This window comes from Suncus etruscus, chromosome 1, assembly GCF_024139225.1.
Source record: "Suncus etruscus isolate mSunEtr1 chromosome 1, mSunEtr1.pri.cur, whole genome shotgun sequence".
Lineage (NCBI taxonomy): Eukaryota > Metazoa > Chordata > Mammalia > Eulipotyphla > Soricidae > Suncus > Suncus etruscus.
Genome location: NC_064848.1, coordinates 70,967,508 through 71,039,596, shown reverse-complemented (window position 1 = coordinate 71,039,596; position 72,089 = coordinate 70,967,508). Strand labels below are relative to the sequence as shown.

Here is a 72,089-nt window from a genome sequence, read left to right as displayed (position 1 = left end):
GATGATTCAGGGTTCATTCAATGAATCAGATCAAGAGAGAACCATCAAACCATCAAAAAGATGAGTGAACAGTTTACCTAATTTTACTATCTCTCTACCTTTACATTTCCTACTGTTTGTTTGTTTGTTATTTTGGTTTTTGGGCCACACCCATTTGATGCTCAGGGGTTACTCCTGGCTAAGCGCTCAGAAATTGCACCTGACTTGGAGGGACCATATGGGATGCCGGGGGATCAAATCGCGGTCCTTCCTTGGCTAGTGCTTGCAAGGCAGACACCTTACCTCTAGAGCCAACTTACTGGCCCCAAAATTTCCTACTGTTTTAAAAAGGTCTTTAGACCAGGAGAAAAACTGAAACTACACATTTCTTATCAAAGCTATTTAAACTTTCCACACACAACCTGTTTTTTTCCCACAAGTAGTTTTTACTTGACCCAGATATATAACCATATAAAAGTTAGGTCTACAAACCAAACAATTGGTGACAAATCATAAAGAAATTTATTCTAAAACAAAAGTTTAAGAAATAATATGGGTAGCCAGCGCATTTGAAGAAATGAAATTTTATATATACCTTTCAGGAGAAAAATACTTGCCTTAATTTCAGGAATTGTTGGTTATAAATTTTGCTTTAAATAATCTATAGATTAAAAAAAGACACCAGATAAAGAAAAACAAGTTTCTTATGCCTCATTTAATTTCATGTTCTCTCTGCCTTGATTTGAGATAAGAAACCCTTCATTGGTTAAAATCATCACTATCCTAAATCTCCCTAAATCAGAACTACTCCTAAATCAGTAGCTGACTTCAATAAACATAATCCTGCATTCTAAGGACAAATAAATTGTTTTTAAATCTATGTACTTCTTTTATAATGATTCATTTAAATATAACCCTTGATTCTGTTAAGGTAGTTGGGCAATAGGAATCCTATTTACTGTCAGGATTTGTTCCTTGCATCTAATTTTCTGGGGAACTTCTTTTGAGGAGAGGGACAAAATTTTCTGGATTTAATGATGAGTTTTTAAATTCTTGACACCAAGTGGCATATATGGAACCAATACATTTCTAAAGCCGTTGAAATAATTTCAGTGCTAAAAAAAAAGTAGTGCAAAGACTATTAAACTTTTCGCGGAAATTACAAGAAAATTACATTAGCAATTAGAATATGACTACCATTTAGCCTGAATGGGATATGGGAAACCAGTTTTGAATGTTCTGTCTCAACACTGTCTGGAATGAGCTCTGATATTCCCCATTCTCTCCATAAAAATGTCAAGGACTGGTGGTGGAAAAGGCAGAAACGCAATTTATTGTATCTCCTTTTTAGACTGGGAAGTCTTTTTTTTTTTTTTCTTTTATTCTTTCATGCTTTCCCCTGTTACTCCAGATCTTTTTTACTTCCTTTTGCATCCTAGTCAAAATGGCTTAGTCTAAAGGACTAAAAGGCAAAAAAGACTAAAAGGACTAAAAAACAAAAGGACTAAAAGGCGAAAACACTAAGGATTATATTTAAGGAAAATTTTAAGAAAAAAGGAACCAGGAAGATTCCTTAATCATCAGCTCCTTGCCACAAGTAAGTACCAGAGAGTTCAGATACTGCGTGCTGGCAGGTAAGCGGCTTGTGCAGCTCTTACAAGGCGGTTTAGCCAGTCTCACTCATCACCAATACCAGACACAGTGTCTCCTCCAGATCTTCCAACTAAAAGATCTGAGAGGTAAATCGTTTGGTCCTGTCCTTTCCGATCTGGGGTTGATCTCCTCCAATGGATATGGTCCCAGAGCACCACCAGCAGTGACCCTTGAGTGCAGACCCAGAAGTAAGCCTGGGCCCAGGGGGGTGTGTGTGTGTGTGACCTAATGTCTCCCCACCCCACCCCTCAAAATAAAAATAAAGAAAAGTCAACTGGTTTCTGGTCATTGCTCCAGTTCAGAGTCCCCCAAGCCTTGTCAACCACCACTTCTCCAGACCTCTCGCAATTAACCATTGTAGCCAAGCTCCCTTAGGCTCAACTGGATCCTTTCGCGCCATCAGCAGGAAAGCGCCCAGCCAGTGGTTCCGGTGCATCCAGGACCACGAGTGATCGGCGGTTGCCCGCGAGCTTGAGCTGCGGCAGCCGCGCGGAGCTTCCCGCAGGGTGAGTGCGGTGAGTCGGAGCTTGCCAAGCTGGGCTAGGCTTCGCAAAACCCAAAGTGCTCTGGATTTCTTAGGATTCAAGGGAGAGAAGCCTTAGCAAAGAGCACGCTCAGGAAATCATGCAGAGGAAAAGTTCACTCCGAGGAATTTCTTTGATTTGCGGGGGGCGGCACTCAGAGCTTATGCCCGGCTGGCTCTGTGCTCAGAAATCGCTACTGGCACGCTTGAGGGATCATATGGAATGCTGGGGATCGAACCCGGGTCGGTCCAGGGTTGGCAGCGTGCAAGGCAAACCCTACCGCTGTGCCATCGTTCCGGCCCCTCCTCGCTGGTGTCTTGGGCGAACCAGAATCTCGTAGGCCAGCGTATGGGTCCCAGTGAGGCGAGGTCCCGCTTGGCCAAGGCGTTTTCCAGGGAACGGAGGCGTGGGTTCCCGGGCTCTAGCATCCTATGGCAGAACTGAGTTTCTGCTGCCAGTGCCAGGCGTCGAAATGAAGGAAGTCTGTGGCTGGAGCCACAGTAGAGCGGCAAACTATAGAATATATGGTACATAGTACAGCGGGAGACCATAGTACACAGCACAGACAGGAATAAAAAAGCTGGATTAACTCCTGAGCATCTCTAGGTGTGGCCGAAAAACAAAATTAGGGGAGCCTAGTTGAGGTCCCTCAATCTCATCTCCGTGAGCACTCAGAAGCAAGTATCAGGCATTTTAGATACTCCTTGTCCACTGGCCTGTCTTCAGAATGAGGGGACTGGAGACATGAAGATAGTTTGGAAGTGCCAGGTATTTTTGTGCCCCATCCAGGAAAAGGTTATGAATGTCCCCAAGTTAGTTCCAGGCTCCTACAAATTTCCAAATTTCCCTAAATTCTTATTTTGGGGGGGTTTGATTTTTGGGTCACACCCGGCAGCGCTCAGGGGTTATTCCTGGCTCTACATTCAGAAATCGATCCTGGCAGGCTCGGGGGACCATATGGGATGCCCGGATTCGAACCACCGTCCTTCTGCATGCAAGGCAAATGCCATAGCTCCATGGTAACTCTACAGCCCCCTTCCCTAAATTCTTCAGTATTCATTCCTTACTTATTTCCTAGCTCTTGGTTTCTCTAAATTCTCCTAATTTTTCTTTTCTGTGTAATGGGAATGCTATAGCAATTTCTTAACTGGGTGCTGACCTAGTGAAGGTTCTACTTTTCCTCCTTCTTTCCTTTTATTTTTCTCTATCTCTATATCTTTTCTTTTTTCACTCTCCTGCCCTCATTTTCTTCTTTCTTTTTCTTTCTTTTTTTCTTTCTTTCTTTCCTCTTTCATTTTCTTTCTGCTTCTTTCTTTCTCTCTTCTTTCCTTTTTTCTCTTTCTTTCTTTCTTTCTCTCTCTCTTTCTTTCTTTCTTTCTTTCTTTTCTTTTCTTTCTTTCTTTTCTTTTCTTTCTTTCTTTCTTTCTCTTTTCTTTCTTTTTCTGTTTTTTTTTGCAACACCCTGTAGTAATTAATCCTTTAGGTTGGTCCAGGTAGTGCTCAGAGACCTTCAGGTGCATGGGGTTGAAATCCGGAGGTTCTCATGAAAAGTGCTCACTTTTATAACCAATAAAACCAAAGTCGGTGACAAACTTAAGGTTGCCATCTTAGTTTTACTAGGTAGCAGGGCCTGAGGGCGAGTCAGGAGTTTGACCTCCTCTCAGGAACTTTGCCCCAACCCTTGAGCTCTTCTTCTCCACCCCTCACCTTTCCACCAGGGTCTGGATGCTTCTAGTCAGTGAATCATTGATGAAACCCAACATTCGATCCTTTCCTGCAGCAAAGTATCCAGGTGTTTGCCAAACGCCTTTGAGGCAAGTCCAACTGCAGGGAGGACGAAAACCCGCAAACAGAGGCTCAGGATGCTCCTGTGCAGAACCCCCCTGAATCTGCCTGGAATCTAGAACTGCTACCTAAGGCTCTGCAAAGGCTCGGCTTTACGGATGCATTGGAAGGGCTGAGACTCGCGGAGTTTGGTTCAGTGATCGGTGCAGACCCCTTGCACTGGTGTAACCAAAGTCCCTACCGCTCTGCGTGCTCACTGCGCGTTGGGCCACGTTTAGCCGACGCGCCACGAGAACCCGGAGAGCAATGCTTCTTCCACTAAGAGATGATGTTAAAAACGACCAATATCATTATGTGAAAATTTGGAGCTTGCGTGTTCTGATATTCGTTCACATTCATGGCAAAATGGGGCTGGTGAGTGCTGGTATGACCTTGGGCCAAGGTAAAGATAAAACACACACACACACACACACACACATTGCCAGCCTCGTGTGGAGCGCACCAAGAGTGTCTAGGAAGGGAATGGCAAGAACTCTTCTGTTCTGGCGGTCGCCCTACCCGGTGTGTCTCATGCACACATTTAGAATTTTCCTGCCAACTGGAGTGTAAGCAGGTGAATTGGTGAGAAACAGATCCCCGATATTCTTTGCTTGTTGCAAACGTTTAGGTTGTCCCCAACCCCGCAGTACTTACTCGAGGTTGACCGGGTTCCATCCCTGGCGCCCCATAACATCCCGCCAGAAGTGATCCCGGAGCTTCAACTGAAGGTGATCCTGGAGAGCAGAGCCTGAGCACTGCTGGGCGTGACCACAAAACAAAGCCCTGTATGGGAATTGTGGTTGCTAGCCACTCACGCAAAGACAGCACGTACAAGGGAATTACAGAGTTTTTGGAAGATTGCATCCATGCAACTAGCAAGCACTGGTCTTGGGGCCATAAGTGGTGCAAGCTTGAAGAGTGTAAGGAATCGAAAGCAGAATGTGCAGAAACCTCCAAGGGATGCAGATGAGAAGCTAAAATTAAAATAGGTCAATTATATGACTGTTAAAAGGAGTCTATTTTTTCTCTTCCTTCTCTCCCCCCACCCCAAACCCTTTAGAGATTTTCAAAGAATGAGTGGGAGTGGCGAGGGCAAAAGACCTTCCTCCTCAAACTCCACGGTCAATTTCTTCCCAAAGCAGCACGGAAGACAATTCTTATAGCAATTTTGTAGCAGGAGTCCCACACCGCACCTGCACAATGCTAAGCTCCTGCTATATTTCATCTGCATTTTTGAGGTTCCCTTCAGTCAGTCCTGAAGTCAAGTAATAACAAAAGTTTTCTGGTTTGATCCCCGACATCCCATATGGTCCCAGGAGCGATTTGTGAGCCCAGAGCCAGGATTAACCCCTGAGAGTCGGCGGGTGTGGCCAAAATAAATAAATAAAATAAGTTCTCCGATGCTAGGTGTCTGCTGGACTGAGATTTTGTTATTATTAAATATTTAAAATATTCAGGATTTGAGCGTTTCATCCAAAAAGTCCCTTTGCTATGGAACTAAGCTTTGAAAATTCTAGTGCTTTTTCTTTAAACCGACTCCTCCCTCCTTAAATGTAAGTCAACACATTACAAGTTGATCTAAGATCGCTCTTATTCGGAAGAAAAATCAGTTTTTTAGAAACAAGAAAAAGACAATATATATTATCTCCATTTTTCTTCTGTAGTTTTTATACACATCAACTTTCATATTTTGTCCTTTTACCTAATACTTTAAATGTCAACTTCAGACACGGGTGATGTAAAAAGCTGTTTCGAAATGTAAAAAGCTGTGAATGAATCTGAATTGTGAAATTAAATTGTTCCAGTGATAAGAACTCAAATTTAAAAGCAGTTCCTCTGAGAAAATAGACAACGAAAAACATAAAACACAGTATTATACAACTCTTTCACGTTTTATTTGGCTATCCACAAAAGATGACGTGTCGGACACAAAACATCAGAAATAAATGCTCTGAGATTTAAATGCTACTTATATCAAACATAAATTTCAGGGAGACACATAGATCGTGTGGTCTTTAGCATCTGACTTGAGAATACTCTTTGCAGTTCCTAGAGAATGAGAAATCATGTGTATAGATATTGTAATTTCATTTTTTTTCTATTAATACTAGAACAATGTGCCCCACTCACATTCCTCCAGAAAAGTGCAAATCGGCCCAGAAAAGACTTGAGACGTTGGAAGTTTAGAAAACAGGACCCAACTTTTTTTTTTTTTTTTTTGGCAAATATTTTGCGGTGACTGGGAACTCCTGGTTGCTCTGGGATTCAGAAGCTCCAGCTATCCCAGGAGATGTGTGCGAGGGCGGGCAGCGAGAGTGAGAGTTTGGATTGTTCGCCCTGCACCAACTCCACTTCTGGTGCACTTCACAAAGTCTGCAGCCAGAAAGGATGTGCGTGCTGCTCTGAAGGACAGCAAGGTCTCTTCACTGCACAAAAGAACGACCAGTGTCCCGGGGCGATAGCACAGCGAGTAAGGTGTTTACCATCCCCGGTATCCTATAGGATTTCCCCGAAGACTACCAGGAGTAATTTCTGAGCGCAGAGCTAGAAGTAACCCCTGAGCGCCGCCGGATGTGGCCCCCAAACAAACAAACAAACGACAACAAAACAATAACAAACCAGCAAAAGAAAACCAATGATGTAAACACAAAGCCCACGACACCCAGGTAGGTGACAACTTGCAGCGCTGCAGCGGCAGACCGGGGAGTTCTAACTGGGCGTGCAGCCGCCGGGACAGTCCCGCGGCCGCTGCTGCTGCCAAAGGGTCCGAGCGGCTGCTGCCGACACATGGAGCCAGGGACCAGCGGCCTGATGCTGCAGCAGGCACGGAGAGCGCGGGAGCAGGTGGCAGTAGCCCCAGGGCGTCGGTGGAGGCAGACTCTGCTGCTCCGGCCCGCTGCCTTCTCCCCCAGCTCCTTGCATGATGTCAGCGATGCTGAAGGAGGAGGCCGACGTTTGACCCCGGCCTTCCTCGCCGGGCTGAGACTTCAGAGAGGGTTGCAGCCCCGGGAGGGCGCCGGGTCTCGCCAGCTGGGCGCTGGGCGCTTTTCTGGGCGCTTCGGCCTGGGCTGGGGCGGAGAGGAGCAGGTAGCGGAGCGGGTGCGGATGCAGCAGCGCACACGGGTGGCTCCCCGGCGCCGGGGAGGCGTAAGAGGCTGGGCCCGGCGGCGGCGATGGCGTGGCGGGGGCCCCGAGCAGCAGACCCGGGTAGGGGCCGTGCAGGGCGGCGGGCGCGGCGGGCAGGGCCCAGGGATGCGGCAGGTGGACCCCCGGCAGCGCGGGGTGGCGCTTGAAACGCTTCCTGCGCCGGAGAAAGCTGCCGTGGTCGAACATGTCCTGGGAGGCGGGGTCCAGGCTCCAGTAGTTGCCCTTGCCCGGGTGGCCCGGTTCGCGGGGGATCTTGACGAAGCAGTCGTTGAGCGACAGGTTGTGGCGGATGCTGTTCTGCCAGGCGGGGAACTTGCGGCGGTAGTAGGGGAAGCGGCCGCTGATGAAGGCGCAGATGCCGCTGAGCGTGAGGCGCTGGTGCGGGCTCTGTAGGATGGCCATGGTGATGAGTGCGATGTAGGAGTAGGGGGGCTTCGTGGGCTGCGGGGTGTCTTCGGGGGCCGCCGAATAGCAGGTCGCTGCTGCCTTGAACTTGGCGCCCGATTCCAAGCAGCCGCGCCCCTCGCCAGGGCTCTCCGTGCGCTCCGGAGGCGCAGCGCTCCCGCCACGACGCGCTCCCTCCGGGCGCTGCGGCTCCAGGAAAAGTGGTTTCTTCTCGGTCCCCCGGTCTTCCTCGCCTCCAGCGGCGACGTCCTCCTCCTCCTGCTCCTCCTCTCCCAGGATATCGATCTCAGCATCTACCCCGGAGGACCCCCGGAGGCTGCGGGGCGCGGCGGAGCGCAGATGCTCAGCTCCAGGCATGTTCAGTAAGTGGCAGAGACTCGGGAGAAGGTGGCAGCCGGCCCGGGGCTGCGCTAGAAGCCGCCCAGGGCCCCAAGAGGATCACTGGGGGGGGGGGGTCACCCCAGTCTGTGTTTGGCTTCTCAGCAGCGCCTGGCAAAGATGCTCTTGGAGCACCCCCGCCTGCTGGACTTTTAAGCTCCTTTGTGCTCCTTCTTTCCTACCTCCTCTCGGTGCGTATTGGCCCCAACGTATTGGTCCAGTGTTGAGGGGGGCTCAGCGCTAGCACCCTGAGCTGGAAGATAGCTTCAGCTCCCTCCTTTTCCCCCTCCTTCCCCGCCACCTCCAGCCCACCTAGGTCGCTGCACCTGCACTCATGCTTAACGAACCAATGGCCTGAGAGTTTCACGGACTATTAACTTTTCATTTCAACAGGGGAGAGACAGAGATGGAGAAACACAAACACAGAGAATGAGAGAGAGAGAGAGACGAGAGAGAGAGAGAGAGAGAGAGAGAGAGAGAGAGAGAGAGAGAGAGAGAGAGAGAGAGAGAGAGAGAGAGAGAGAGAGAGAGAGAGAGAGAGCTTTCACTCGTGGATCTGCCCTAATTTAGGATGGTGAGCTGAAATATCTTATTTTTAATTTTTTGAGAACCATTGTGAATTACAAGTCTTTCATAGTTGTATTTCAGGCACAGAGTGACAGTGAATTAGGGACATTCCCACCACCAGTATTGACCTCCTTCCACCATAGTTCCCAGAATGCATCCCATACCCCCACCCTTAGTCCCTGGCCTACCAGTGTAGCAGGTCCATTTTATGTTTAGCTTGTTGTAGTTTGGGTCTCTTGATTCTACTGTCGTTGACTTTGGTTTGGGTATTTAGTGTAGCGCTCTCTCTCTCTCTCTCTCTCTCTCTCTCTCTCTCTCTCTCTCTCTCTCTCATTCTCTGTGTTTGTGTTTCTCCATCTCTGTCTCTCTGTCTCTCTCTCTCACTATATATATAGATAGATAGATAGATAGATAGATAGATAGATAGATAGATAGATCGTTTTTTTTTTCTTTTCTCAACTTGTAGAAAAAAGCAAAAGTATGAGGTAAAACAAAGTGATTCATGTCCCAAAGTTCTATGAAAAAGACAGGAGCCCCTATCTAGAAGATACAAATAAAAGTTTAAAAAGGGGGGTTGGCAGACATTTTTTTAGTGTCCTAACCATATCCTCAAGTTCAAGGTGAGTTTGAGATGGTTGCCAGGTCCTACTGTCCCCCCCATCCTGAAAATGTTCCCCCATCCAAATTTTTAGAAAAGACTAAATAACTCTTCAATGGGTGGGTGTAAAAGGTGGGAGGTAAAACCTGAAGACTGAGAAATCTCACCACAATAGTGCTGTGAGCCAGGAGCAGTGAACTAACATAGAAATATATACTTATACCAATAGCGGGCACTCACTATGTAACTGCAATGGATTTCATGAAACCTATTTCATTTGCACATTCTACTTACACTAAAGCAACAGTTGATGGTTCTTTTCTTCTTTTTGAAAAGTTGTGACATGGTAAAATAATTTTGTCTCACAGTAACCTACACAAACCAAGTTTGAAAATTTTTGTTTTCACAAAATAACCCCACAAATGGACTCTCCCTTCAGACCCAGTAAAACAGTACTCAACATTTTTATTATAATAAACGTCAATTTAACTGCTGCAATGAAGGTGCGGTTCCTGAGTCATTAATGAAGTTAGTAGGCACAATATGATCATAAGCCATTTATAACACCCTTTGGGAGCAACCAGGCTTCCCTCTGGGCTTCTCAGAGACTGAAGTAGTAGTATGAGGAGGCTATAATAGAATGAGTTAGAATGGGAATCTTTTGATTAAATACTGAGCAGCAGACGAGAGGGATAATTTTTCAACAAAATAGGCATTTTATTTTTTAATTGAATCATCCTGAGATACAAAGTTGTTGATGGTTCCATTTCAGTAATACAATGTTCCAACACCTATCCCTTCAGCAAAGTAAATTTACAGTACATGTCCCTAGTTTCTCTCTTTCCACCCCTTCCTCCATGGTAGACACTTTTCTTCTCTCTCTCTCTCTTTTTTTTTTTTTTCTTTTAGGGACTGTGGATTGTAACATGGTTACATGCATATTACTTTACCTTCTTTCAGTATCAATTTCTTGTCCTTGTCATAGTGGTCATTATTTAACTAAAATCATGCAGTTAGCCACAACTTGGATGGAACTAGAAGGGATCATTTTAAGTGAAGAGGCAAAAAAAAGGGGGGGGGAACACTATATGATCTCCTTTACCTATGATATACAGAATAACATGGCAAGGAAATGCAAGACATCAAGGGGGGTGTACCCTGGCCCCTAGATTATAAAAATGAGGTGGAGAGAGAAGTAAATAAGTTATAGAAGGACAAGGCAGAAGGGAGATGTAGGGGCCAGGGGCCTCAGCACATGCAGGGTATAGAAGTGTGGTATATGCATATATCTAAATCACAGCACCAACAACACTGAAAACATGAGGCCCAAACCACAACTGGTTAAAAATGTGCCTGTCAAAGAGGCAGGCTGGGAGCTGAGAGAGAACCTGGGGCACTGGAACACCATTAAGTCAAAAACTGAACTATGAATATAACTGCAAATCATGATGTCTTAATACATTTTTTTAAATGAAAGAGAAAAGCACACCTACATGAAGACACCTGAACAATCAGACAAAAAAAAAGATCATCAATGACAGAGATAAGTTACTAAGAAGGCGGGGACAATGAATGGGTTCTCCAGAGTAAGGACAATTTAAGCAATAATATAAAATCATAGACCCAATACTCATGGATATGGGTATTTATACTGATAAAACGTAAATGAGTGGACCAAAGATTTAGTACAGTGGGTAAGGCACCTTCCTTGCAAGTGGCTGACATGGATTCAATTCCCAACATCCCATATGATCCCCAAACACTGCCAGGAGTCATTTCTGAGTGCAGAGCCAAGAGTAACCAGTGAGCACCATCGTGTATGGCAGCCTCTCCCCCAAAGAAAAGGTAAATGAGTAAATTAATAGGAGAAAGGAACAGAAGATCCCTTGCAGAACTCCAAGTATTTAATACTCTGCCCTTGATCCTAATGTCGTACTCATTTATTATGGGAAGGACATGGTAACTTCCTCCCAAAAATAGTGTGGAGAAGGAGCAGGGAGTAATGTTATGGGAGAACATTCTGACTTAGACTCCTGTCTAGTAATTGGATGTCAGCCATTCTTGAGTCACACTTATGCTGAGTTATACACCCTTGATATGTATCATGAGAATGGCCCTCTGACATTCCTCCCCAAATCTAAGTCTAATTATGACAAAAATACCAAGTCCCGATTAAAAAAATCTCTCTTCTGATTGGTAGTACTTTTCCAAAGCACTGAAAAGTCTGAGTCACGAGGAAGAAGAGACGAAGGAGGGTGAATTACAGTTCAATATCTTGAACTGTAATGTGTATCCTGTATATGACACAGCAAGAGAAGAACTTCAGGATAAAAATACAGGATATCTTGGGGCTGGAGCAATTAGCATAGGAGTAGGGCATTTGCCTTGTACGTGGCAGATCCAGGAAGGACCTTGGTTTGATCCCCAGTGTCCCTTATGGGCCCCCAAGCCAGGAGCGATTTCTGAATGCATAGCCAGGAGTAACCCCTAAGGATCAGTGGGTGTGGCCCAACAACAAAAACCAAACACACACACACACACACACACACACACACACACACACATCTCACAAGATATCTGAATTTTATTAATATCAGTACTGGTCCATTAATTATAACAAATATACTATTATTCATAGTGCATAGGTATAGGAATTCTATCTGCTCAGTTTGCCTTTTTTGGGGAGGGGCACACCCGTTTGATGCTCAGGGGTTACTCCTGGCTGAGCGCTCAGAAATTGCTCCTGGCTTGGGGGGACCATATGGGGCACTGGGGGATCAAACCACGGTCCTTCCTTGGCTAGTGCTTACAAGGCAGACACCTTACCTCTAGCGCCACCTCTCGGGCCCCCAGTTTTCTTTTTGTTGTTGTTGTTGTTGTTGTCACACTCTGCTCTGGGTGTTCCGGGATATCTACTGTTGGATTCAAAAATAATATGGAATGCCAGGGATCAAATCTGTGTTAGAAAATGCAAGGCAAATGCTCTACCCACTGTATGACTCTGGTCAATAATTTAGCTTTCTACTTTTCAGCCATTTTTATTGTCCAGGGCATTTATTATCTCAGGCACTGTGCTGGTTCACACTCAAAGGGACCCTGCAACAGACTTCCTCTATATGGTACCTTCTCCCTTACTTGCACTACGAATTTCTTTAAATTTCATTCTTTATTTTTTTTTGGTTTTGGGCCACACCCGGCAGTGCTCAGGGGTTACTCCTGGCTGTCTGCTTAGAAATAGCTCCTGGCCATATGCCTTGCTTGTGCTAGCCTAGGACGGACCACGGTTCCATCCCCTGGCGTCCCATATAGTCCTCTGAGCGCATAGCCAGGAGTAACCCCTGAGCATCACCTGGTGTGGCCACCCCCCAAACCCCCCCAAAATTCAGAAATATTGTAAGATATTATTGGAGAGCCACTTTTTTTTGGGGGGAAGGGGTGTTGTGTTTGGAGGCCACACCTGGTGGTGCTCCAGACTTACTCCTGGTTCTAGCACTCAGGGATCAATCACTCTTGGCTCTGGTGTCAAGGATTGAACCCCGATAAGTCTTTAACATGCTTGCAAGATGTACTATCACACTAGCCCCAAAAGAGCCATTGCTAAATCTATTCGTTTCCTCTTTGCATATATGCATATTGTTTAATAGAATAGTAGCTCCTTTTTTGTTTTGCAATTTCACTTTTTAAAATTTAAACAAAGAAAGAATACCTATAAACATAATTCTGTGGAAAAAAATAATTTATGACTTTATAACCCAGAAACAACCACTGATTCATGTATATTCTTCTAGAATATTCTTTACCTGTGAGCACACGAATACATAGCATAGATTTTTTTTCTAAATAAAGTCTTTCTACACAGATTTTTACAAAGTCTTATGCATAATTAACAACTAAGACAATAAAATACTTGCCTATCATAATGTGTATTCATAATGTAGACTTTGGGCCAAAAGTAGTAACATTTGATTTTTCTGGAATCATTTGTTTCTTTTTGTTTGCTTGTTTGTTTTGTTTTGGGTCCTTACTCTGAGGTGCTCAGTGGTTATTCCTGGCTCTGTGTTCAGAAATCAGTCTTGGCAGGTTTTGGGGGAACGTATGGGATGCCAGGGATCGAATCTGAGTCTGCCATACGCAAGGCAAAGACCCTACCCACTGTGTTATCACTCTGGCCCCCAAAGTAGTAACATTTTAAACTATTTGCTGTTGTCAATTTTTGTTCCAAAAAACTTGTACTGATTTTTATTTCATCAATTGTATATAAAATATAGCTTCCTTAATATTTACCTTGCATTTTATATTTTTTCATTTTGTTGTTTCACTGAAGAAAGTTCTTTAAGATTTTGGTTTCCACAGAACTTGAACTATCTAGTCCCGCCTCCCATTTAGAGCGGGGAAATAAGGGTGGTACCAAGACCAAACAGTTGTAAGATCACTAAGCAGTAAGCTAGGCCCAGAGGGGACCACTCATTCTAGCAGCCCCAGGGGTGAGGGAGGAGGATATGGGAGGTAGAACGGGAACGGAGGTGGAGGGAGGACAATTCAGTGATGGGAACTCCCCTGTTTTTATGTCAATATGTACCTAAAATATTATCGTCAATGATATGTAGGCCACTATGATTAAAATAAATATATGTAAAAAAAAAAAAAAAAAAGAAATAGCTCCTGGCAGGCACGGGGGACCATATGGGACACCGGGATTCGAACCAACCACCTTAGGTCTTGGATCGGCTGCTTGCAAGGCAAACACCGCTGTGCTATCTCTCCGGGCCCTAAATTTCATTCTTGACTTAAAAGCTACCCCTCCTCAGAGAGAGGTGGCTTTTCATGACCATTTGACCTAGAGTATTTTCATTAACTGATTAAGACACTCTATTCCATCTGAACATAAAATACTATGATTTAGCTGCCATTTGCAATTTCAGCTACATCACTATAATAATCAATAGCTTTAAATGTTTTCCCCTCTTTCTTTGCTTTGTGAATATTAGTTTTGCAATGAGTGGGTGTCCACAGTGGAATTCACACCTAGTTGCTGTCTGCACACATCTTTTAATTGTGATGCTTGCTAGGACTCACAGATTTTAGTTAGCTGTGATATACACACCTGGCAGTGTGAGATTACACACTTTGCTGCTAGAGGTCACAGACTACACAGCACATGTGAGGTGAGGTGTATCAGGGAACAAACTCCTGACCACTTGCTTGTAAGGCAAGCACACTTTTTTTTTTTTTAATATTTGAGACTCACCCAGCACCCACTCTAAGGTCAGAATCACTCCTGACAGTGCTTGAGGGTGCTGGAGGGACCATATGTGGTGCTAGAGATCAAATCCAAATTGATTTTGTGCAAAGCAAGTGTCCTACCCACTGTGACTATCATTCTGGCCTAAAAAAATTTTTGTATTTTAATTAAAAGTATTCTGTAATAGATTAAAAGTATCAATGTAACAATTAAAGACTAGGACATGTTTATATGCATTTCTATGGAAAGATATAAAACTGCTAGCTAAAAGAACATTTTTAGGTTTTGGACCTCACCTCACCTCAGGGATCACTCCTGACAGAGTTCAAGGAACCATATTTGATGCCAGGATCAAATCTGGATCAATTGTGGATAAAGCAAACACCTTGCCCACTATCTCTATTTCCTGACAGCTGAAACTTTTTAAAAAGCAAACTGAATAACTTTTTTTTTGTGGTTTTTGGGTCACACCCGGCAGTGCTCAGGGGTTACTCCTGGCTTCATGCTCAGAAATTGCTCCTGGCAGGCACGGGGAACCATATGGGACGCCGGGATTCGAACCGATGACCTTCTGCATGAAAAGGCAAAACGCCTTACCTCCTTGCTATCTCTTCGGCCTCCAAACTGAATAACTTAAGAGAGCACAATGGGCTACAGTGCATCAGTCCCTGGCTTTTTAATATCCCTCCCAAACTGCAATAATGGCCTCCGGGTACCAAGAAAAAAGTAGCCCCTGAACTCTACCCAGTGTGGCCCCAAAATAAAAAGCAAATTACAGGGGCCAGATCAGGAATATGACTTGGTGATAAAGAATATACGGTACATGAGGGGCCGGGCGGTGGCGCTAAAGGTAAGGTGCCTGCCTTGCCTGCGCTAACCTTGGACGGACCGCGGTTCGATCCCCCGGTGTCCCATATGGTCCCCCAAGCCAGGAGCAACTTCTGAGCACATAGCCAGGAGTAACCCCTGAGCGTTACTGGGTGTGGCCCAAAAACCAAAAAAAAAAAAAAAAAAAAAGAATATACGGTACATGTATGAGACAATGTTCATGATAAAGAATATATGGTACATGTATGAGGCAATGTTCTATTCCAGCATCTCAAAATAAAGAGCAAGCTACAATATGTACTGATATTTTATTTAAAACATGAATATTATGAAAATAAAATATTTCTTTGAGAATATTTAAAATAAGCTCGTGTTTCCTGAAAAAAAATAATTTAAACTATGACCATAATATTGATGGGGTAAAAATTCACTCTGGGAAACAATACAAACCATAATGTATGTGTATCTGTAAGAAATGTGGGTAAAAAAAAAAAAGATAAACAGTGCTTACCGCTAAGATGTGACTGATTGAAAAAGGCCAAGCAAAACTGACTTCCTCTATATTTGCATTTTACAACTGTGAGGGAAAGGTGAGAAAAAATGGGAGTAAAAACAACTGACAAAAAATTTATGGGCATCAAAAGAGGAAACAAGGTGGTAAAGATTTAAAGCAACAAAAAGGAGGCAAACAACTATATGCGATTTACTATGTTTGAGGTGCCCAAGGGCCGGGGCACTTGTACTCACCAGAGCACAGAAACTAATTAAAGCAAGTCACTACAGAGATTAGGGTAACACTTTGTTTTTAGTCACATCAGCCTTTACTGCAATTTAGCTGTGTTACAATGTTTGTTTGAAATGTATAAAAATGGTGTGGACCCTTTTATGGGAGTCAAGAGTTCCAGGGCTACCTGGATTCTAGATCTGAAGGCAAATAAACTCCTTTCTATTCCACTCATCTCAACTGCAATCTCAATTCTTTGACATTACCTAACACAACAACAAATGTATACACTGTAATGATAAATATTTAAGTGTGAATATGTTTGAAAGGAGAAAAACAACTAAAGTTTACAAATACAGATTTCTTTTTTGTTTTTGGGTCACACACATCTGTGCTCAGAAATACTCCTGGCTCTGTGCTCAGAAATCACTTTTGGCAGGCTCAGGAAACGGGAGGCCAGGAATCAAACCACCATCAGTCCTGGGTTGGTCGCATGCAAGGCAAATGCTCTACCATTGTGGTATCTCTCTGGCCCCTAAATACAGATATTTTAAAGTTAAAATAATATTACTTCTAACATTAATCCCACAATAAGACAATTATTAAGAAAAGTATATTCAAGAGAGAACACAGGTTTCTCTAAAGTGGAAATAAGCAAAGAAATAGACAAGTAAGATGTTTGTTCAAGGGATCTCTGGTTTTATCTCTGGTACCACATAGTGTCCATGAACACTGGTGGGAATGACATCGAAGCACTAAGCTAAGTAGAAAAGAAGGAAATAGGATTGAGCCCTGGCACAGCACAGCCCCTTCCAGGAGTACTGCCTGGAATACCCACAACAGTTTAAAAAAAAAATAATTAAACTGAATTAAAAAATATTCTTGAAAAAGTGGGGCCAGAGCGGTGGAGCTAGAGGTAAGGGGTCTGTCTTGCAAGCGCTAGCCTAGGACAGACCACGGTTCGATCCCCGGCATCCCATATGGTCTCCCAAGCAAGGAGCGATTTCTGAGCACAAAGCCAGGAGTAACCCCAGAGCATCAACGGGTGTGCCCCAAAACAAAAAAAAAACAAAAACAAAAACAAAAATATTCTTGAAAAAGTAAAGTTATGTTTTCAAAAAAAAAAAAGACTACAGGGGAAGGAAGATAGGTAATTTAGTAAGTAATCTACCTCTAATCACTAGCACCGAAAAAGTTTTTAAAAATCTATTTGACAGCTTTCTGATATTTAATAACTTTGAATAGAGAAAAACTCTCACAATCTCAAGAGAACTGTGGTGATTAAGTCTTTAGTAGGAAAAGGACAAAAGTCATTATCTAATACACACAAATCATTTAAAGACCACTATTTGAGCATTATTGAAATATCTGCAATTATATTTGAATCTTTGTACCTTGTCACTTTTCATCATTATTATAATTAACTTCCTTGGGTCAGAAATTCAGCAAATAAAAGTTTCAAACCCAGATTTCACAGATCATTCTGTGAAACAGTTGTCTATAATATATATATATATATATATATATATATATATAGGCACATACATATATATATATACATATATATAGGCACATACATATTTCAGATAATATGTTTTATTGTATGATTAGCAAATGCCTTACATACTGACTACAATATTTTATTTTACAAAATAAGTACTATTTTTAAGTACAATAGACTTCCTAACAGATAATGGAAGAAACAGAATGTCTAAGAGAAACCCAGTAGAAAATTTCTCCCCAATGTCAATTTTTAGCAGCCAATCCTTTTCATAAGAAGTCCTCTAGTCTTACATGCCAACTTTATCTTCTTTCAAATGCACTGTTCACCGCTTTTTCTGTTTCTGTCACAGTTGCTATAAACAATTGTTTAAGGATATCTTTATCTAAATGCCTACCTGCAAACAGAACAAAATAAAGGGTGGTTATACTGAAATTAATAAAATGAGTTTATCAATTCACAGATTACTCAATGTCTGATTTCTACAAAGTCACACACAAAACCCTAAACAATTGTAACTAAGTGGTTCCTTCCTTAACTTTTTAATTAATTCCCTCAAAGCCAAACTGGCGCTTGAGTTCATCAGTTTTCTGAAAAATGATTACAAAAAAAAAATTCCAGTCAGTTATGAAGTATTAAGATTAAGACAATCACAAATTTATGGAGGTTTGCAAGAGGGGTCTGGTAAGTTAATATAGCATACGTAATATAATATATCTCTGAAACATAGTTTGTACTGTGCTTAAAATATAACCATTGAGGCTGGAGAGATGGCACAGCAGTAGGGCATTTGCCTTGTGAGCAGCTGATACAGAAGGGACGATGGTTCGAATCCCGGCATCCCATATGGTCCCCTGTGCCTGCCAGGGGCAGAAATTTCTGAGCATAGAGCTAAGAGTGACCTCCGAGCACTGCTGGGTGTGACTCTCCTCCTCCCCAAAGAAAACAAACAAACAAAAAAAAATATAACTCTCACTTACCAATAAAAACCAACCGATTTATTCTCTCAGTGTCATTTTTCCAGCTAATCGGTGTCTCCTCTAGGTCATACAGCTCATGGACACCTTGGACAATCACTTGTTGTGGTTTGTCTTTGATTGACACCAGGCCCTGCTCACAGAGAATGAATTTGCAGTGTCAATTTGAATTTAGAAATGGAATTGGAGCATCAAAGATAATAGGTTAATTATTCCTATTCTTTGTTAAAGGAACCTACTCAGAAAAATGCTGCTAAAATGACTTAATTCCAGTCATTTGTGCATCATTACCTAAAGGCCCCAATTAAATATTGGGTGTGGGGAGAGATTTCTGTACTGATCTAAACAATCTCATTTTATAATGATAAAATGAATACATACTTGGTCATTCTTAGATTTTGCCCTACAAAAACTCCAAACAACAAGATGGTGAAGTATATGTGTATAAGATCACACTGATTATTCTGTTTAAAATTTGGAGGGCTAGGGCCCTACCAGGCAGTGCTTAAAGCTTACTCCTGGCTCACTCTGAGTTCAGAGGTCACTTCAGGAAATTCGTAGATTGCAATGCCAGGGTTTGAATGAGAGTTGGCAATATATAAGGCAAGTGCCTTTACCCCTTACTATTTCTTGAGTCTTGATTATTCTACTTTTAAAGACTTTATATTTGTTACAGAAATTTTAGTAGAAAAATTTAAGAAATTAAGAAATTTGGTAACAATGATTTTTGATTTTTAAATAGGGTATAATAAAGGGAGATGATGACATCAAGGAAAACTGTATTCTTTCAGTTCTGCTGAAAGTCTTGTTTTCACTGATTTATTGTGATACAGTAAGTATAACATGTACAACACAGGTATTATTTTTGAGTTTTAACCTTGTATTTGAATATGTAATAACAAGCTCACTGGAAAGAATTACTCAAATATTTAGTACACTATAACTGTGACATGCCTAATAGCAAAATCCAAACTACGATGGTATAGAAGGAGCCACCAAATTGGCCATGGCAGCAGCAATAGTGTGTGAATAATCAAATGATGACTATCCAGGAAACTGCCTCCCACACAGTATTAGAGAACAAAAGCAATTATAAGGAAATACACTCTGCCAGTCATGAGATGAAGGAACATGGTGCTAATAGAAAGAAGAAGTAGCTAGCTTAGTCTCGGGTAGGAATGATGGAGATCTGGACTGGAACTCTCCTAGTTGCTTGGCAAGACTAATTAATCCCAGATAAAGCCAGCACAAAACTAAGAAAACCAGAAAACTCTAAATATCTTTACCATTGTCTCAACCTCTAACCTTCTTGTCACTCCCAGAAGTAGAAAGCTAACTGTAAAATCTAGTTACTAGTAGTAATAATAATATAATAATACTGCATAATAATACAGTATAATAAAAGTTGTACGAACACTTCTGGAAATATAAAAATGAACAATGACTTGTTAGAGATAATCTATATAATCACACCCACTCCCAGGGGTGGGGGCAATGACATAAATCATAAAATCATGACATAAATACCAAGAACTACATGAAGAAACCTGAAACAGTTTCCACACAAGAACAAAAATTCTTCTAATTCCTTGTAACCTTTTTCTTTTATAGTATGACAGGTATTTGTTGTCTGGGAAAGGCATCCAGAAGCCTAAGATTTAGCTGCAGCAAGACTTCTAATATTGTTTCTGTTAAGGCTTGGTGTTCTCTAATTGACTAAGCTCTATGAGTCAAGAGGAGGGGAATTTCAAGGGGTGAAAGACAGACAAGAAACTGCCCTGTACATTGGTCGGGGGGGTGCGGGGTGGGGGGCGCAAGGGAGTCAGGGACCTACTCCCAGCAGTGTCTGGGTTTACCAAAATTAATGAAGCTGTACAGAGAAATCATGTTTCCTTAATAATGTCCATAGCTGCATTTAGCAGAGGAATACAGAAAAATGAAAATAGGAAAAGGTACATTTGTATTAAAGTGTTTGACTCTGTTCAAAACCAAAGTGTGAATAATAGCCCCAAAAAGGATTTTGTCACAGTCCAAACCTGTAGGTCACATACCGCACCTTGAGTCGTATGACCTCCATGCACATGCCATCCTTGCTTCTCACGTTCTTTTCCCAAAGAAGATTCTGTATCAAGTGACATATTTTAACAAGACCTATCATCAATAACAACAGCAATGGCTTTGTCACCAGAAAGGCAATAAATCATCAATACTGTGACATCTGCACAAACCTGAATAAATATATTGAGATTTTCTTCCTTTGTATTTCCTGGTACTTCAAATGTGACTGTAACAATACTCTGTGAATCAAAAGAGATAATAAATAATGAATTTTCCGGAGAGATAGTACAGCGGTGTTTGCCCTGCAAGCAGCCGATCCAGGACCAAAGGTGGTTGGTTCGAATCCCGTGTCCCATATGCGCCCCCCTCAATGCCTGCCAGGAGCTATTCCTGGGCAGAGAGCCAGGAGTAACCCCTGAGCATCGCCAGGTGTGGCCCAAAAACCAAAAAAAAAAAAAAAAGAATTTTCCATACCAATGTCAGCACATTGGGGGTGGTAGTTTTGGAGGCACAACCAACGATTTGGGGAGCAACCCCCAGCTCCACGCTGGGTGAGAATATTCAGCATATTAAGCAGTTCTGGGGACCTAAACAGGGTCAACTCCATGCAGTCTGGGACCTAAACAGGGTCAACTCCATGCAAGTGAAGTGCCTGTTCAAACCCATACAATGTAAAAAAGAATGGATTCCTGGAACTAGTAATATATTTGGTATATCTCATTTGAGTTTGCTGATTTGTTATCAGAAATTCTACTTTCTAGATTCCAAAGTTAATCAATAATTTTATTATGTTTTTAGGGTCATGCTGGCAATGCATAGGGTTTACTCCTGGCTCTGTCCTTAGGGATCACTCCTGGTGATGCTTGGAGAACTCGATGAGGTTCCAGGAATTAAAAAAAGGGTCAGCTGCATGCAAGGCAAGCATCCAACCTGTTGTATTATCTTTCTGGCTGCTCAATGTTTTAGTATTTTATCCAAAGAAACTCTTTAGTACACTGACACTCAGTTTCACTTATTTGCACCAGAATAATGTAACTTTGAGAGGTATAAGTAAAAATAACAGCTATATTTTGCGGAGGAAAGAGCTACTGACTGAGCAAGTATGCAAAGAAAGTCTCTTGATAGTCCTGGGAAACATATGTCTTCCTCTGACTTGGAACTGCAGGGCTATATTTGTAAGCAAAAGTGGATGAATATATAGTTAAAACTCTGAATGATAGACTGACATACATGAAAGACTTGTATGCTTTATTAAAAGAAAAAAAATATACCTTTCACCAAGCCTTAAGTACACTAAAACAAATGAGACTGTGTCTTTGAATCTCACTACCCTTTGTCTGAAATAATAGTATAATTCTGCCCTATGTTTATAAATAGAGAGCAGCAAAGAATATTAAGAATTTCCTGTACAGCTTTTTTAAAAAAAGACATGCTTCTATTTACTAGTAAAATGACATAATGTCTGGAATTTGCATTAATATATTCCAGCAAGAATGATGGATACGTAAGGTTTGATTCATCATCACTCTTTTTAATGTTTTAAAATTTTTATCTTAAAATGAAATCTTAAAAACTCCAAAAATGGGGCCAGAGTAATAGCACAGCAAGTAGGGTATTTGCCTTGCATGCAGCCGACTTTGATTTGATCCCTGACATCTGATATGGTCTTCCTGAGCCTGCCAGGAGAAATTTCTGAGCATAGAGCCAGGAGTAATCCCTGAGCACTGCTGGGTGTGGCCAAAAAACAAAATAAATAAAATTATAATTAAAGTACTTCAAAAAAGAAGCATAGGGAAGGTATTTGAAATACATTCAGCAAAACGCTGATAGTCACTGCAACTGAATCCTGCAAATAAGTGATTCATTTTCTGTTCTTCCTCCTTTCATACAGGTTTCCCTCTCTATAAGAGAGCAGAATTTGTATAATTTGGTAGATTAGTTTTTCAGTCTGGGGATGCTATTACCATTAATTTATATGGAAAAATAAAACACTCCTAGATCCCCAAAGTAATATATTAAGTCATACCAAACTAAAAGTTTCTGCTCTTAAATAACAAGGAAACCTCTATCACTTTGAAATTTTCCATAAGATGTTAAAATGTTCATATATAAGATATGTATCTGGAGATAGGAGACATTATTTTGAATCCAATTCTTTTTTAAATGCAAGTATTCCCCATGTATCTCCCATATACTGTGAAAAACAGTGCTAAAATTCTGCCACAAGACTGGCATGTGGTAAATAGACTTCACGTCCCATACCTTTATTATGTACCTCAGGGATAGTATTGTTGGAACATGAAAAGTATCTTAAGGATTTCTAATTTACAGTGCTACTAAAGGTGAAACTCAAACATCTAGCTTGACTTATATGTCATGAATACTCTCCCTTAACCCACTTAATATAGTTAATAGGCTACTGATAGAACCCCCAGGCTGCTTTTAAGCAACCATCAGAAGAGCTGACTAAAAATATGGTGATCTGTAAAATGGAGATACTAAAAAAGAGTGAATTCCTAAGATTCTAAGTAACTCTGGTAAGTGCCTATTACGGAGAAAGAAGCTAGGTTAGATGACCACAAAAGGTATCAAATTTTGAAAACTATCATTTTGTGCAATTCAAAAAGACCTTTTTAGAATGAATTCTAAAACAGATGGATTAAGAAACAAAAGATAGTCCCCCCCTCCGCCCCCCCCCCCAGCTGCCTCTAAGAGATACATCGGAATTGCCAAAATAAACACAGGCTCAGTGTGAAAGGTTAGAAAATAATTATCAGGCTAATAGTAAACTGAAAAAGCAAAAATGGCTATACTTTAATTAAACCAAGTAGCATTCTCATCAACTAATAATAGAACTAAGGAGATACATCAATAGCAACACAAAAGTTGCAGGAGATTTTAATTCCTAGTCTCATCACTGGACACATCAATTTGAATGAAAATCAATAAGGAAACAAAATTCCAAAAGGAAGACCAGAAAGATTTGGGTCTATAATGCATGTATGGATTCCTTTAATCTCCAAAAGCAGAATACACATTTTTTTTTTCCCAGTGCACATGAAACAGTCTCCAAGAAGATGATATATTGATTGGGGACACATTCCAAGTGTCCATAAAAATAAGAAAACAGGAGTCAGTTCAAGTCTCCTCTCAGATCACAAGGTGATAAAAGCAGAAATCAACCATAAAAAAAATGAGAAAAAGTTCAAAAAATTAGAAACTAAATAGCCAGTTTTTAAGTCAAATAGGAAATCTAAGGAAAATATGTTTTCTTATAATTTATTAGAAACTTTGGGACATAGCAAAAATAATACAAAGAGGGGAAGTTGATAGCAACACAGGTTCACGTCAGGAAACAAAAAAAAGCTCAAAGTAAATAACCTAAATGCATTTTTTAAGAAATTATAGAAAAGCAACAAAGAAAACAAAGCAAAGAGGAAGGAAATAATAAAAATAAGAGCAGAATTCAATGATAAAGAAATCAAGAAAACGGGACCAGAGCAATAGCACAGAGATAAGGGCAGTTGCCTTGCAAGTGGCTGACTTGGGATGGACCCGGGTTCAATTGTGGTATCACATATGGCCCTCCCAAGCCTGCCAGGATCAATTTCTATGCACAGAGCCAGGAGTAACCCATTAACACTGCTAGATGTGGCCCAAACCGCCCCCCCCTCAAAAGTGAAGAAAATAAAAGGAAATCAAGAAAATAATACAAAGGGTCATTGAAATCAGGAGTTCAATTTTTGAAAGATTAAAAACAAGATTGATAAACCCCAGCTAGACACACAAGGAAAATACATTAGAATTGAATTAGGTATAAAAGGGAAAAATTACAACAAATATTTCAAGATTTCAAAGGCCATTTAGAGTAAGATTATTAAGACACTATTAGATGTGCCCCCCAAAAAATGGAGCGCCAGTCATGAAATAAAGAAACATTAAAAAAAATACTGCAGATGACATGGTACTACACTTAAAAGATGTTATAAATACCATCAAAAATGTTAAAAATAATTAATCAAAACAGTAAAATAGCAAGCTACAGGACCAGAGACATAATACAGGGGTTAAGGCAATTGTTTAAAACATGGACAATCCCAGTTCAATCCTTAGTACAACACAAGTTCCCTCAAATATCATCAGGAGTGACCCCTGAACACAGAGCCAGGATAAGTACTGAGTAAAGCTGAGTGTGGTTCCCCTCAAAAATAGCAGAATCAACACAAAAAGACCTTTGCATTTCTATATGTAAACAAAACTAGAAGAGAAAAATCAAGAAAACCCCACTTAAAGCTCCCAAACACCTACACATATTACCTACACATAAATTTCTACATCAAATACCTATACATAACAAAGAATATGAAATTATTGTACATTAAAAACTTTAGTCTTGCTGGAGCAATAGGACAACAGTAGAACATTTGCCTTGCACACAACCAACCCAGGACTAATATGGGTTCAATTCCTGGCATCCCATATGGTTACCCGGGCCTGCCAGGATGATTTCTGGGCACAGAGCCAGGAGTAACCTCTGTGTATGGGTATGGCCCCAAAACAAACAAACAAACAAACAAAAAACCCAAAAACTTTAAGTCTCTATTAAAAGAAGCTGCCAGGTGTGACCCAAAAACCAAAGAATAAAATAAAATAAAAACTAAACAAACAAACAAACAAACAAAAAAGAAGTAGACACTAGAAAATAGAAGAATATCCTAGGGCCCAGAGAGATAGCACAGCGGTGTTTGCCTTGCAAGCAGCCGATCCAGGACCTAATGTGGTTGGTTCGAATCCCGGTGTCTCATACGGTCCCCCGTGCCTGCCAGGAGCTATTTCTGAGCAGACAGCCAGGAGTAATCCCTGAGCATCGCTGGGTGTGGCCCAAAAACAAAAACAAAAAAAAAAAAAAAAAAGAAGAATATCCTAGGTTCATGAATTAACACAGTTGACATTGCCCAAATGACCATATTATCTAAAGTATTATATATTCAATAGAATCCCTATCACAACTCAAATGGCATTCTTTAAAGACACAGAATACTGACACAAGTTGAACAGAAACATAAAAAGTTTTTCAGACCAATGAAATAGACTTGAAATGAAATAGCCACTGATATTATTTATATGGAAACATAAAACTCACTGAACACTCAATAAAACAAAAGAAAATGGGGGCCTTTCAGCTCACCTCCCCCAAATAAAATAAAAACTAAAACTTAAGAACCAATTTAAGTAAAAGTTTTTCTCTTAATGCTTTATTTTTTTTACCTTATCAAGGTGAGGTTGAGTTGTTGGCATGTGCTGAATTTTTTTCTGCAAACTAAGAACAACAAACAGTAAATTCACAGATCAATTTAACCTTATATATTTCTTAGATGCAAGGTGAAATAAGGAAGAGGTATTTCCTGACTCTTAAAGCTATCATCTTACATATGCTCATATATTCTTATAGAGGAAAGTAAAAAGCCTTTCTTATCCCCTCTGGAAAATATACATAATCATAAATATACTCAAGATACAGAGAAAAACTAACTTTAGCAAGACTATTCATATGGTTAAATCCATTGATTTTTTCCAATATAACTAATATAGGCTTTAAAACATAGATTTTACTGTTGTCCAAAATTTTATCAATTCTCTCCATGTTCTTTATATGAATACTAATAATTGTTGAAAGTTAGAAAAGTACATTTTTCTTTATCAATGTTTTCCCTTAAATATTTTTGCTGCTATAGTCAGTTACAGTATTTGAGACACTGATAGCAGAAAGGTGACAGAAAAAAAAGGACTTGAAATCATGCAGATGGACGTTTGCCTCGAAGAATTGGGAGGGATTAATTAGTAATACTAAGTTTAAGAAAGAGAAAATGCTGGCAAGGAAAACTGTTGAAGAAAATGCATCTCACTGGGAGAGGGTAGGGTAAAAAGTCTTAGGAAGTTATCAAATTAAATCCTTCCCAAATGGCTGCTCATGAAAGGATTCTCACTAAGCACAATAAAATAATTAATCAAATAATCATAGAAAAGCTTTATACATGATGGGGGCAGCACATTAAACAACTTTAAGTGTCACTAATGCATTACAACTGTTCTTAAGAAGTACAGAAAGAGATCATCTTAGAAAATGCTTGAAAGGGGCCGGAGAGATAGCATGGAGGTAGGGCATTTGCCTTGCATGCAAAAGGACGGTGGTTCGAATCCCGGCATCCCATATGGTTCCCTGAGCCTGCCAGGAGTGATTTCTGAGCGTAGAGCCAGGAGTAACCCCTGAGCACTGCTAGGTATGATCCAAAAACCAAAAAAAATGAAAATGCAGAGGCTTTGCCCATATTTCACAATGTCGAAAATGACTGCTCTTTCACAGCGGAGGAAATTATTGTCCTCTACCCTAATGGTCCCTATCTGGGTTTGAAAATTAGACTAACAAGGTTAGATCAACTGCGGGAAAGCACGTATGTTTAGCTATAAGTGTTGTGTGATATGAAAGATTTCATGAACACATAAAGACCCCCTGAAATGGTTAATTAAACCAGTGTGTCTTTATCTTAGGTTTATTGAAGCATGTTAAATGATGGAAAGAAATAATGGGTCTGTATGAAGTTCAGTAGAACAGAGGAAACTAGCCAAAGCCTAATCACTTATAGTCCTGTGTGTCCCTTTGGGCTTTATGACTCAACTACTTTAGCGGAAACAGGGAAAAATATATTTGCAAATTACAGATCTAATAAGGAACTAATACCGGAATGTATAAAGAACTGCAACTCAGTCACAACAAAAATAGCCTAAATATAAAGCAGCAAAAATTATCTAGTGTACATTTTTCTAATGATGATATAGAAATGGCCAAAAGCATTTAAATCTATGTTCAGTATCAATGCTCTTTAGTGAAACACTAATCAAATTCAGGGAAAAAAAAACCCACAAAATTGTGTGAGCTGCTACCAATCCCCAGAAAATGATAAGATTGACTAGGAGATAGAGAAATCAGAATTCTGTGCCTGAAAACAGGAATGTAAAATGCTGCAGCTGCTATGTATAACAGTACAGTGGATCCTCAAAACAAACAAACAAACAAAAAAACAGGGGCCAGAAAGATAGCGTTGAGGTAAGGCGTTTGCCTTGCCAGTGGTTCAATCCTGCATCCCATTTGCCAGGAGCAATTTCTTAGCTTAGAGCCAGGAGTAACCTCTGAGTGCTGCCAGGTGTGACCCAAAAAACAAACTGACAACAAAAACAACAATTATATATATATATAATTACCATATGGCCTAGTAATTTCACTATAGTGAAATGTATACAAGTGAATTGGAGACAAGATCTTGAAAGATGTGTGAACATGTACATTCATAAGTTTTAGTCACATTAGCCAAGGCCTGGGCACAATCTAAATGCTCATCAGTGGAGGAACAAATAAACAAAATGTGTTATATACATACAATAGAATGTGTTTAGTCTAGAAAGGAAAAAAAATTCTGTTGGATGCAACATCATGAATCATGAAAAATAACTGAAATAAGCCAGTTATAAAAAGACAGATGCTGTAGACTTCACTTATGCAATACCTAAAGCAGCCAAAATGATAGAAATAGGGGCCGGCGAGGTGGCACAAGAGGTACGGTGTCTGCCTTGCAAGCGCTAGCCAAGGAAGGACCAGCGTCCCATATGGTCCCCCCAAGCCAGGGGCAATTTCTGAGCCCTTAGCCAGGAGTAACCCTTGATCATCAAAGGGGTGTGATAGAAATAGAATAGAATGGTAGCTACAAAGGTGTGATAGAAATAGAATAGAATGGTAGCTACAAAGGCCTGCAGGAGGGAAAAAAAGGGAGTGATCATGAAATAGTTCCAAGATGAAAACTTTCATCTTTGGCACGATGAAATGGTGCCATAAGTGTACTGCATGACTATGCAAATACACCTAATTCTATCAAACTGTATGCCTTAAAATGCTTAACAAGGGTACCAGAGAAAGAAGTCAAAAGGCAGGTGCTTGCCTTGCTCACAGTTGCCACTGGTTCAATCTCCAGCATCATATATAATCTCTTGATCCCTGACAGAGCGAGACCCTGAGTGCAGAACCAGGAGACAGGCCTGAGTTTTGCTAGGGGTGACCCAAAACAAACAAAAGATTCCCTTCAGAGAAAGGAACAAAGATGACCTTTCACTAAGGAGAAAGTAGGTAATGTGGGAATACTCCAAACTAACAATGATTATGTGTTACAAGCATTTCCTTCCAGAATCAAATGGTTGGCATAGAAATATTAACAATTAGTCTCTTGTTAACTATCATGTATACTATAATTTCTATAGGTAAGTACACTCTGGTATACAAATACTCAATTAATAATATACTTAAGAACATAACCATTAGAGTAGTGGCAGGAAACAAATCAGCTGTGTAAATGTGAACATTCCTAAAACTATTAAGTACATTACAATCAAGGTGACCAAAATGCTAGGAACAAACCTTATTCCAGAGAGACTGTCAAAGGCATGAAGATCTAATACTTTTGAGAGATCGACTCTAAAAAAAACGAACATGAAATAAATATAATTTTAAACACTCTATGATGCTTTTTCCAAAAAAATGCAAATAGATTAATAGCATACCATATTACTTTGGGAAGTACATACAAATGATATAAAAAGTACAAATAGATAATTATGAAAGCTTTTATTAAATGGAGTTTATATGCATAATTCAAAGAAGTGAGTAAATGGTATTAAGGTCTAGTCAGAAGATTACTTTTTTGATTTAATAAGCTACACCTTTTCAACTGTTTTTAAAATCCTAAAATTTTGAGCTTTTCAAACAGCTGTATAGCTGCATTTAAAAAATACAAAAAAAATTTAAAAAGCAGTTTTTTCAATGAAAAGAAAAAATAAAGAAGAGTAGAGCAATACTATAGTACACAGGTGGAATTTTGTATGTATGTATATACTTGTATACACTTGTTATACATCTAAGATATTCCTGAATCTGTATATCTGAAAATTTATAAAACCAAACTTAACATCTTTTGAAGGGGCTCTTTAGGTTATAGCATGTTCAGACCTTACTCTTCTTTGTACTCAGGGTTCTCTCCTGGTAAAACTCGGAGGATGGGGTGTTGGGGATCAAAGCCATGTCAGCCATGCGCTACCCACTGTACTAGCTCTCTGATCCTGAATCTTTACCAAATCACTTTTACCATCACACACTGGCCCCAAAAGAGCCACACAGTCTCTTATTTCCCACATCATACTGCTTGCAAATCCTTTAATTCGTTAGCATACAGAAAAAAACACAAATGTAGCATAACATTTAAATCCTTTAAAGTAAGTTCATATTTTAAGTGATGCCTTTTTTCCTCTGTGCATTATACTATATGTTATAGCTATTCTATATACTGGGGGCTGGAGCAACAACAGAGAGGTAAAACATTTGCCTTGCATGCGGCCAATCCGGATTCAATCCTCAACATCCCATATGGTCCCCCAAGCCTGCTAGGCGTGATTGCTGAGCACAGAGCCCTGAGCACCACCAGATATGACCCAAAAACAAAAACAAAAATAAAATAAAATACTGTAAATAACAATGAGCAATTTCTCAAAGTTTTCTAAGTCTTAATCAAGAAGAACTTAACAGATATTTATCTTTAGAGAAGCTCATGCATCTTGTACATTCATGTAATATTAATATTTAATATGTTGACTTTTTGCTTATCTCCTCAAATAACTGAATTCCTCAAAGTGAAAGCTTTAACTTAACAACTGCTTAAAACCTCAAATACTTAGGAGCTAGTGGATTGCTAAAGACAGTTTGCTGAATGATTATTGGGGAATATGGTTTTTGGTTTTCTACATGATTTTTTTTAAAACTAGGTGGATGGGAGAAAAAAATAGCAGAAGAGACATTAACTCAAAAGACAGAGAATCCAAGTTAATTCCCAGTACCATGTGGTCCCCATTTTTGAGCACTGCTGTGTGTGGCCCTGGTGAATACCTTAGCAGAATCGCATTGTCCTCCAGAGTCCCCGAACATTGGCTGGTAGGCCATATATAGATAAAATAAAATAAACCATAAGGATCATTTCATCTTAAAAACAAACAAAACACCATAAGAATTCAGGGCCAGGGGGCCAGAGTGATAGCACAGAGGGTAGGGCATTTGCTTTGCATGCGGTGACCTAGGTTTGATCCCAGGTATCCCATATGGTCCCCCAAGGCTGCCAGGAGCAATTTCTAAGTATAGAGCCAGGAATAACCCTGAACACTGTCAGTATGGTCACAAAACAAACAAACAAAAAAGTGGGGGCCAGAGTGATAGTATAATGAGTAGGATATGTGGCCAATGTGAGTTTGATTTCCAGCATCCCATATAGTTCCCTGAGTTCTGCCAGGTAACCCAGACATAGCACTGAGTGTGGCTCCAAAACAAACAAACAACAACAAAAAGAATTCTACCAAAGAGATGTGACCATGACCTAAAAAGATTAATTTAAGCTTAATCTCCGGCCATATGGTTCAGTTAGCCATGCCAAAAATGAACACTGAACAGAGACAGGAGTAAGCTCTGAGCATAGTTGGGCATGACACCATTGTCCCCCCCCACACACACACACATGTGCACACGCACACAAAACTGTTATCTTAAAATATGAACTATTATAAAACCACATATATAAGCATGATTATTTTAACACTTTATAAAACGCTTGTGGTTACATATGTCTTTTTTTTTAAAGAAGAAAAAAAACAGGAAAAAGAAAATGGCAAAAGGCAGTAAGAAGACAAAAGACACTATGGGTATGGTATGAATCAGGTTTTTCTCAGCCTTCAACACTGGAATCTGAAAGGCAAGGAGCATGTTTGGTTGGAGGCTTGTCAAGAAACTAATTGTGAGAGACACATTCTTCTGTGACCTCTGCCAGCAGATGAGTAGCTTTGAGAATACAGAGCAAATTAATCCACGCTGTTCATATACATACCAGCAACTGCTGCTATTACTGTCTAACACTAGGAAAGTCTGTCGGCACCCTTAATCTTAGCCAAAGCAGACAAACCACTCAACTAAAGTCTCTGTAGCACTTCCAAGGAAAGCATCTCTGAAGTCAGAACTGGGTGGCACTAGACTGCCAGCTGTGGAATAAGAGCTGCTGAGCTATAGTTGCTAAAAAATTACCTTAACATTTTCAACATCTGTACAAATACTTTTATACAGAATTTTCTGAAAGTATGACAGTATTCAAAGAAAATAGAATTTGAGCAACAGAAATCCATTTTAGACAGGGTTTAGAAGCTCACCTATTTTATGAAACAATGCACATGTAAATAGAATATAAACATGTAAGTCTAATTTTACTCAGGAGCATATCAAGGACTGAATGGTAAAGGCTTTATGTATTTTTACATAATATTTTTGCAGCTATGAAATAGTAAGAAGTTTTAAAAGAATTTTTAAATCCATTTAAATATCTCAAATTTAAGTGTGATTTCTAATAAAAGGTTTTTGTTTTTTTTTTTAGTATTTTCTATATTAGTTGCTCTTCCTGGAGTGGCTGGAAGTCCTTTATGTTTTCTTCCTTTTAAGTAAACAAAAGTGCAGTTAAACAGTATTTGTTTCTATAGTATCAGTCACAAAGAAGAGAATCAGGAGCGAGAGTGTTAGTAAGAGTGTAAGGCGCTTGCCTTGCTTGCAGTTGCAGTTGACCTGGGTTTGACTCTACACATGGTCTGTCCCCTGAGCATACTAGGAGTGATCCCTGAGTCCAGAATCAAAAGACCTAAGCACAGTTTGGTGCAGCCCAAAACCCAAAACCAAACTAAAAATGAGGAGCAACTATATAATTGACCATGATAAACTAATTTATAAAGAGCATTCAAAACAACATTTTGAAGTTGTACTAAAACAACAAAATAAACCATACTATGCCTGTATCTTTCCTTATATTCTAGAATCAAACATTTTATCAACTACTTAATATTTATTAACAAAGAATCTTAGTAACATTAGTTATAACTTTAAAAAGTACCTTGATCTTTGTGTTTCTAAAACTTTTCCAAGTCCATTTATTGATCTGAAATAAAAAATTAAATTTTTAGAGAAATAAAAAGTTAATGTTAAAATGTCTAAAAAATACTCTGGAAACAACCAAGATGCCCTTCAACAGACGAATGGCTAAAGAAACTGTGGTACATATACACAATGGAATATTATGCAGCTGTCAGGAGAGATGAAGTCATGACATTTTCCTATACATGGATGTACACGGAATCTATTATGCTGAGTGAAATAAGTCAGAGAGAGAGAGAAAAAAACGCAGAATGGTCTCACTCATCTATGGGTTTTAAGAAAATGAAAGACATTCTTGCAATAATAATTTTCAGACACAAAAGAGAAAAGAGCTGGAAGTTCCAGCTCACCTCAGGAAGCTCACCACAAAGAGTGATGAGTTTCGTTAGAGAAATAACTACATTTTGAACTGTCCTAATAATGAGAATGTATGAGGGAAATGGAGAGCCTGTTTAGAGTACAGGCGGGGGTCGGGTGGGGAGGAGGGAGACTTGGGACATTGGTGATGGGAATGTTGCACTGGTGATGGGTGGTGTTCTTTACATGACTGAAACCCAAACACAATCATGTATGTAATCAAGGTGTTTAAATAAAAAAAAAAAGAGCCAATGTTAACTTTTTAAAATGCACACAAGGCGCAGAATTTCTAAATTAGTAATAAATATTCACAATTATGTTTATAACTAGGGAAAATAAAAAAAACTTATTTTCAAAAATTATTTTCCTTTGAATCAAAAATCAAATATGATTCACATAGTCATTAAATATGATATGTAAAAAATCTGTGATGCTTTATAGATAATCATACTGTACAACTGATAGGGCCAGAGGCTACTCTGATTAATAAAAATGTTTAATTTTAGAAAAAACGAGTCAGAACAACATTGAAAACATTAGATCTAAACTGCAGCCACTGAACTTTGTTCATTACATAGATTATATTCTCCTAAAAAACTGTCACGAGCTGGGCCCGGAGAGATAGCACAGCGGCGTTTGCCTTGAAAGCAGCCGATCCAGGACCAAAGGTGGTTGGTTCGAATCCCAGTGTCGCATATGATCCCCTGTGCCTGCCAGGAGCTATTTCTGAGCAGACAGCCAGGAGTAACCCCTGAGCACTGCCGGGTGTGGTCCAAAAACAAAAACAAAAAAACAAACAAACAAAACAAAAACTGTCACGATGTATAGAATTTCAGAGAAATAACATTTAGGAGACAACTGTCAAATCAAGAGTGGGAAAGTAATCATGGGGCTATGGAGCGAGTTCCAAGAACGGGAATAAGTACATGCTTTGTATGCTGGATTCCCAGGTTTGGTCTCCACACAGCATGACCCCCTGAACACCACTCGGAGTGAACAGGCTAAGAGAAATCCTAAGTACCACCAGATTTAATGACACCCCTTCCCCACTCAAAAAAATAATCAAGTCCGGAGAGAAAGCACATCTGTATTGTATTTGCCTTGAGGAGTGATTTCTGAGTGCAGAGCCAGGAGTAACCCCTGAGTACTGCCGGGTGTGACCCAAAACAAAACAAAACAAAAGTAATCTATCATATCTATTCCTCTAAAAGGATTCTGATTTGTAACTGCTAAGTCAACTAAGAAAAAAAAAATCAAAACCCTAAGAATTTAAATAGCAGTAAATATAAATATTTACTTGTATAAGATAATTCTGTACCTAATGGTCATCCTTAGTTTGTTTAAATCCTCTTCTAGAACCAAGTCTGTTTTATTGATGATGATGATGTCTGCCAAAGCAACTTGTCTAAATTAACAAAGAACATATGTCAAAGAAAAATTAGAAAACTTGATAATCAAGAATTATGATGACTTAACATATCATTTATAAAGAAATACTAAAACTCAAATATCTAATAAGTCAGGAGCAAGGATAATCTACTAAACTAATAGATCCCATATAATAGTTACCATAATTTTCAAAGAAATTCAGAATACAAGTTCAATGAAAATAAACATTACATGAAATGAACTGGTTTGGATATTTTTAAAATTACACTTAAGAAAATATGTCAGAATCTTAACCTGTATCTTCTTTATAAAATAAATATATCTGAAAAACAGATATATGAAATTCAATAAAGTTCTATTTTCTATTAATAAGCATAGGAAAATGTTAATGATTCTTTAAAGTTTCCTCAACAGTTAAGAAAAATTTAGTCAACAGACTACTTGTTTATAATCCTAGTTTTAATACAACATAAAAGGTATTATGCAGTTTCAACAGTATACTTATCACAATATCATTTTTGTAAAATAAATAAAAGAATATTGGATGTCCAGACCTCAAAAAATAAGCAGATAAGCCTACTTAAATCAGAACTTCTATGCTTACATTTACTTTGTTTATATTTTGTTATTTTCTACCTGACTTATTTAGATTTACTATAATAAAATCTTTAGTATGGATTAAAAAATATCCAAGTTAAATTTATATGAATCCTAACTATATACCAAATAAATGTTTAGACAGAACTGCAAAGCCAGAATGCCATACTCCAAAATCTTTTGCTGCTATCTTTATTATTTATGTATAGGTCATCTGCAGCAAATCTCAGGGGACCACCTTCTTAAAATCACAAGCATATGTAGTAACTGTCATCTATCCCCCAAACCTTTCCATATTACCATGAATATAATATGTTTTGGATTGGTAAAATAATTTAAAAAGTTAAAAGCCTAAAGACAAACCTAGGAACATAAAGGTATTTAATAAAAAAGTGTTCTTTATTAAAGCTACTTCTATATTTGTCTCTCGGTTCTGGGCATCAGTGAACATTTTAATCAAATAAATTACTATTAAAGAAGACTGTAAACCAAACTCTTTTTTATAATAATCTTTAGTCCCCTGAAAAATGATAGGTAGGAAATCAAAGTAATAATAGTTTTACATGTCAACAATTTCCAAAGCTCCTCATAAATAACTCCTTTGTTCCATAAGGCAAACACTTTGCTATAATAAACTAATTTTAAATTCCATTTATTATTAGTTATCAGATATGAAATAGCAGTGATTCAACTATGGGAAAAAATGTTTGCCTTATCAATATTTTTTACATTGTTTGTTTTCTTTTGGTTTTCTATCAGTGGTTTTGTCTTCCTAGTTAGCTAAAATTCAAATAGACATTAAATATGATTACCTGGCAGCTTCATTGATGAGGCCATCAGATTTTTCTTCTGCTAGATGCTAAACAAAAGCAAAGTTTGAAAAAAAATTTACTGTAGTATAACACAAATGCTATCAGAGAGACTATTTTAGGGACTCTATTCCTGCCTCTAATACAGACTTCCACAATTCTATTACTGAACACAGTCATTTAGAAGCAAGTGTTCTATCTAGATGAAATCTCTGTATTTCCACCATTTAGACCATGGTCAGGGCTTAAGATTTATTCATAATTTTACATTTTCTAAAAAAGGAAGCTCACCAGATTTAAACAATGCCAGAAAAGCACAGAACAATATATAGTTCAGGGTTTAGAGATTTTCAAAGTTTACATTTTACTTTTTAGGCATTTGCTTTCCACAAAAAATTGTTTTGCCATAAATAATATTACTTATTGAAAAGATTATCACCAAATTTACTTTCTTAAAAATCACAAAAATTGGGCCAGAGTGATTGCCCAGTGGTGTTTGCCTTGCAATTGACCCGGGACAGACCCAAGTTCGATCCCTGGATCCCATATGGTCCACCAAGCCTGCCAGGAGTGATTTCTGAGTGTAAAGCTAGGAGTAAACCCTAAGCACAAATGGATGTGGCTCAAAAACTAAAAAAAGGAAATCACAAAAATTTTCATTCATCCTTTATTGGGAAGGAGGGGCAGGGGTACTCAAGGGATATGCAAAGCTCTTTGCTAAGGAGTAACCCCTGGTGGTGCTCAGGGAACAACATGGGGTACCAGGGACCAAATCAGGGTCAACACCATGCAAGGCAAGTGCCTTACCCACTGTATGATCTCTTCAATCCCAACTTTCCTTTAGTCCTACTTCCATGTCTCATGTCCCAAACCAGAATCATACATAATGATTTCAATAATGGTCTCTTCATATTCTAGAAACAAGTTATGAGAAAAATACAGACTTAATTCTAAACTAATTAGTTTAGAAACCCACATTTAAGTGATCTGACCTCTTCCAAATGTTTATTCTGACCTATTTCAAGCGTTTATTCTGATCTCTGACAAGCTAACCACAGAAATCTTTCAAAATTGACTCAGATTCATAAGGTAATCTTCATCTCTCTGGAGGAAATTGTTTTCTGCATGTGTGTGTGTGTGTGTGTGTGTGTGTGTGTGTGTGTGTGTGTGTACGCATATCACTAGTCATCAATAGCGTAATGTTCATTTACAAAAATATCAAGAAATTATGATATAAATTTGTTGGAATCTTTATTTACAAATGAACTTGAGATTATCTGCTGTGAGTTTCTAGAGTTTAACAAAAAAAATAGGGCAGAAAAATCAAATACAATCAACAAAAATAGGGCAAAAAAATTTCTGTGCTTAAAGACCAGAGCAGGTAGGATGTTTGCCTTGCACACTGCTGACCTGGATTCAATCACTAGCATTCCATATGGTTGTTAGAGCCCAACAAGAATAATTCCCAAATGCAGAGCCAGGAGTAACCCCTGAGCACCACCAGATAAGGCCCAAAATCAAAACAAAAATTTCTGTATCTGAATGGAACTACTTAAATAGTAGTTTCATAAAATAACTTGTTTTTAAAAATGAATTGTTTTAAATGCATTTTTTGAATTCCTTCTCTAGAAGTCAAGAAATCTCCACCCAAAATTTACTGAGGCTGACTAACATTTCCCAACTTTCAAGCAATCAAGACTACCAAACAAGGAAAAGATGTTAAAATTTGCCATAATAAAATCTAATAGTGCAATTCTATTATAAAACAGGATATGTGGAATCCAGAGCAATAGCATAGCATGGTTTAATGCCCAGCATCCTAAATGGTCCCCTGAGCCTGCCAAGAATAACTTCTGAGCACAGAGCCAGAAGTAACCCCTGAGTGCCTCTGAGTGTGGCCCAAAAACAAAAACAAACCAAAAAAGAATAGAATGTGTAATAACCATATGAAATTATAGAGGAAGTGACAAATGCCCTGTTACTCATATATGGTCTCTGCAAATATACATTTTTATGATGAGAATTGTTTTATCTGAATATCATCCTAACTTCCCATAGACACAGTGACCCAAAAATCAAAAAACAATGAAGTGGGTAAGCGAAAAGGCATTCTCTAATAATACATGAAAAAAAACATTGGTAATTCAGTCTTATGACTTTCCTTTGTGTAGTTAAAAAAAATTTTTTAAATGCCTTTTTCTTTTGTTTTTTGATTCAATCACTAGCATTCCATATGGTTGTTAGAGCCCAACAAGAATAATTCCCAAATGCAGAGCCAGGAGTAACCCCTGAGCACCACCAGATCACCAGATCTGGCTATGCACTCAGAAATCACCCCTGGCTTGGGGACCATATGGGATGCCTAACAGGGATCAAACAGCAGTCCGTCTTAGGTTAGCGAGTGTAAGGCAAATGCCTACCACCTGTGCCACTGCTCGGACCCCCAAAGATAAAAAATTTTAAATCCTTTATGCAAGGCAAAATTTTTTTTTGTAAAAAAAACTTTTAATTTGGAGGGTTGGGGATTTAATTCAGTGCTTGTGCTACAAATCATGCACTCTACCACTAAGATACATTTCCCAGTCCACAAAAAATATTTTTCAAATGCTTTATAATATACACGATCTATATAATAGCCATTATCTATAAAAATGTTTGCAAAATGTAGCCCATTATTACCGGTACTTTTGTCTACTTAGAGGGTGTGACTTCTGCTTAGCAAAGATAAAAATATAATATTTACACATATCTAAGAGGCTATTTTTTAACCAACTAACAGCATAAGAAAGATATCTTTTGAAATAACACCAGTATCCACTATAGACACAAACTTAATAAGAGCTATAGAATGATCTTTCCTACAGAAATAAATTGGACCAGAAAAAAAGAGAGGAAAAGCACTGCTTTTAGTTAAAGTGGAAATAAATCTAACATCAAAAAATTTCAGGTGTCATTTACAAAAGAGAAGAAGCAATTTTTCCCCCCTTTGGCTAAGTTCTAGATCTAACACTATTCTAACTTAAAAAGGACTATTGCATAATGGCAGTCTATTTATTTTTCTGGTCTTTTTTCAAGCCAAATTGTTTTCTAACTCAATTGTTTCAACAGCTCATGCAATATAACAGAGGAATCAAAAGAGAAACCTCGAGCTTGACCTTTTCTGTGTAACTTCATTCATTGATTCTATTGCATTAAATGCTGTCACATTTGTAGAACTAAAAAGAACAATGTCAGTAGCCTGGGTGTCAAGTCTTGAGAATAGAAAGCTGTCATTTGAAGTTGTCCAATTCTTAGCCCATGATTAAAAAATGAATATTTCAGATCAATGTGTGACAATCCCATTAGAGTGATAGCCCATGATATCAATTACCACTTCAGTTTCAATTTGGCTGTCTGGCCACAGGGTACCATTTCTCAGCTTTACTTGTGATGGGCTGGCTCTGTGAAGCATGACACCCTTAAATTGCTGCCCATTATCCAAGTGTCATTACTTGTACTGCCTCCAAATTCTCTGAATCACAAGCAGCTACTGAGGTCAAGCTTTGCAACCAGAGGAATTGGACAAGTTGGCAAATTCTTTATAGAAAGGAAAAGTTATTTATCTGGCATCTGACTTCGAAAATCTAAAGTTTCCATTATCCTGACAGTATGTCAGTTTTGTGTAGGTATATTGATTTAATAACTTAAGAGGTTTTATCAAGGTGGCAAGAGGTTAAACCTTTACTGTGTTTGCATTATTCAGAATGTTGCTTTTTTTTTTTTTTCTGGCCTCTATCCTATTTAACTACTTTCTGTTCCCAAATACACACTTAAATTATTTCTGTAATCAGAAAAATGGAATATGACTATTGATATAGCACTTCATATTCATCCAAAAAATTCAAATATTTCAACTACTGCCTATCTCAGACATTCCAGTCACTGTAATAAAAGTATGAGACAATAATAATTTTCAGACACAAAAGAAAAAAGAGCTGGAAGTTCCAGCTCACCTCAGGAAGCTCACCACAAAGAGTGATGAGTTTCGTTAGAGAAATAACTACATTTTGAACTGTCCTAATAATGAGAATGTATGAGGGAAATGGAGAGCCTGTTTAGAGTACAGGCAGGGGTCGGGTGGGGAGGAGGGAGACTTGGGACATTGGTGATGGGAATGTTGCACTGGTGATGGGTGGTGTTCTTTACATGACTGAAACCCAAACACAATCATGTATGTAATCAAGGTGTTTAAATAAAAAAAAAAAAAAAAGTATGAGACATGGGGCCTAACTACAGTACAGCAGATAGGACTGTTGTTTTGCACAGAACTGACCCAGGTTCGATAACCAGTACCACCTATGGTTCCCCAAGCTCTACCTGGAGTGACTCTAGAGCACAGTGACAGGAGTAAGTCCTGAGTACCTCAAGGGGTATGTACCTCTCTCTCCCACCCAATTATGAGACCAGGTTCAATTGGCCTAAAATAATCAGAACAACAACAAAATAAAATATGATGGGGAAGGGGAAGGGTACCTCCATAAATACTTTGTTAGATCTTTAATGATTTCACAAGAGTAAACTAGAATTTTTCTAAGTAAACTGTGACACTTGGGATCTTTCTTTGATCTTTAAAACCATCAGTATATTTTGAATGAAAATCAGAAGTTATCTGCTAAGCTTTTTAAATTAAGGTTTTCTTTTTTTTTGGTTTTTGGACCACACCCAGTGATGCTCAGGGGTTATTCCTGGCTATGTGCTCAAAAATCACTCCTGGCTTGGGGGATAATACGGGACACTGGGGATTGAACCGCAGTTCATCCAAGGTTAACACATGCAAGGCAAATGCCCTACCACTTGTGCCACCGCTCCAACCCCAAATTAAGGGTTTCTATCTCCAAGGAAATTAGGGAACTACTGAAGGACATCAGTGAACAAGCTTTCCACATATAACTAGAACAAAAATTTTTGGTGCCCCCTCTGAGATAACTAGAACATAATTTTATTGAAAAGTTTTGTAAGGAAAATGTTTTCTTTTTTTTTAATATCTTTATTTAGGCACCATGTTTTCAATTTAACAAATTTACATTGTGGGGAAGAACACAAAATTGACAAGTTTTAAAATGATAAATTTCTAAGAAGTTATCATTTGAATAATATCTGAATCTCCAGATTTGGACCAAGGGACAGAAATAATTTCATTCTCTTCTGCCCTTTAATAATATTCCCCTTGGAAAGTTGAGAAATACTTAAATTGATATGTACATGTATATTTTTTAAAATTTAATTATTGTTTAACTCTACATAAAAGGTTGTGGCATTTTCAAAATCTAAGATCTTACTAAATACATTTTATAAACTGAAGAGCATTAAAAATGCATTTGAAGATTTTGGTAGCTACAAAAATATTCATAGCAGTATATCTTTAAATGATGACTTTTTCAGAATATTCTAACAGTCATGAATATAGAGAAAATAATATTAATACAGACCCACCTTTACTAAATAACTATAACTCATGGAAATCTTTCTACTTACCTTTAATCCATATTTTGAATCTACAACAGTTATGATTCCTACAAAGAAATAACTGGTTTCACTGCTCATACACTTGAGATTGAAACTTAAAATTTTTTATTCATAAATGTTATTTTAGTTCATAAATGTTATGACAAAAGTTAAATTACCGGTTCTTTTCTTGCCAACACTGGAATTTAATGCCATTAATAATTTTAAAGATGTGCTGAGAGGTCAGAACTATTCGAAGGTTCTAGTCAGAATATAACATTCCAAAATTACATAAGTAACATCTACTAAGATTTATCTGATTTTAAAGGACTTATAATTTAAAATATGAGACAATTCATAATATAAAGTGAAATATGATCAATTACATGAGACAGATTACTTTTAGTACTCTCACATAATCAAAATTAAGACTTTCCTTCAGATGTAAATTACTGCTTAACAAACCTAAGACAATTTAGGCTATCTGATTTTTTTTGTGGGGTGTGGAATTGGGGTTATACCTGGGAAATGCCAGAGGGCCACTCCTGGCAGCATACAGGGGACCATATGTGATGCTAGCGCTCAAATCAGAATCAACTGCATCCAAAGCAAGCACCTTACCTTGTATTAATTATCTTGCTAACCCACATCTTAAGATTTTATTCCTACCATCTCTTAATAAATAAAATTCACAGAAATATTTTACATAGAATGTATCAAAGATCAGTAAATTCATTTAGCAATCTCTAATTTTATATTCTAAATAATTTTTTCAAAGGAAAACAGCAGAAATTTTGATACCTAAGGAATTCAATCAAGCAAATGTCACATTTATCAAGTCTAAAAAAGGTTTCAATTTCAGTATTTATTCAAATTTATTTCTTAGTCTATGGAAGACCAGGTTTAAAGGTGGGCAAAGTAGGGAACTTAATTAACTAAGAAATATTCAAATATATAACATGATTAAAATGGAACAAAGTAGTAACATAAATAAACCCAATTTAAACTTAAATAGAAAGCAAAAATATAATCACATTGTCAAATAAGATCCAACAAGATAGTGAGTGCATAAATCAAAGTATATGAGAAATTTATGTTTTCGGACCACACCCAGTGGTGCTCAGGGATCACTCCTAAGACTCAGAGACCAATGGGGTGTTAGCATCAAATCTGGATCAGCCAGGTGTAACTCAAATGCCCTACCTTATCCACTGTAATACTGCTTCAGTGCCAAAAATGACCGAACATTTTAAAAGGAAAATCTTAGTAAAAGCACAAGGCTCAGACTAAGATTTCATACCTAGTTTTACCACTACTTAATATTTTACAAAATATATACGAACCAAAACTTACTTCATTATCAAACTAAACAAACTTAAAAAGAACACAAAAAAATTAAATGACAATATAAATAAACAAAAATAATTTTAACCAAAGAAATAAAATTTTACTTAAAAACAAAAATATTTTTAACTTACCATCAAGATAAATATCCATCCCTAATTCAGCATCAACCCAAAACATAGAAGCCACAGCACCTAAGAAAAACCCCACATGTTTATTACATAACACTATTTCTTCAACTGAAAATTTTATTTTATTCATATTTTGTCTAATGGAGTTAGCAGGTAAACAGTTGTATAAATTAAAGCTGAATTTCAAATCTTATGAGAATTAGTGACAATATCTACCATTTACACCCAATTCTTTCTGTCTCCTCTACAAAAAACAGACCAATTTTTAACACATAAAACTCAGCACTTAGTTTCAATTAATGCTATAATAACTTACTAACAGATAATAAATACTACGTAACTTGGGGAAAATGGTTATGTGCACTTTTATTTCTCCTGAATACAATCATACATATGGAGTTATTCTGAGCTTTATGACTCAGAGGAATAAGGACAGACATAGAATGATCACACTCATTTGTAGGATGGATATATATGCATACATATAAAGTACAGTAATAACCAAAATAATAGAAATGAGGGCCAGGAGGACTGGACCATAGTTGGAAGCTTTCCAAAAAGAATAAGGAGTATAACTAGGGCAAGAACGGACCACTATGACAATAATTGTTAGAAATTATCACTCTGAAAAAAACGGATGCTGAAAAGAGGTAAAGTGGTATGCATGATATTCCTTTAGAAACAATATTGCAAACCACGGTGGTTAAAAGGCAAAAAAGGAAGCACATGTAAGTTCAAGAGGAAGGACTGGAGTGATAGATAGCACAATGGCAGGGTGTTTGCTTTGGACACTGCCAACCCAGGACAGACCCAAGTTCCATATGTTTTACCAAGCTTGTCATGAGGAATTTTTGAGTGCAGAGCTAGGAGTAACCCCTGAGCACCACTAGGTGTGGCCCCCCTTAAAAAGAGAGAGAGAGAGAGAAAAGAAAAATGTCTGTTACAGAGGTAGGCAGGGAGAAGGAGGAAAGCAGGAGGGAAACTGGAGAGAGACATTGATGGTGGGAAATGTGCACTGGTGAAGGGATGGGTGCTGGACACTGTATGAATGAAACTCAATCATGAACAATTTTATAACTACCTCACAGTGATTCAATTAAAACATTCATTAAAAATAGTAATAATCAGGGGCTGGAGGGATAACATGGAGGCAAGTCATTTGCCTTGCATGCAGAAGGTCAGTGGTTAGAATCCCGGCATCCCATATGGTCCCCTGAGCCTGCCAGGAGCGATTTCTGAGCTAGGATTAACCCTGAGCACTGCCAGGTGTGACCCCAAAAATCAAAAAAGAAAAAAAGTAAGAATCATATAGTTCCCAAATTCTCTAAGGAAAAAAAAAAACCACAAAAAGTAATAATCACTTTTAAGCATTTTAAAAATTTTATTTATAAGTTTTATGAAGAAAAATCCCAGAAAGTAAAATTAGATTTCTGACATTACCAAAAAATTATCCCACTATTTATTCAGTATTGACAGAGGACTTGGGTTTTGGGGAAAATGATTTTAGATGAGAAATGAAATTTTGTTTCTAACACAAATTGGTACAGTACCACACCACACATCCTGATTAGTATGCCATAATAAGAGAAAAAGAAAAGTGACAGCAAAGAAAGCATTTGATTTTTCAAAGTATCACAGATCTGTCTAGTTAGTGACAGGGCTGTCAAAAAGAATGAGTACTGGAGAAAAACAAGGATAACTAAACTCATTCCAATGACTAAAGCTGTCCACCTTCCCTGACAAGATACAGCTCCCCAAGCATTGCTCTGTGTCAACAATGAAAGACCTGCCAGCTGTTTACAGTGATTACTCATGCAAGATATAGCAAGGGCCACACGATCTAATGGTTTCCTGATACTTATTGATTTTTTCCCCCCAAAACTTAATAGTTTTCCAATTTGACTGAAATAGGATTTGTGAGTAACAGGGGCTCAATCAATGCCTGTCCCTTTCAAGGAAATTACTTTACCATGACAATTATTTAGCCTAGAACTGGAAAAGTGTCAGTCTCCTAAGCGGGAAACAACTGAATTGCCAATAGGAATTCTCTCCACTTATTTGGCCAACAACCTGATTTGAATTAAGAGAAAAAAATAAATCTGAGTATCATTACTCCAAACATTAAGTTGTTAAAAAGTAATTTTTTAAGCTCACTAAATATTCAAATATTGTATATAAATTACTTCACTTGTTTTAAAATTTATTAACTCCTTTAGAAACAAACAGTTTGTAGGGCCTAAGTTAGTAAGTTTAATTATGAGTGTATTAAGCATTATATTCTCTGATACTTATCTTTAGTAAAACGCTTACTAGAAATACATAAAATTTGAACTAGGAAGTTAATCAATGTTTCCCAATCTAGGTGTTGTCTTACTTCCTCAAAAAACTAAAAATGCATTTAAAAAATAATTTGCAGAACCCAAGTGAGAGTACAGTGAGTAGGGTATTTGCCTTGCATACAGCTCTCCAGAATGCAATCCCCAGAATCCCCCAGCAATGCCACGAGTGATCCCTAAGCACAAGTCCAGGAGTAAACTCTGAACACCACTGGGTTCAGTAAACACCAATGACCATACACACACCCCAAAAATTTGCCCAATATGTTCTTCATAATTTTTTATAACTCATATATCTTGCAGCAAAAGAGCATGTCTATTATTCAGTAGTTTCTTCACTTGAGTTCTTTCTTCATTTCGTTTAAGTTAAACTATTTTATACAGCATTCAGAAGGGTATAGAAGATTGTGTTTAGGAAAACACAAGTAATCTTTTCTCTAAGTTTTTCTCTAACTTTTCTCTAAGTTTCTTCTTTGTATTCATACTTCAGCATTGCTTAAAATATATAAATAAAGCTATCCCATAAGTCCCTTATGTTTGCTTCAATTTTCTTGATTAATTTTTCTTCTTTTCAGTGGTTTCATATCTTATCTTTAAGTACATAGACTCATGAACTTAATTCATATACTTCAGCTTCTCTAATTCTGCTGCTGAGCCCCTCAAGTATGCAAAGTACCCCAGAGAGATATCTGAGTACAAAACAAAAAAACAACAAAAAAAAACCCTTAAAAGTACCAGAAATCGCCCCTGGCAGGCTTTGAGGACCATACGGGATGCCAGGATTTGAACTAGGGTCAGTCCTGTGTTGGCCACATGCAAGGAAAATGTCCTATCGCTGTGCTATCCCTCCAGCCCTGGAGCCAAATTTTTAATGCAAGTAAAACTTTAATGATTGTTCTATAAATTTTCCTAATATCTTTTTAAATGTTTATAAAGAATATTTTGGTTATCAACAATGTCATTTTTGGGGGCTGATGGGATAGCACAGCAGGGAGGGGGGCTTTTATTTATTTATTTATTTATTTTTTTTGGCACACCCAGTGACGCTCAGGGGTTACTCCTGGCTATGCGCTCAGAAATCGCCCCTGGCTTGAGGGACCATATGGGACACTGGGGATCAAACCAGGTTCCATCCTGGGTCAGCCATGTGCAAGGCAAACAACCTACCACTGTGCCATCTCTCCGGCCCCAAAGGAGAGCACTTTCTATGCATATGAAAGACCCAAGGGTCAATCCACAGCATATTATATGGTTCCCTGAGCATCTCCAGGAGTGATTCATGAGCAAAAGAACAAGGAGTAAATCATGAGTATTGCCAGGTGTGGCCCAAAAAGAGAAAAAAAAAAATTTCTTACCAGGATCTGCTAACCCAGTAGTCTCTAACAATATGTAATCAAACTTCCCTTTCTTCTCCATCAAATTTTCAATAGCTTTAAGTCCATTGTCCCTGGAAAATATCAAAATATAATATATAGCAGACTGAAGTGATCTTATAAGCAAATTAAAATATATTCAGCAGCTTGAAACAAAAAATATCCTCACAGATATGAAATAAAACTCATTTTCAAACTTCTAACAAAAATCTTCTAATATTTACAAATGAAGAATAAAGTAGGTGTTCATAAACTGATGGATAATAAGAAATCTCATCTATGATGAGCAAACAATATTTTTTTAAATTGTATTGTAACATCATGATTTACCAAGTTGATCATAATAAACATGTATTTCAGACATTAAATGTTCAAACATCAATCTTCCATCAAAGTCATCTTCCCTCCACCACTGTCCCCAATTTCCCACTCACCACCCCAGCCTGCTACCTTGCAGGTACAAATTTATTCATGTTTTTTGGTACAACACAAAAGTAAATGGAATCATCAAAACCTGGATCAGTAAGAGTCAATTGTGATAACTGTTAGATCTCACAAAGGTGTTATTAAAGTCAATGTCTAAGAATTTACTAGGCTGTAATAGGTGTTATTCAAGCCTTCTGAGCTTGGTGGTCTGCTATGCAACTTTCCCATCAGATAGGCTGTGATCCTATTGGACTGACAGTACTGTGAAATTTGGAAGTGTCTAAGAGCTACAGATCTGGAATGCTTTGGTAGTGGCAGTTTAATGATATGCAGTTGTGGAGCTGGGCCATTTCTATATGGAGGTGCTGAATGTGGTACAGGCTACTATGCCTTCAGGCAGAAGGGCAATCTGTCTATCACCACTCCAAGAAGGCCCCAATCTCCCAAGGAAGACTCAGTGACATCATTTCTTTTGGAGTGTAGTTGTAGAGCTGGGCTGTTTCTAATAAACTAATCATTTAACTAGAAGCAAAATTTGAAATATACCTGATTCAAGTAAATTAAAGTCTGAAATTTTTGTGTTTATGAAAAAGGAATATTCAATTAAGTAATCTGATATAGTAGCTAAAGGCAAACTACCATTACATACCTTTTCCTTCTCTTGTAAATTAAAGTACCAAGATTTAATTTCTTTCTTTCTTTTTTTTTTTTTTTTTTTTTTTTTTTGGTTTTTTATTTTTGGGTCACACCCGGCAGCGCTCAGGGGTTACTCCTGGCTCCACGGTCAGAAATCGCTCCTGGCAGGCTCGGGGGATCATATGGGATGCCGAGATTTGAACCGCTGTCCTTCTGCATGCAAAGCAAATGCTTTACCTCCATGCTATCTCTCCAGCCCCAATTTAATTTCCTCCTATTTTCTGACTATCAGAAAAAAGAAGTACAAGATTGAATTTTGGATACTTAAGAAAAAGTTTAGCCTTATTTACACTTGCAAACAGTAATGGGGTTGAAAAAACTCAGTTTACTAGAATATACAAAACCAATCATCTAGGTATCACTTTTCCTATTTATTCAACAAGTATCTGTGAATACGACCTGCAGGTTATTTCTAAGACCTGTGGTGTATTTGTGGATCAAAACAAACTATTCTTAGAAACTTAACTACAACTAGTGGAATATAATGTGTATTTTTTTCCTCTCTCTTTTTGAGGTTATTTATTTGTTTTTAGTAGACTAACATTTGGAAATAAGGCCAATGACTTATTAAATCCAAAAAGGTAATAGAGGATTTGAGAGAAAGCTCAAGGACTGGAGTGTATATTTTACCTGCAAGGCTACAGTTTGCTTTTTGGCTTTTGGTTTTGGGTGGTTTTTTTGCCACACCTATCAGTGCTGAGAATTTTTCCTGGCTCTGCACTCAAGAATCACTTCTGGCAGTCTTGGGGCACCATATGGAATGTTGGAGATCAAATCCAGGTCGGCCAAGTGCAAGGCAAACACCATACTCACTGTACTATTGACCCAGCTCCTAGAGTTTGATTTTAGGTCTCACTGCAAAGAGTAAATCACAAGCAGTATGCCAGGAGTAGCCTCTGAACTTTATCAGATATGGACCAGAAGAAAACAAAATTATCATGTTTATAATGTGAGGTGAGACTTTCATGAACCATAGAAAATATTAAATTGCTATATAAAAATAATTTAAAAACTCGAGTCAGAGCATCTGTTAGAGAAGATAAAAGTGAGTAAAGATAGCAAGAAAAACATTAAAAAGATTTTGGGGAGGAGAAGGATTTAGTAGAGGATTGTTTTGGGCTACACCTAGTCATACTCAGGGCTTACTCTTGACTACACCCAAGAACACTCGGGGCAGGGATCTAGGAACCATACAGGATACAGGGGATTGAAACCATGTCGGCTGCATGCAAGGCATGTGCCCAACTACCGTACTATCTCTACAGATCCCAACATTCAGAAGTATCCTAATATTTCTATTTGAAAATATAATGAAACAAATTATGAAAGTTCAGTTAACCTGTACAAGAAAGCCAAAGCTGAAAGTATAATCAATAAATATTTAGAGTAAATCAATAAGACAGCCAATGAACATATTTCTCACTTTACTGAACAGCAGAGACAACCATTTCGAAGTTCCAGCCATTCTTCATAGAGCTCTCCACCTTGGCTGACAGCCAATGATTTCTCCACTGCACTTCCTAGAATGAGCAAGAAGCATATTCTTTAGGAATATGTTCATTGGCCAAAGAGAATACCCAACGACAAAGCAAGTTTCAAAGCAGACAACATTTTAAAATATGCAATCTTTATTCTAAGTACACAAACTCCACATTTAAATCATTTCACTCTGGGTGGACTATTCTAATTTTTATTTCTGTAAAAGCATTTAAGACCCAAAAGAGAAAAATTAATGAAGCATAAATATTAACTCTTTATGTCTCTTAGTAGTTCACACCCATTTCCTAGTAAAGTAGCAATTTTACTATTTTTGTTTGATTTGGGGCCACACTGAGCAATACTCTAGGTTAATTCTGATACTGCACTCAGGAATCAATCAATCAATCAATCCTGACTGTCCTTAAGAAACTATGTGTGGGGCCGGGCGGTGGCGCTGGAGGTAAGGTACCTGCCTTGCCTGCGCTAGCCTAGGACGGACCTGGTTCGATCCCCCGGCGTCCCATATGGTCCCCCAAGAAGCCAGGAGCAACTTCTGTGCGCATAGCCAGGAGTAACCCCTGAGCGTCACCGGGTGTGGCCCAAAAAAAAAAAAAAAAAGAAACTATGTGAGATGCTGGGGATCAAATCAGGGTTATCCAATGTAGTTGGGGGTATATCACTCCAGTCCGTAAAGTAGCAATTTTAAATTATCTTTATCATGGTCAACATTCTAGATAAACTAGGTTTTACATTAGTTTTTTGGTTTTTTTTTAATACAGGTTTTACATGCTCAGCAACCTCTTATGAAATTACTGCCCTATCTATTTCTCTTCTCATCCTTCTATTATTTCTGTTTCTATTAAGTAAAGTTGTACAATATTTCCAGTATAAATAAGTACTCTAGGTTGGTTTGAGAATTATACCCTGTTTGGGCAGGGTATTAATATGACCATTTAAATATTAAACTTTAAACACTAATAAGTTCTTAGCACTCCTTTCTTAAGAAATAAAAAATAGGGGCCGGGCGGTGGCGCTGGAGGTAAGGTGTCTGCCTTACAAGCGCTAGCCAAGGAACGGACAGCGGTTCGATCCCCCGGCGTCCCATATGGTCCCCCCAAGCCAGGGGCGATTTCTGAGCACACAGCCAGGAGTAACCCCTGAGCATCAAACAGGTGTGGCCCAAAAACCAAAAAAAAAAAAAAAAAAGAAATATATCTGAGATACTTAGATGTATTATAGAAGCATTACATAAAAAGAAAACATAAAAGAAAAATAATTATTTTTAATGTTATTTCTTTTTCCTCTATTAAAGAAATATATCGGAAAAAGAAAATTATGGCAGCCAACTCTTCCCAGATAAGTTTGATTTTCTCTTTAATTTACTGAAAACCCAAATCAATTTTAACTAACAGACTTCCCATCTACTTCACAAAATCTTATCTATTCAAAATAATTCCAATAGGACCAGAACTGTGCAGAACTTAAGGTACTTGCCTTGCATGAGGTGACTGAAGTTTGATGCCCAACATTACATATGTAGTGATTCCCTGAAAGAGTATTGATTAAGCCCTGAGTACTGCTGGACATGGCCTAAATCTCCCCACCAAAAAAGAAGAAATAGCCCAGCAAAAATGTTATTAGCTATGGACCAGAGAGGTAGTATTGTGTTTGCCTTGCATGAAGCTGCCTGGGTTCAAACCAGCTTTTCAGAGCACTGCCAGGCATGATTCCTGAGTACAGAGCTGGGAATAACCACTGAGATGTAGCCACAAAACAAAATGAAAGAAAAAATATTATCTGGCTAAAAGTAAGCTTGTATTAAAATCAAACCTAAAGGAAAAATTTTATAAAAATAACCAAAGATTTGTTCCTAACACTGACATATACTTTTTCAAATTTCAATTGAACATTATTGACCAAAAAGTGGGAATCTTAAATATATGTATGTTCATAAATAATTAAAACTGCTTGAAAGTAGAGACCACACACACTGATATTTTAAAATGCTTTGTAGGGGGCTGGCATGGTGGCGCTAGAGGTAAAGTGTCTGCCTTGCTAGCGCTAACCTAGGACGGACCGTGGTTCAATCCTCCAGCGTCCCATGTGGTCTGCCAAGCCAGGAGTAACTTCTGAGTGCATAGCTAGGAGTAACCCCTGAGCGTCACTGGGTGTGGCCCCCCAAAAAAAACAAAACAAAAGAAAGATAAAATGCTTTTTAGAGAACATTCAACCAGAACATTCAACCAATAATTTACTATATTCAAACTTTTCAGAAGATTCAATAAATAACATAGTCAGGATTACAAAAGCAGCTTTCTAGTTCCTTATTTCCTATAAAAATTTTTATATAAATTCAGTTGGTATGAATTCCAGAGTTAAAATTTTATAAAAATGAAATAATTCCAATTATTCCAAACATATACAAAATAAAATGGCTAAAAACAATCTAATTTTTCGAAAACTATTATATGATCACACTAAGTATCTTAAATCTTCATTTTAAACGAAGGAAAATCAATTCATCAATGTAACAAACTCTCCTATAAATTTATTTTCTTGTGACATCTTAGAATTTACTTACCTTCCCCAAACTCATTGAGAATGACTGCTATTCTTTTACTATGCTGCTCAGTCAATATATAGTTTAGAAGTGTTGTCTTCCCAGCACCTACCCAAAAAAAAAAAAAAATTACACGATAACATTTAAAGACTAATCTTAAAAATGCAAAATAGATATAGGGCTAATATTTTTATAAAAATGTGGAAGTTGAGACCAAAGCGATAGCACAGCATGTAGGATGTTTGCCTTGCATGCAGCCAAACCAGAAAAACCCAGGTTCAATCCCAGGCATCTCATATGGTCCCCAACCTGCCAGGAGTGATTTCTGAGCACAGAGGCAGGAGTAACCTGAGTGCAGTGAGGTGTGAAATCACCCCACGCACAGTATCTCTAACACCAAGTGAAAGAAGCAGGATAGCAGCGAAGAATTAATAAACCAAGCCAAGTCAAGATAATAATCATGAAATCTGTGGATTTTCACCTCATGGTCTCTCCAAATGCCCCAAGCCAGAACTACCTTTTATTTATTCAATCAATACCTATTCACCAAGAGGGGGAAAGTCTATTAATCCAGGTGGGCTTTTACTTTCAGAAGAGGTTTTAAGGAAAGAGGAAGATGGGGGAATGCCTTTGTTTTGGATTAACTGCTGGGTGTCATCTTACAAGTTGGGGCCAGAGAGCTAAGGCATAACCTAGACCCTAAGTGACCATGAGCACTGTATGGCCCCTGAGCCCCTTTGGGTACAACCCTGATGCCCAGAGACTCTTCCCAACACCACTTAAATGGTCTCAGGATATCTCAGAGAACAACCCATGCTTCAAACCATCATGCTCTCATCACAAGGCTGAACTACACTGGGGGTGGCCCTATTTAAAAAGGGACAACCTGGGGCCGGGCGGTGGCGCTAAAGGTAAGGTGCCTGCCTTGCCTGCGCTAGCCTAGGACGGACCGCGGTTCGATCCCCCGGCGTCCCATATGGTCCCCCAAGCCAGGAGCGACTTCTGAGCGCATAGCCAGGAGTAACCCCTGAGCGTCAAATGGGTGTGGCCCAAAAACCAAAAAAAAAAAAAAAAAAGGGACAACCTATTTTTCAAATATTATTTAACTATGATATATTAGGTGCTAGAGGAAAAAATTCATGTATCCCTTGGAAATCTTAAAAATGTTTTATGTTGGGGGCCGAAGAGATAGCATGGAGGTAGGGTGTTTGCCTTGCATGCAGAAGGACGGTGTTTCAAATTCCAGCATCCCATATGGTCCCCCAAGCCTGCCAGGAGAAATTTCTGAGCGTAGAGCCAGGAGGAACCCCAGAGTGCTGCCGGGTGTGACCCAAAAATCAAAAAAAAAAAAAAAAAAAGTTTAATGTTGGAGTCAGGGATATGGATCAAGGAGTAGAGTATATGACTTGCATGTGTGGATTTGCAAGGCCCCTAAGCATGCCATTGGGCCTGGCCTGGCTTCTTTCAATAACTGGCCTGAAGCAGTCCAGTGCTTCCTCACAACAAAGAAAAGGAAGACCAATTCCATTTGCAAACTCCACCCCCAACCACAATACCAGAAAATACAGCAGCCACCATTCATAGACTATATTCCCAGCAGAAAAATGGTGTGGCTCCTCCTTCAAGGAATAAAGCAGAGTTTACAAAATACAGAAATGTTTTATTCCTTTGCATAAACACATTTCTTGGTCAAGAATATATGGTATATTTCCCTAAACTATACATAGAAGACATACTCTTATTTCAACATCTGGTATCATTAACCGAACATAAATTTAAATCAAGTATATGGCTGTTCTTAATATAAATAAATCTATAAAACTTATTATACACACAATCGGAGTATAAACAATGGACATATAATTTCATTAGTTACACTAACTTTATCCAGTAGATGGTATGTTAAGCCTAGTACATACATATCATCTAAAATAAAACAAAGTAAATAAATAAACAAAATAAAGTAAAAAGTTTATGTCATAAACTAACACCAAAGTGCATAGAGGAAAATAAAAAACAACCCCATCTGCATAGAACTGAAGTTCAATTGTATGAAATGTCATTTATTTGTAGGTTTTCTGAGCTGCTTATTGGTTTTTTGATGGTCAGAGACCCACTAAGCATTCTACATGTAAACCTGATATCCAATAGACATTTTCAAGTGTCCTAGGCATGTCTAGATTTTTCTGCAGAAGTTTATTTTTAGCATCTTAGAGCATAGAAACTGCCAAGGGGATAAAGGCTTATGTTTAGATAATATGTATTAGAGGAAACATTACTAAAGTGTGACATACAGAATGGAAGAAATAGACTTGAAAAAAAAGCAGAATGAGGAAATTCTCTATTTTGCTTTTTGTGTTTTGAGCCACACCCAAGTTTGCTCTAGAAGCATGAGGTGCCAGGATCAAACCAGAGCCTCTTGCATGAGATTAATGAACTCCATCCAGTCTACTGAGCTCTCATGTTAGCCCCAAAATCATTAAAATCAAGGGAAAGAGTAAGCTAACCTGGGTAGATGATGTCAAAGGGTTGAAGTGCATATACTTTTTGGTCTTTTACACACCACCAGGTATATTTATTTTTTGTTTTTTTGTTCTGTTTTGTTTGGGGGCCATACACGGTGACGTTCAGGGGTTACTCCTGGCTATGTGCTCAGAAATAGCCCCTGGCTTGGGGGACAATATGGGACACCAGGGAATCAAACCGTGGTCCATCCTAGGTCAACCGTGTGGAAGGCAAACACCCTACCACTGCACCACCTCTCCAGCCCCGTATGTTTATTTATTAATTTTTAAAGTAAATGAGTAATCAGTCCCCACATAATAATCAGTCCAAGGGCAAGTCAGAGGAACAGAACATGAGACTAGCACAAGGTGGCAGCAGTGAGCATGGAAAGAAAAGGGAAAAAGTGATCAGATAATTAAACTACTTGGATTTAATAATGAAATTTAATTTAATAATGAATCATAATAAGAAGTAAAAAACTAAGACATAGTGCATTCACTCAAAACTCTACTACACACCAGTTTTACTGGGTCCTGGTGAAAAGTGAAAGAAAAGAAACAGTGGCATATCCATGTCCAAGGGGAAAAAAAAACCCTTAGAAAGTGAAGAGTTGGGCACTTTCGAGGAACTAAAGAGGCAATGATGTCCCATGATGACACATTCAACAGAAAACACATTATGGAACAACTGTGACGCTAATCTCACCAGAAAAGCAAAAGAAATAAAAGTATTCCAGGGATTGAAATACTGGGGAGCTTCAAGAAGTAGAATGAATGCAATGTAAAGAAATCTAAAATGAAGCAGGCTAGAGAGGCTTCGCAGGAACAAAATCATATAGGACTCTGAAATTTATGTTAATAAATTTGAACTTTAACCCAACTGGTAACCACAGAAGAGTGTGACCCAATCAGCCTTTGACCTCAATAGAGCTACAATACAAAGACTATTTAAGGACAAGATGGCTCAAGAGTAATTAGAAAGCTATTAAGAGTCCTTCTGGTGAATGGGATCAAAAGATCAGAATTGGGGGGGGGGGACAGATATTGGCTGTTATGGACATTCTGGTGTCTATGTTAAAAAGAGTTAGGCTGAAGGGCTTAAAAAGAAAACACCAGATAAAGTTGGTGGGAAAATCTAAAGATCTGAAGCAGTGGAAACAAAAGGGAGAATCTGGTGGGCCTAAGAGATAGCATAGCAAGCAGATAGGGTATTTGCACGCAGCCAACCGGGGCATTCCATATAGTCCCCTGGGCCTGCCAGGGGTAATTTCTAAGTACCCTGAGTTCTGCCAGGTGTACACTCCCCCAAAAAGAGAATGTGGTGGAGGATGCGCAGTAATGAAATCATGCTCCAGATTCAGCAAGAAGATGGGAGGCCTGAGTCTCATCCCTAAGCTGCTGATCTACCAATGAGCAAAATGGGAAGGTTAAGGGGAAAGTCTTCAATGTTTAATTTAATTAAATGTTTAAAAAGATGAATAAAGATGAATAGTCCTGGGGATATTTCCCACAAGGGGGTGGGGTGGGGAGGGGAGGAGGCATGCTTCACCAAGACATCAAAGCCCAAGGCCTGGCAAGAAAACATGTGTGCTATACCTCTACTTGAGCCACAATCTGGTCCCTGAAATACACTGGTTTTAACAAGAAATGGGCTCAACTTCTCACTAGAGTGTCACTGAGTACCTCTTAGGGAAATACCAAAGACAGATGTTCTTCTAAAAGCCATCCTGTGTTGAAAAAAAAATGTTCTAAACTTACAGGTTACAAAGCAAAAATAAAAGGGGGGGACGGGAATAACAGTGACTTATTTACATATTTATTTATTTTTACGGAAATAACCCTCAGGTCCACCAAGTTTGTTACTTGTTTCTCTGTCAGAGATTCTATTCGTTCTCCTTTAGTGCTTTGCAAACAGCCCTCCATAAAAGAAAGCTTCAAGACAGCTGGAAGTAATTGATTCTAAAGGAAAAGAAAAATCTATCAAGGAGAGCCCTTGAGGCTAAGAGCTTGCTAGGATTGGGGGATTCCTGACCCATTCTGCAGATTAGAAAACAAGCTCAGACAGGTGACAAGCACAATTTCTAATTTCAAGAGAGGCAGATGCTCTTTGGCCCAAGGACTTCAGTCGATAATTCACACGGATAATTAGAGAAGAGCCAGCCCGGGACTCTTTCCAAAAATGCAAAAATAAATAGATAAATAAATAGATAAATAAATAAATAAATAAATAGTGAGCCAAGACCCAGGGCGATCTAGGCATCATTGAGCCCGAGATGGAAGGCGACTCTCACCACTACCTCTAATTCAGGGCCTCTGCTCTTGACCAGAAGGCCCCCAAAACTAAGAAGACACGGAGTCAGCTCTCAAAACTGCCAGGACACCAGAGTTCAAGGTATTTTTCTGACCGGGATGGTTCATTACCTAAATACCCGGTGATAATTGTGACTGGGATCTTAGCGCCGGGGCCAGACTTTTTCTCCTCCTCTCTTTGCTTCGTCTCAATAGGGACCAATTCGGGGCAATCCTCCTCCGCCTGCTCCTCTGCGTCGTCCACGGCTGCAGAAGCCCTGGACATCCCGGCTCAGAGAAAGACAGACTCTGGAAACCGAGTAGCCAGACGGCAAGACAAGCAGCACTTGGCGCAGGCCGAGCACGCCAGGGCCGGCGCGGCGTTGGCGTCATCATTCCGCGACGCGTGGTTCTCCCAGTCCCGCCCAGGTTAAGGGACCGTTTCTCATTCCATCCCAAACCTCTAGAGAGCGAAATATGTCCTTAAGAGCTCTAGGACTAGCGCAAGCGAGGGACGTGCTTGTACTCTGACAGGACAGAGTCGTCCCATTCCGAGGCCCCGCCCCAAGTTGTCCCGGTGCGCCTCTCAAGCTAATAATTCTTTAAGGCTGAGAATCTGGCTGGTTGGAATCTGGAGTGCATGCCCTGAACTGAAGAGTTCCCACAGAATCTAGACATTTTTTCCATTTATTTTTATATCATCATTGAACAGGCTTTTTAACATTCACACAGGAAAGAATGGGAGGCTAGACGCTATGAAGTTCATTATAATTTTTCAACCTAACACTTTAAAAATAATTATATATCTTATGTCAATATCCCAATGTTTAATTTGGATGCATTTTTTAATATTTTTCCATTAGTTATTTAGATTTCACTTAACCTGAGGGGTTTTTTTATTATATTTTTGGTTAAATTCCTGCTATTCATAAATATTCATGGTTGAATTCATTAACTCAGAATTCATTAACTAACTCATGTTAAACCCTTTTTAATTTATTATATTTATAATGAACTCTTCTGACTTTTTCCCTAACTTAAGAACTAACCACCAAATATCTTAAACCTACCTGTATGCTTCTTTCCTATTTCAACCTTCTGCCTCCCTGCTTCGATTCTAATCAGCATCATGAATTGGTTATAGGAAACTGATTATTCCCTCTTTTCTTTTTTTTTTTTTTTTTTTTTTTTGGTTTTTGGGCCACACCCGGTAACGCGCAGGGGTTACTCCTGGCTATGCGCTCAGAAGTCGCTCCTGGCTTGGGGGACCATATGGGACGCCGGGGGATCGAACCGCGGTCCGTCTCCTAGGCTAGCGCAGGTAAGGCAGGCACCTTACCTCCAGCGCCACCGCCCGGCCCCAATTATTCCCTCTTTTCTTTTGAATTTTATCACATACATTTGAGCTTATAAAGTACATTGCTCAATTTTGCTTGTCTTTGAAAACAAAAACTCATCTTTAAAAGGAATGTTGTAGAGTATATAATCTCCAGGGGTTAAACTTTACTTTTCCTCTTAAATCATGTTCTTCCAATTCTTCATATTCATGTATTATATTTCTCAACTATGCTGTAATTTATTTATCCATTTTCTATTAACAGTTTCCAGGGTTTGTTTTGAGAATAGCTAGGTAACTGCCAGTATGGTACTACTGCCTATAAAGAGTTACTATAGTTATTCTATGACCACGTTTTGTTACATATTTCTCAGGTACATTCTTGTAGTTTCCCTTACATAGTTTTGGTTGAGCGTTATACAAACATCTATTATCACCCAACCTGTGCCCTTAGAGGTTAAAGTAGTCAAGGTGGCTAAGAAGCATTGCTAGAGATGTTTGTAGCCTCCATTAGAGCAAAAAGGGTTTTACACGACATAAAAAAAAAGTCAAAGGCAACCCTGTTGTAAGGAGTGTCTGTTTCTGGAAAATTGGCTAATGGAGACTTCTACCATTACTATTTTTGTGTACTAATATTACCTAGTCTAGACCATTGATTTGCAGTTGCTGGTTCTCTGAGCCAGTGCCAGTACACTGGTGTGAAATGTTTAGAAAGAATTGTTCTAGATAACTTTTAAGAGTAAGTATAGGCTAGTGAAATTTTTTTCAGGCATTAACCAAATACAAATGACCAAGATTTTTATACACAAAATGTTAAAGGTGGCCTAAAAGTCCATAACAATGGATAAACAAATTTTGGTTTCCCTATAATGGAAAATCATCTCACAATAAACATAGATGAAATAAAATTCTCATCCACTAGAAAATAAATGAATTTAGAAGCATTATACTGGATGTTGGGTCAAAGAAAGCAATAAAAAAGCATCATATATTAGGTCAGTGGTCAGCAAGCCGTGTCTCTACACTTTTTAATGTGGCTCTTCTGTGCACCGGGCGGCCACTCCAGGAGTCAGGACTCTGATCCTAGCCTCTGTCAGTGCATGCCCTGTGTGGTTCTCAAAATAAATTTCAATCGTGGTTTTGGCAAGATTTGGCTCAGTTGAAAAAAAAAAAAGTTTCCCACCACTGTATTAGGTGGTTCTTTCATTATTAAATGTTCAAAATTAGAAAGACAAATTAGACTCATTGTTATCAGTATCTGGAGGGATGGGATAATAACAGCCCATGGGCATTCTGAAGGTGATAAAATGTTCTAAAATTCATTATAATGATAGTAAAGTTCTGTTAATACTTTTTACAAAAAATTATATCAATTTTATTATTTAAATAGTATTTTGTAAATAAAAATTATATCCAAACAAAGCTGTTATTAAAAATGCACAAAGGCTCATTTCTACAACCAAATGAGATGATGTGTATTTGTAAGAAAGTGCTGCCTATAATAGTTTCAAATCGTAAACTTCTAAGCAGTTAAGTTTGCACTAATTCTTGGTGATTTTTTACCACTTTAAGATGCGGTTCAGATCTTTTTGTTTGTTTGTTTGTTTGTTTTTGTTTTTGGGCCACACCCGGCGTTGCTCAGGGGTTATTCCTGGCTGTCTGCTCAGAAATCGCTCCTGGCAGGCACAGGGGACCATATGGGACACCGGGATTCGAACCAACCACCTTTGGTCCTGGATCGGCTGCTTGCAAGGCAAACGCCGCTGTGCTATCTCTCCGGGCCCGAGGTTCAGATCTTATAAATCCTACCTTCCAACGAAATAGAGAGGTTTCATTTAGGAATCAAGCCCATTGGATATCATCACAACATGACTTTATCACAGGGGATTCGCATTATAACAATATACACATAAAATTAATTGGCAGTAAAAGAGGAAGGAATGCCAACCATTTGGCAAGGAGGCTGGTACACACACATGGGTGACATTTGGATGTGGAGAGTTCCTAGCAGCGTACATCGTGGAGAAGAGAAGACCAATCTCTATGTGCAACTTCCTGATGGCTTTTGCCAAAACTTGAAGTTGACTTTTAAAAATGTGAGCAGGTAGTACAAAAGCATCTCATATTGGCTTAATTCAGTCTCTGTATACTGCTTTCAGAAGTATACTATCTGGACCACCTGATGTTTCTGGAAGTGCCTTTAGGTACACCCATGATTTAGCTACACATGCCTTTTGCCTGTTTGTTTTCAATGTCCTCATAAAATAGTTTGGTTTTTTTTTAATTGAATCTAAAATTGCTCTAACTCCTGAGGAACTGGGATGATTATAATATTAATATGCAAAGATCTCTAGGTAATCAAGAGGGTTACAAAATCAATGCATATAAAATTCTTTAAGCCACAGAGTTTTATGAAGTTTTCCTCTTAATTTATTTCTGTAAATTCTATTTAGCAAAGTATCACCTGAATTATTTAGAGTTCTGCCATTCTGTTCTTTGACTCCAGTTAACTGAACTAATAGGTATGTGTTTGAAGAACAAGGGTTCAGGTTTTGTTTTGCTGTTGTTCAGGTAAATATCTTGTAATCTCAACCTCCTATATGTCTGGATATAATTTTTTTTTACTTTTATCATAACACAAATCTTGCAAAATTTTTATCTTTTTCATTTTAATGATTGTTGCTATTATTCTATCCAAAATACTTTATTACATTAGTAAAAATTATGACTAATAACTGTGATACCATCATATTTTTAATAAAAGTTTAACTGTTAAAAGTTTAAAGTTACTGTTAGTTGTGCAATGTTTTATCTCAGTCACTTTATGGTGAAACAACAGCAACAATGATAATAATAATAATAATAATAATAATAATAATAATGTGTGAGTTCCTTACCAAATAATAATGACTGAGATATGAACATTAAATGGTTGAGCTTATTTAATTCTGCAGAGTAAATACTATTTGTTTGGGGTCTTGTGGGGTGGGATGTTTGGGGGCCATACCTGAAAACACTTAGGAATTACTCTGGGCTCTGCTCAGGGATCTACTCCTGGCAGGTCTTGAGACCATAAGGGGTGACAAGAGTTGAATCAGCATGCAAGATAAGCTAAGTAAATGCTACTTGTATACCCATTTTATAGATCAGGAAATGGAAGGTTATAAAAAATTAAATATCTTTTTTGGTTATACAACCACTTAAAAAGCAGCCCTAAAGTTCAATCTAGACCTGCCTAACACCAAATCTCATGATTTCGTGTGCTGCTAATTGAAATACCTGCAAACTTCTAGGAAAGACCTTCTGTAAAATCATTTCAGGCTTTAAAGGCTAATAGGAAAATCTGAGACTATTGTGTAGGCATTTATACAAGGAAGAAAACACTGTTTCTACAAATTTTGAGATTTAAATTTTACATCATTTTCATATGTCATGAAATATTTTTTTTTAACTGTTCAACCAAGAATATGCAAGAGCCATCTTCAATTTGCAAGATTTGCAAAGAGTCTTAAGAGGTGAGCCTTATTTTACCAGTGCTGATCTTAGCTCACACATATTGCTTAATAAACTGGATAAAATGAAAATTTGCAAAAATCAACTTTGTGAAATCAAATTCAGTTTTCAGAATTATTGTAGGATCTGTCTGTCAACACCAGAGACTTCAGCACCACAGTTACCATCTAATCGTTGGAGAAAAGTCTGAAGCAGAGAAGTGTAAATAGTTTCTTCAAGTTCACTCACACTTGGTCTTGGAAAGACATAATTGAGGCAGCACTTGAATTTTTGCATTATAGTAGGGCTCATCTGCACCTGTGCAGAGCAGATAACTCAAAGGCCCTTTCCATTCCTGTAGCCCAGCTCTGTTGCCATGGCCCAGCCATATGTTCCTTGGCATAATTCCCTGCTCCTCTCTTTTTACCTCTTTTTTCTCCTTTGAATATTTATGAGAGCTGCCTTGAGAAAAACGATTGTAGCTATACCAAAATAAGAGGAAAGCTAAAAATAATGCCAGCTTTTTTTTTTCTCTCAATTTTGCAACTTCCTGACAAAGAAAGAACATTCTAGGACCAGCAGTAGTTATTGGTTTAGAGAAAAGGAAATGACAGTTTCAACATTTAAAAGTTCCTCTTAGTTATCTGTGGCCAGTAGATAAAATAGATATTTCTTAAGTATTTAATAGTTACCCTTTCATTTTATATTTTTCTTGAGGTATGCAGGAACTTTAAAAGGAATCTCTTTAAAAGAGATTAAAATACATAATCTCTTTAAAAGACCAGAGCTCCATTGATTTTTGCTATTGTGATTATTTTAGTTACAATTGAATATCAGTATTCAATACTATATAAAGATGTAAAATTATATTCCTTTCCCAGAATAATGAAAGTGGCTGAAAGATGAAATTTTAGTGCATTTAAAGTATGATTTTTTTCACTTATTTCAAGGACATTCAGAAATATTGCTTGAATTTACTATCTTAGTCTGTTAGAGTAAGTTATTAGTAAAGTTTAGTTATAATTTAGTCACTTATAATAAAGACAGAAAAAAAAACACTGAGCAACACTAGTCAGCTGAGCCCTTGATAATATTATGTGGTAAAAAGTGGCATTGAGCAAAACTTTAAAAAATGTGCTGTGATTCATAGTTTAGGAAACACTTAAAATATCCTACCCTGTAGTCAGTAGAAATTTTAAAATTTTTAAATGACCTTTCTGACTTTAAGTTTTCCTTTTGTGCTAAATTGTTTTAAAGAGGTACTTGCCCTAATTCACAAGCACCTGATACCTTTATAAACAAGACCAAGAAACTAAAAATCAACTATCTACATTCTTCTTGCCTTTGAATATCCAAAAAGAAAGCTCCCTTGCATTAAACAGAAATCCTGTGATGTGGGCAGGTCTTCTGGGAAACATAACTGTTGGTTTTGTTTGTTAGGTTTTTTTTTTTTTCTGGTTGTCTTATTCCACACCACTATCATTTAAAATATTTTCATTCTACTTGAGTCTTGGAGTCAACTGCACCAAAAATGCATGCAGCAGATACAGTCACGCCGCCCAGCACGGCCTTCTTTCTGCCTCAAACACACAACCTTTTGGGGAAATTCCTTTCTATTACAACCTTCAACAGACTCCTTCCGCATATATTCTTTTTACAATATTTACACATTACTCTTTACACATTCCACACATTCTCCTTACAATATTTCAGCATTCCTACCAAATGTATCCAGATAACCTGAATTTTTCTGAACACGATCCATCTTGCTTAATCCTAGCCTTGCTCTGACAATAGCAAATTGTCAAATTTAAATTCAGTGCCTGGTCCTGGTCTCCACTTCCCAGTCTACTTTGTAGCTAACCATGGCTCTGGAACAAAATTTTACTAATGTTTTTCACATGTCTGAGAAGGGTCCTATTGCAAATTCAGAGGACAGAGCTTTCTTTCTTTGTTTTTTTCATATTGCTCCCCTAATGCAGTAGTGATGGCTGTAGTGCTTTTCGGTTACTGAGCAGGGGCAAAATAATCTAGACGAGATAGCAAGTAGGGTCTTGGGATCCCTACACTTTGAGGAATGCGCAGAGTGTAATTTTAGAAGAAGAAACTCATCTTCAGATTTAAATTTCTGATTTTGTCACTTAACTGAATCCCCATCAATTGAGGGTTTTGTCTAAGTATCACAAAAATGAGACCTTTGTCAAGACATTTGCACAGCTTTGGGAGATTTAAGGGACCAGCTCCCAGTAGCAGGGAGACCAGGGACCTCTCTCAGCCCACTAGGCCAATGGTTCTATGGACAGCTTTAGGATGCAATGATTTTTGGTCCTGTTTTGTAAGGGCTTGCCCAACCATCCCCCTTGGCAGGCCTGCAAGATTATTTCCAAGGGTGCTGGGGAGGCTGCATGGTGCCTAGTATTAAACCCAATTGCCTCACGTGCACTCTAACCATTGTAAAATTGCGAGTCTTGTGTAGCTTTTTGTTTATAAATACAAAAAAGCATACAGATAGTTTTGTATTAGTAACTTCCTTAATTATATGCTAACATTGTTCCCTCATGTTAGAATTATGTCATCCATTTTTAACCACATCTTGGAATACCTTAATAAAGAATAGTTGCTCCCACTTACCTATGGTTTCTTTACCCATTGTTAACCAATTTCTTAAAAAACATAATATATAAGAAGATAATTAGAGAAAGGAAAAGCCCATTCATGTCATTGTTATTACATATAATGCCATAGTTGTTCTATTTTTATTACTTTTTAGTATCTATACATTAAAATTTATCAGAGGTATATATGTACATATATTCATAAAATGGCAATATATGTGTCATTCAGAATTAAATATGACTTTAGGCATCCATGAGGGTCTTGAAATGTATCCTGCACAGATAAGGAAGGACTGTATAACAGTATTATCTTATCTTCATAAGACACATGTGGACTCATAGAGCAAATCTCAAAAACAGGAATGATAATTGGATTCTTGAGAAATATAACCATTCTTATATGCCAAAACTTGTATATTTGTTAGTAAACTTTATACTTTTTTCATTTTAGTATTTTAAAATAAGTATCTTATTAAATTGGCTTAGTTAAGTTGTGAAATATTAAAGTTTAACTTTAGTTAACTTTAACATCAATTTCCTTCTTCCTTTATTCCTTCCTTCCTTGCTTCCTTTCTTTTTTCCTTTCTTTCTTCCTTTCATTCTTCTGTTCTGCAGCCTTGGGAATTGAATCTGAAGCCTCACACATACCTAGGCAAGTGTTCTATGTCTCCAGCCCCAATATTAAATTTTTTTTTTGGAATGGGAGGCTTCCCAGCAAGAGTAAGGGCCAAGGACCATATCTGGTGATATGTTATTAACCTAATCAGTATTAACATTAATTTCTTGTTACCAGTTCTGGATTACTTATAATTAATAAGCCAAATAAATAAACTTCATTTTATAACAAGCTTGATTTTCAGATTCTAAAATTATTTATTGTTCTCTATTTACATATTTTACACATTCACATGGCAGCTATGTTAATACATGCTAAAATTAATTTCTGAGTTGTTGCTTAGAGAAAAACAAACTTACATTTGCATCTTTAATATAGTGCTATTCTATGCTTAAAATAAAACAGCTCTTCATACTGAGTGATACTGCTGAAACTACTACTAAATAGAATATTAATTTATATGCTATGTATTCTTTTACTTTTACATCAGAATTGTTATTTTCACTATACATTTTTCTTAATGATGCATTCTAGTCATGAAAATTAGTGATAATGATAGCAGCAGAAAATTGTTGCAATACTTGTTTATTCACAACTACCTATATTATAAATACAAGTCTCGCTTATGACCTCCCAGCTCCAGTATGTCTAGCAATAATGTTCTAATCCTAGGTGACAGAGCTTGCAGCCAGGTTCTATTAGGGTTAATCCAGGGAGTCAAAACCAATATTTCCCTGCTCTCTGTAGAGAGAGTACTGGAGAGATCCTGGAGAGGTGGCTAGAAGTTTAGACATTTTTCCTTTGCTCAGTGCTCAAGCAAATACATACAGAATGGCAAGAAGTGCTTGAGAGTGGTATTCTGTGCAGATTAGGGGATACAAAAATATATTAACTATACAATAAGTTATAGAAGAAATTGATAATAACTCTAATAGTGGCAAAAGCATTTATTCATAATACATATATCATGATTTCATTCAGTAAAACTAAAATCTGAAACCTGAAACTATACAAATGCAAGTAAGTATATGTTAAGTAAGTATAAGTGCAACAAAACTTTTGTTTTCAGGTTATACCTAGTGGTGATCAGGATGGGGCTCAGAGTATACAGGGGATTGAACCCAGGCCAGCCACATGCAAGACAATTGCTCTAGTACAGGGGAAAATATTATTAAATATTTATCAAAATACTCAATTACACTGTGCCTTTTCAATAGTTCTGATAGGAATATATAATATAGGGCCAGAGAGATGTCACAGCGGTAGGGCGTTTGCCTTGCATGCAGTTGACCCGAGAGGGATCAGTTTGATTCCCAGCATCTCATATGATCCCCCAGCCTGTCAGGGGTGACTTCTGAGTGCAGAGTCAGGAGTAACCTGAGCACCGCTAGGTGTGGTCCCAAAACCAATCAATAAAATAAAGCTAAAATATAATATATTCCTAGAATATACTATATACTATTATATATAGAAAATATAGATATTTAACAGTGATGTTATTTAATATATAAAATGTTGGAAACACCCTAACTTTTAATATATATAGGAAAATAGCAAATATCCTTAGTTTATTAATATACTGGAGTACTATGATAAAGTTTTTTTAGTAGATACATGAAACCTGTTAGAAATCCTTAGTTTAAAAATCAGAGATCTCATACAGGGGTTAAGGCACTTGCCTTGCACATAGCTAATCCCAGTCCCATCCCTGGCATCCTATATGGACCCCTAAGCACTTCAGGAGAAATTCCTGAGCACAAAGCCAGGTGTAAACCCTAACACCACCAACTATAGCCTAAAAAAAGAGAGACAGAGAGACAAAGACAGAGAAAGGAGAAGAGAGGGAGGAAGAGCGAAGAAATCTTTTTTTTGAACATCAGCCAAGAAAAAAATTAAACATCAATGAAGGGGGTTGGAGGGTACAGCCGGCAGAACATTAGCCTTGCACTCAGCCAACGTAGGTTTGATCCCCTGGCATCCCATTGGTCCCTTGAGCACCTCCAGGAGTAATTCCTGAAATCAGAGCCAGGAGTATAGTATACTGCAGGGTGTAGCACCTCCACCAAAAAAGAAGAGTGTGAATGAAGCATTCTGATCTGCAAGAGAAAGAATGTACACTATTTCACAGTGGAATTCTGAACATATATGACAAACTTGTATACAACTTAACACTTTGGTTTTTCAAAACATTTTTATTGATTAAAATTCAGTAATTTACAATACTGTTAACTGTTAATAATGGTTTCCCATGTATATACTTCCAACATCACACTCATGACCAGTGAACCCACTTCCTCCCTAAGATACTAATACCTTTTCCTTTAAAGCCCTTAAACTCCACCAACTCAATGTGTGGCTCAGTTCTTTTGCTGAGTTGCCTCTGGCTCTTTGTCACTACCTTGCTGTGTATCTTTTAATCCCATAGAGAGAGAGATTATTTTCCTTATGATTGATTTATCTTCACATGATATCATCTAGTTTTATCCAGATTAACCTTACAGATTTATTTTTTTTCTAAACTCTATAGTTAGATAAACATGTATAATTTTGTTTAACAAGACTGCACATAGTCTTTATAAAGGACTTGAAGCTAAAGGTTAGATTCCAGGAGATTAAATACAAACTTTGAAGTTAACAATTGACTCACCCAAGGAGCAACTTAATTTTTTACAGTTAATATCGAAGAGAACAGTTAGAACAAAATGTAGTATACAGATGGTAAATTTATCACAGCAGCTATAGAGTGCACACAGACCTTTGCCCCACCTGGTGAATGTTCTTTGTTCTGGTCACCAGAATGTAAACATTTGCTTCATTATCTTTACTGAGTAGAATAATACCCCTGAGCTCTATGAATTCTAAAAGCTCTTGGGATAGTGTTTTTGTATCTTTTCAAAGCTTTCTTCAAGGTTTAGGTTGTTTAATTTTATTGATAAAAAAAAGTAGAGAAAGGAAAATACAGCATCATTTTACTTTACTGAGGAAGAGGATCAGGAAAGGAGATTATAATAACATAGGGTAATTTATCAGTATGATGATATTCTTATTAATAATTTGTTTTATTTTGCTTTGGGGACATATCCGGTGGTGCCCAGCTCTGACTCCTCACTCTACTCAGGAATCACTCCTGACCAGCCTTGGGGAACTATATAGGATGTTACCATATAGGGTGTCAAAGATAAAACTTAAGTTGGCCATGTGCAAGGCAAACATCTATCTAATGTAGTTTCTCTCATGCCTCTGATTCATTCTTTTTTTTTTTTTTTTTTGGTTTTTGGGCCACACCCAGTGGTGCTCAGGGGTTACTCCTGGCTGTCTGCTCAGAAATAGCTCCTGGCAGGTACGGGGAACCATATGGGACACCGGGATTCGAACCAACCACCTTTGGTCTTGGATCGGCTGCTTGCAAGGCAAACGCCGCTGTGCTATCTCTCCGGGCCCTGATTCATTCTTAATTTTAAAACCACTCTACATCAACTTATTTTCTAAAATGTTGATTTCTGAGTAAAGTTTTAAAAGGTCCTTTAAACTTTTCATTTTGGGGCCTGGAGCAATAGCACAGTGAGTTAGGCCTACCACCTTATATGCGGTCTACCTGGTTTGATTTCCTGCATCTCATATGATCATCCAAACACCACCAGGAGTGATCCCTGAATAAAGACCAGGAGTAAGCTCTGAGCATTGCCAGGTATGACCCCAAAACAAAAACAATGCCCCCCCCCAAAAAAACCCCCACAAAAGCAAAAAACTTAACTTTTCATTTAGAAGCTGTTTTAAACTAATTAAAAATTGCAAAAGTCGGGGCCAGAACAATAGTACAGTGGAAAGGGCATTTGCCTTGCACTATGCTGAGCCAGGTTCAATGCTCAGGACTCAAATTTCAGGAAGACCACAATTTCAGTACTTTTGATTATGCAGAGGGTGAGATTATTGTAATTCAAACTACTTGCTGTTTACTTTTGTTTGGGGATCACAAGGACTGGTGCTCAGGAGGGTAATTCAAGGGTGCTAAGAGAATCAAGCATGTGTCTCAGCCCTTTAAGATAAACCTTTTGACCCCACCCCCAAATTTAAACTGTGTGAATATTAATCCAGTAAGTAAACTCAGGCTTGTTCCTAAAAAGAGGTTAACTTATTCTTAGTTTTAAAGTATAAATGCTTGCAGTGCCAGAGCAAAAATACAACTGGTATGGTGTTTGCCTTGTACCAGGCTGACCCTGCTTCAATCCATATGGTCTCCCAAACACCAACAGGGTTTTTTTGTTTGTTTGTTTGTTTTGAGTTCAGAATCAGGAGTAACCCCTGAGTATCACCGGGTGTGGCCTAAAACAAAACAAAACAAAAAGTTTATATGCTTGGAAATTTTGGTTTTCTTGAATAAAGCCATTATTTGATCATAAAGTAAAATGCAAAAATATAGTATTTTTAATCCCCAGTTGGTACTATAATCAAATTTATTGCTCTATTTCTGAGGACCTCTATGATTAATTTTCTTACCATCTTTCTTGAAGAAATAGAAACTCAAATGTTGCTATCAAAATTGATGCTAAATATTTCTCAGATTATGTGGTTTGTTCAGCTAAAATATTCTATAAGTCTAAGTCAGTCAAATGAAAATTGCAGTTTGATAGGATAAACTAGAATGGGAGAAATAATAAATTCTTTTCCTGGAAAAGCCTAATCTTTGCATAGTTAGTTCGTTTTTGTTTTTTCCCTATAGCAAAGAATCCAGCTGCATTGTTCTGAAATTCAATAAAAATCTTTAAAGTAACTTGTGGGTTTTCCCATGGATTCTGATGAGTTCAAGGAGACAATAGTTACATTAAGGGTATAGTTATGATACTTAAACCAATATTGCTAACTTTCTACTTAAATTGTGAACACAAATCAATAAGAAAAACTGTAAAGGTTTAATTAACAAGTAGGTCAAGATATAAACAGACAAAAAAGAAAATATTTAAGTATGTAATGAGCAATCATAGAAAAATATTCAATTCATCAAATTAAAAAACATACAAATAAAAATTTCAATACATTTTTAATCTATTAAGTTTGAAAATATAAAGTAGTATTCCATGTTAATGTTAGGACAATAAAAATTTCTTTACTTTGTTAACAAATGGTGCAGACTTAACAACAGCCAAATCACTGTTTCTAATTAGAAATTTTATCTGAAAAAGTTGCATTTACAAAGCAGAAAATTTAGCATAGCCTGAATTCATACAAATTGGTCAATTGGTTATTAACTTATAATTATTATTGATAATAATGTTTAATGCTATTAATGTACAAGATCATTATCATTATCATTGATAATCTAAGAGTATACTGCAGATATTATAGCATCAGGCAGTTCCTAAGAGTAAGAACCTTTTATGTTAACCTGTGAGGCCATCAAATTTGGGGAACAAATTTTAACACAATTCGATTGCCAAATAAAAAAATGCAAGGGGCAGATCTAATAGCACAGGACAAAAAGTGCTTGCCTTAAAAAAAAAAAAAAGTGTGGGCCCGGAGAGATAGCACAGCGACGTTTGCCTTGCAAGCAGCCGATCCAGGACCAAAGGTGGTTGGCTCGAATCCCGGTGTCCCATATGGTCCCCGTGCCTGCCAGGAGCAATTTCTGAGCAGACAGCCAGGAGTAACCTCTGAGCAACGCCGGGTGTGGCCCAAAAACAAAACAAAACAAAAAAACAAAACAAAAAAAAAAAAGTGCTTGCCTTGCATGCTGCTGACCTGAGTTCGATATGTTGCATCCTATCTGGTCCCTCAAGCCCACCAGAAGTGATTTCTGAATGCAGAACCAGGAGAAGTCCCTGAGCACCATTTTGTATGGCCCTAAAACTAACAAACAAAAGAAAAAACTGTACCAAGTACAAAAAACTTAACCAATTACCAATTACACCAATTACAATTGTAATTTACCAATTACAATTACCAAAAAAGGCAGCATCCTATAAATTTTTTTTCTGATCCTATATCCATCTCCTCATTCTTAATTTTTGATCATTTAGTTTCTTGTCTTTCTTTGTCTCCTGACATGGGCATTTAAAGATTGGCAGTTGTTTAGCAGAACATCTTTCAATTAAGTTTGCCTTCAGGATTAGACTTAGTTATATTTGGTAGAAATTTATAATTTTGACCTGATAGATTCTACTTCTGGGACTTCTATTAAGAGGAAATATATATGTATGTGTTTATATATATTTATGCATATATATATATATATATAAAACAAGATGAAGTTATTTGTCTTTAAAAGTAACACAAATGTTGACTACTGAAAGTCAGAGCCCTGTGTTCTGAGAGAGCTCATGAATTCTGCTTTTATGTGTACTAGCTTATTCATCTTCTTAATAGCACAGGTATGGCAACTTCACTTTATAGCCTGTCCTTTGATTCCACTCTCGTTTTGATAGCTCAGCAGATTAAATCAGAGTACTGTATTTTTTATACCATAAGACGCACTTCCTTCCCCCCCACCCTCCCCAAGAGCGTCTTATGAAGCAAATGCCACCTGGAGCTGAAGCCTGAGTGCAGGGGAAAAGAGCATCTAAAAACTTATGGTCAAGTGCATCTTACAGAGTGAAAAATACGGTAATTAAAGCAATCATGAAGCCCAATTCTGCCTCTGCAACTTCTTTCCAAGCCTCACTTGCATCTTAAGAGCTGCATAGAAGTTTTCTGGCAACGAGGTCTAAAAGGCAGTTTCCTTGATGTATCCCCCAAAAGGAAGAGCCACATGTGAAGAAAACCTTCGCTCTTTCTTTTCTTCATCTCTAGCATATGTGCTTGGAAGGATGGGAGCATTCTTGTGACCTAAGAATAACAGCTAACATGTTCAGTGGGTATGGTAGAGCAGAGGAACGAAAAACAAATCTGAATGTTTGGTAACATGGTTGATTTGCTGTTTTAGTCCTAAAACTAAAGAAACAGTCCTTTCTTCTGGCTTAATTACTTAATATATTTAGAAATTAAAAGACTGGAGAGAGAACTCAATAGGGTGAATGCAGACTTTTCATTTTGGGGGTCTGGGTTTGATCCTCAGCATTCATGGCTCTATAATTATCTTTGGAAGTGACACTCAAAAAAAGCCATGAATTCCACCTGAGCACTACTGGGTGTGACCTGAAAACCACAAAAAGAAAAATGAAAAAAGCAACTATACTTTTAATTTAGTCTAAAACATGGCTATCCACATTTCAGATAACCATACGGAAATAATTATATGCTATTTACTATAAAAGCTTTATATTATCTAATCTTTATTATGATCCTGGAAAGCTATACAGTATTAACTTCATTTTATATGTGAAGAAAGCCAATTAAAGCCTACAATACCCCGGGAAGGTGGCGCTAGAGGTAAGGTGTCTGCCTTGCAAGCGCTAGCCAAGGAACGGACCGCGGTTCGATCCCCTGGCGTCCCATATGGTCCCCCCAAGCCAGGGGCGATTTCTGAGCACATAGCCAGGAATAACCCCTGAGCGTCAAACGGGTGTGGCCCAAAAACCAAAAAAAAATAAATAAAGCCTACAATAGAAGTCTTTCACTGAGTACCCCCAAACATGTTGAGGGCCCAAGTTTTCTCTCTATTAAAACTCCAGAAACTGAAGGTGAAATTATATTTAATGGCTCCCAGGGAAACTGACCAGACATGGGGAAAAAAACACACACAGGGGTGTTAACTGGTTCTTTTTGGGAGAAAAATGGGGCTCAAGGCCACATTCTTTGGTGCTCAGATTTTACTTCAGACTCTGTGCTAATGGTTCATTCCTGACAGTGCTTGGGGAACCATATGT

General features: G+C 38.0%; 2 protein-coding genes across 2 annotated transcripts; both read right to left on the bottom strand.

Moving 5' to 3' along the window:
- Window positions 1-6,689: 6,689 nt before the first annotated feature.
- Window positions 6,690-8,246, bottom strand: FOXD4 (forkhead box D4). Its single transcript, XM_049772806.1, has 2 exons — window positions 8,237-8,246; window positions 6,690-7,942 (listed from the first exon to the last, which is right to left on the bottom strand). The coding sequence occupies exons 1-2, from the start codon at window positions 8,244-8,246 to the stop codon at window positions 6,690-6,692; spliced, it is 1,263 nt and encodes a 420-aa protein (XP_049628763.1).
- Window positions 8,247-17,453: 9,207 nt separating this feature from the next.
- Window positions 17,454-56,524, bottom strand: ZNG1A (Zn regulated GTPase metalloprotein activator 1A). Its single transcript, XM_049782661.1, has 15 exons — window positions 56,364-56,524; window positions 51,460-51,546; window positions 48,823-48,919; window positions 46,260-46,351; window positions 42,572-42,631; window positions 41,124-41,161; window positions 35,613-35,659; window positions 34,133-34,219; window positions 32,417-32,461; window positions 28,870-28,926; window positions 25,674-25,725; window positions 20,576-20,644; window positions 20,404-20,469; window positions 18,351-18,480; window positions 17,454-17,767 (listed from the first exon to the last, which is right to left on the bottom strand). The coding sequence occupies exons 1-15, from the start codon at window positions 56,515-56,517 to the stop codon at window positions 17,673-17,675; spliced, it is 1,176 nt and encodes a 391-aa protein (XP_049638618.1). The 5' UTR covers window positions 56,518-56,524; the 3' UTR covers window positions 17,454-17,672.
- Window positions 56,525-72,089: the final 15,565 nt, after the last annotated feature.

Bases quoted from the DNA above. Each gene is read 5' to 3' on its own strand.
- ZNG1A (XM_049782661.1), bottom strand. From the start codon at position 56,517: ATGTCCAGGGCTTCTGCAGCCGTGGACGACGCAGAGGAGCAGGCGGAG. The intron at 51,547-56,363 runs GTAATGAACCAT...TTTTTTGGGTAG, and splicing joins AATTATCACCGGGTATTTAG to GTGCTGGGAAGACAACACTT. The intron at 35,660-41,123 runs GTAAGTAGAAAG...GCTTTTGTTTAG, and splicing joins ATTCAAAATATGGATTAAAG to CATCTAGCAGAAGAAAAATC.